Below are 60,948 nucleotides of genomic sequence, written 5' to 3' on the forward strand. Positions count from 1 at the left end.
AACGGCTAATCCAATTCTCCACGAGTGTTTCCGCTATGTAGTGATGGGCAAAAGTTAACTAAAAAGTTGCTAACTTTTAGTTTAACTAAAAAAAATTAGTTAAGGCCAAAGTTTAATTTAAAAAAAAAAGTTTAGTTAAAATCCTAGTTTAATTATTTTTTTTTAGTTACAAACTAAAAAGTTTAATTACAAATTTTACAAACTTTTTTAACATACATGCCAATAAATATTTAGATCTATGTAATTTGGAGAATATATATAATGGATAATAGAGAGGAGAATAAACTAGAGGGTGCACAGGTCACTAGAAAGCCTTTTGACCTTTACCCGGTCGCTATTCCCGCCAATTCAAGGTAGGCTATTTGCAAGGCGAGAAAAATAAACGTGTTCATTATATTTCTAGCAAGTTTCGCTGCTTGATAAATCCTGATTAATTCCTTGCTTCCATAGATCTACATTTTGCTGCTTTTTATTAAACACCAGTGTGTTCCTGTATTAAAGAAATGTCGACTCTTTTTATTTTAAAACTTTTTACTAGATTATTACTAGAGTGTCTAGAGTTACAGTCTAGTGGAGTCTAATCTATTAGTATTAGTCCATTACTACTATTAGATCTATAGTCATAATAGTCTATATTTCATTATTTTAGTCTCTTAGTCTTAAGTAGAGTCTTAGTCGACTTAGTCTTAGATCTAGATGTAAATTTAAAATTATAAGTCAATAATATAAATCTATTAATTGAAATCTATATTACTTTACTTTATTAGACTAGATCTATTAGTTTAGAGATTCTACTATTCTAGAATTAGAGTCTAGATTAGATCTAGATATATTTAGATTACTTATTATACTAAGACCTAAGATGCATAGATGATAGATCTATCTATAATGACTATAATAGTCTATAATACTAATAATAGTTGTCACTATACTAGATCTAATACTAAATCTAGACTAGATCTACATCTACTTCTATTATAATTATACTTACTTAAAATAAAAAAAAAATATCTACTATCTAGTTCTATTAGATCTTCTATTATCTACTAGAGTATATAGATCTAAATACCCATATCTAGTTATAATCATAATTATAATAATCTAAAATTTCTAGATCTAGAGTTACTAACATTTCTACTAGCTAGACTCTATCTAGATTTTAGATCTAGTAGTAGGCCTAATAGTAGTAATTAGTATTTCTTTGATTATTTTTAGATTAAAATATTAATTATTTGATCTAGGTCTAGTAGCTAGATCTAATTCTAGATCCAGATTATATTTCTGATCATTTCGTTTGTGGAAGATATTAGATCCAGAATATTCTAGAATCTAGAGTTAGTTAGAGTCAACATGCAGTTTTATCATTACTTCTAAAGGTAACTTATATTAGAACTTGGACAATGACTTCTAATTTCTTTCTATAATAGTATAATTCTTGTGATTCTACTAAGATCTATATCTATCCCATAAAGACATTTAAATCTTTTTTCATGTGCACAAATACATGTTTATTACATTTTGCTAAAGAGATTGGTTGTGCTTTATATTTTTCATGTTTGGCTGTTTCGTCCTTAAAAAAGGTCAAAATAGTTAGTAAAAGTTTAACTAAAGTTTCTTAGTTTAGTTTAACTAATTTTTTCAATTTGTGATTAACTAAAAGTTTAATTACTTTTTTTTAGTTCAAACTTAGTTTTAGTTTATCTAAAAAAATTTAGTTTAGTTCCCATCACTACCGCTATGGTGGCGGCTTCTTGGTTTTGTATTGCATATGCTTCGGGCCACTTAGTAAAATAATCTATCACTACTAGAATGTACTTGTTTCCTTTCTGGGACTCAGGAAATGGTCCCGCTACATCGATCGCTATTCTTTCAAAGGGGTTACCGACGTTGTATTGCTGCATACGTCCCCTCGTTCTCCTGTGTGGGCCTTTTGCTGCTGCACATGTGTCGCACCTTTGGCACCATTCTTCTACATCATCTCTGTAGCCGAACCAGTAAAACCGCTGGCGTACTTTTTCAAAGGTCTTGTTGACGCCTAAATGTGACCCACTGGAATTATTATGGATTTCTTTCAGCAACTCTCACTTTGGGCAGCAACATCTGTAAGCGATTGCATGTTCCGTCTGCTATTTCCCAGACTCTCTTGAGAACTCCATTGTCGATTGTCAGTGAGTCCCATTGCGCCCAATATGCCTTGGTTGCAGTTCCCTTATCAGAAAGGTGATGCCATTCCGGTCTTTGCCCGTCTTCCTTCATAAGCAGAATGGGAGCCAGATCTTCATCTTTTAACTGGTCTTCTCGAATTCTTTCGTCGGACCATGACTCGGAAGCTTGTATCCCAAGACGTTGGCAATCAATGATAAATCCCTTCTCTTCAACCTTGCTGCAGTGTTTACATTCCATTCTGCAAGGTCGTCGAGACAGCGCGTCAGCATTCTGGTGAGTTTGTCCTTTTCGGTGCTGTGTCTCGAAGTCATAGGTTTGCAAACGTTCAATCCACCGGGCGACTTGACCTTCAGGATTTTTAAATGACAACAGCCATTGAAGAGCAGCATGATCTGTCCTAAGGATAAATTTTTGCCCATATAAGTATTTGTGGAAATGTTGTATGGCATCCACAACTGCCAGTAGCTCACGCCTTGTGACACAGTAGTTTCTTTCGGCTTTGGACGAGCTCCGACTAAAGTAAGCTATGACCCTCTCAGTTCCATCTACCTTTTGGGATAAGACAGCACCTATTCCAGTATTGCTCGCATCGGTGTCAAGTATGAACGTCTCGCCTGGTATCGGGTAGGCCAGAATTGGTGATGAAACAAGAGCCTTTTTAAGTCGCTCAAAGGCCTCCTGACATTCCGTTGTCCAAATAAACGGCCGCTTCGGTTCTGTCAATTGATGAAGGGCGCTACAGAGGCTGGAGAAGTTTGGTACGAAACGTCTGTAGTACGTGCAGAGTCCAAGAAAGCTTCTTAACTCCTGGATATTAGCGGGGATCGGCCATCCGTTTACAGCTTCAACTTTATCCGGGTCTGTGCTGACTCCTTCCTTCGACACGATGTGCCCAAGGTACTTGACGCTCCTTCTGAACAAGAAGCACTTCTTTGGATTCAATTTCATTCCAGCGTTTCTGATTCGTTCGAATACTTCCTTCAGGTTTGCGATATGTTCCTCGAAGGTTCTGCCTATGACGATAATGTCATCTAAGTACACAAGACACGTGGTCCAGTTAAGTCCTCTTAGCACATGCTCCATTAGTCTTTCAAAGGTTGCTGGGGCGTTGCAGAGTCCAAAAGGCATAACGGTAAATTGCCAGAGACCATTACCAGCAGAGAAGGCTGTTTTATCTCTGTCCTCGGGGTGTAGTCCCACCTGCCAGTAACCGCTCTTCAGGTCAAGGGTGGAAAAGATCTGTGACCCAGCAAGTGTGTCCAATGTGTCGTCGATCCTAGGAAGCGGGTAGCTGTCCTTGTGTGTGGCGTCGTTTAGTAATCTATAGTCGAAACAAAATCTCGTGGATCCATCTTTCTTCTTTACCAAGACGATGGGTGAACACCATGGACTGTTGGATGGTTCAACAACCCCTTGCTGCCTCATTCGTTCTATGATGTCCATAGCTTCTTGGTGTTTTGCTAGCGGCAGGCGACGTGGTTGCTGTCGTATAGGCCTAGTGTCTCCTGTGTCTATTCGATGCTGGATTAGATTTGTTCGCCCAAAGTCCATTTCATCAGATGGCAATATGTCAGAAAACTCTCCGAGGAATTGTTCTGCTTTGGTGTACTGTTCTTTCGACAAGATCGTTTTGACTTCTGTCAGAAGCTTAGTAACGTGCGGTTCACTGGACTCGAGTCTTTCGTCGGGGTTTTCACTGCTACAGTTTCTTATCATCTCAAGAGCATGGCAACCAGCGATGGTGCTACCTTCCCGCAAATGTTTCTCTACTGTACCGAGGTTCATAATTCTTACGGGCACCATTAGGTCTTTCCCAATCATGACTAGTGTCTTTCCTACTGCTATCCCGTTGGGGTTGGTGTCCAAGCTTTCTACCAGCGCTGTTCCTGTCGTGGGATAGCCGTCCTCAATTTTCCCCCAAATGATCATTTCTGACTTAGCAGGCAAGGTTGTATTTTCTACCAACCTAATCCTTCTGACACGTCCATCTTCTTCATTCTCGTCGCCAAGCAAGGGTACTTCAAGGTCCCCACATTGTAAAGTGCCTCCGCCGATATTTAAGGAAATGCCATATTTCAGCATGAAGTCGAGCCCTATTATGCAGTCATCTGTGACGTCAGCAATCAGGAATTCGTGTTTGAATGACTGATTCCCGATCTGGACTGTTATGTCGATCAGGCCTTTTATGGGCATCAGTTCTCCACTAGCTGTTTTCAACGAGTAGGCCCTAACTGGCGTTTTCTTGCTACTGTCCACTTTATCCGTCCGTATGACTGATCGAAGCAACAGTATCTAGGAGGAAGTGATAATTTTGACATCCAATTTTTCCATTGATTTTCAGACTCTTACTCTGCCCTAGCACGGCGACCGGGATGATGGTTGCAGGGGCTCTCATTGTCTGTGTCGCCGGGTTCTGCCCCTTGAAGCCGGCGCGTGCTAGTTTCCCTGGTAGCCCCGGGAACTTGGTCGTGCATACCTTTCTGATCTGTAATGGGTTCCAGTTTGTGGGAATCTTCTAGTGCAGCTTCTTTGTATATGACCGAGTTCACCACAATTCCAGCATCGTACAGGAGCCCTATGTTGATTTTCTGGTATCTGGTTTGTTCGTCGTTCATCTAGTGCCTCTGTCACCCTTCTCACGAGTTGTGCAAATTCTTCCTCTTTGACTTCCAACTTTCGGCCTTGATGAGTGCTCCCTGATGCGTCTTTGGCGGCTTCATATGAGAGAGCGTATACGAGGGCTTCACTGGCCTTACGTCTACCACTAACTCTGGTGGCTTTCTTCAACTCGGGGTCTCGAAGCGCATCAATGAAGGCGTCTGTAATAATGACTTCCAGAAAATCTTGTGCGGCTGTTGGGTAGGCCAAATGTGCGAGACGTTCGATGTCTGTCTCTAGCTCCTGTAGTGTTTCATCGGGGCGCTGTTGTCTGGTCTTTAGTTGCACACGATATACTTCTTGCAGATGTTCATCCCCGTATCGGAGTTCCATAGCCTGGACAAGGGCGGCGAAGTCTTGCTGGTTCGGTAGAGACTGTAGCAATTCGGAGGCTTTTCCTCTTAGGGATAACACGAGGGCTGTTGTATTCTCCTCCTCACTGTTCCATTTGTTAACCTTGGCTGCTGCGTCAAATTGCTTCTTGTATACTGACCAGGACACGGAACCATCAAATACGGGGGGCTTCATTTTCCCGGAGACTTCAGTTACAAATGATGTCATATCTGCTTCTGGTACATTGGTGTGCTTGCGTTGGACTTGTATCTTCATTTCGTCAATGGCCTTCTCCACTGCGTCGACCCTCTGATTCATCTGCACGTCAATGTTGGTGATTCTCTCCTCCACAGCATGTATGCGTTGGTTCATTGTCAATAACTCCGTTTTGATTCCCGAGTCCATTTTGTCTATCTTGTAATTGGTGTTTTCTTGCCCCGAGTTCATCTGTTCTCGCATAGCTGCCATCTGCTCCTGTATGTTACTGGCGATCTGTCCCTGCATAGCTGCCATCTGTCCCTGCAAGTCCGGTTCGACTTCAAAAAGATATGTGTCCGGATCTTCTTTTTCCTTCACCAGTTCTTCCCGAAGGCGTGCTTGTAAGGTTTCTTTGTTTCCGCTCGTCTTCAGATCTCGATTACGGAGCTCTCGCCTCAGTTCCTTCAAAAGGAGTTGGTCTAGCGTTTTCGTAGTAGCCATTGCAGATCCCACTTCTGACACCAGTTGTTACGAATCTACCTATCCAGGCTCGCTGCAAATGGCACCAAACGACAACTTAAAGAACTTGACAACTCTGGGCTTCAAAGTAACGTAATAGTTTAATGTCAATAAATAACAGCCAACACTGTACAATTGGCAGCACGTAACACAAGACTGTACAAATATCTCTCCGCCGTATCAACTCTTGCACTGGTCTCTCTCTGTCTCGTCTCGGACTTGTACTGAGCGGTTGTAACGAGCTGTGGATCGGGAAGTTGTGACTGACTCGTCTCTGATACCTTCGCTCTTTATATAGGGTCCCTGCTGGCCTTCTAGAACCGGACAGAACGTCGTTCGACCACAATTCTCGTGACGCTCCTGAGCTGTGTTCACGACGCCGATCCTTCCCAAACCGTCATGTTGAAACTCGTCTCGGCTGACCGTCGTAACTCGTCACGCTCGAGCGCTCATCTAGCGCTGGCCTGGGGCGATTGGCGTTGGCTGACTACACACACACACACCACCCCCATCTGTGCCACCACCAGGTTTATAACAATATTATTAAATGTTTTGGACACTTTTTGGTTTTACGTATAGATTACAAACGTTACTTCAAAAAAGAAGATAATTGCGTCCTTCGCATTCATGTGTCAATCTAGTCATGCATGTTGATCAGTGACTTAAACTCTGATAGGTCATTGGTTTTCCTGGCTCACTCAAACAACCCATTCTATTTAAAGATTAGAGAAAGCAGAACGGTTAGAGAGGCAATTACTTAATGTGAAAAGCTCTTGCTTCGTCTTAGTACATTCATAAAAAAGCTATTTCTATATGAATATTGTGATGTTGCTAGTTCAGGCTGTCTTGAAGTCAACCAATTACTCTGCAATCGTTTGGGTGTAATTGTTCGGGTGTATTACGTGCAGTTGAACGACAACACAAACAAGAACTGGCACATCGATTGTAACAAGTGAAGAGATGTAGTCAAACGATGATGAACAAGTTCACATAGATTTATTCTGATAAAAGGCCACAGTAGAAGTCTCTGTCACTAAACACGTCGTTACCCTGGAGTGTTCTATCGCTAACTGATTTTCCGGTCTCTAACCCAACATATCCCAAACGTCACTAGTCCCGTTCAATATGCGTCATCTATGGTGCGTCGTTAAATAACTAACCTATATAAATAAGGTGTCTAACAGATTCCTCCCCCCCTTGAAAAAAAAATATGTCAATATTTTTCCACTACTGTCAAGTCTTACAAGGGCATTTTCAATTTAAGGGGAAGACAACAAACATAAAATCTTGACATCTTCATCTTGACTTGACAGTTCCTCATATTCAATGTCAATGTTCATAACATTCCAGAATCATCTTCATTAGTACACAGTTCATCATGGAGGAAAATGTGGCATCTTATGGGCACGTCATACATCACAAATGTTCTTTACTGGCAGTAATCTGATAAAATACAATATTTCAAAAAAACAATTATAAACTTTATTTACACATTCAATAAATTTTTTCTTACCACCCTTTTATACGCTTTTGTCCATTTTTCTTTTATACTCACCCTTTTCCATAGAACTAACTTTCGTCAATGATATATGAAATGATTCACACACAAAAAAAAAAAAATATCCATACTTACTTTCAAATGCTTAACATCAAATTTACTTATCTCCCTTTTCCATAACATATAAATTGTGCCAATATATTAATATATATATATATAATCATAATCATCATCAATATAATCATAGTTTGTTTACAAACTTATTTCATTTCAATGTCATTCTAGACAATAGATCAGCTACAATATTCACAGATCCACTAATAGCTTTCACTTCAAATTTATATTCCTGTAGTGCTAAGAACCATCTATAAACACGACTGTTTTTCATGCTCTTTTGCTGTATATACTGAATAGGTTTATGATCAGTTAATAATATGAATTTCCTTCCTATTAAATAGCTCTCTAGCTTAGTAATTACCCATATTACAGCTAAGGCTTCTCTTTCAATGACACTATATTTTTTCTCTGCCTCTGATAATTTTCTACTTACATATAATATAGGATGTAAGTTATCATAGTTCTGCATTAGACAACCACCAATAGCATTACCAGATGCATCAGTTGTGACATAAAATATTTTGTCCTTATCGGGTAGTCTTAATATTAATTCATGACTAAAAACATCTTTAATTCTGTCAATAGCTTTCACACATTCCTCATTACAAACTACTTTTTGAGGTTTTCCTTTTTTAAGTAAGTCATTTAATGGATTCACTATTTCTGCTAAGTTCTTTATAGACTTTCTGTAATAATTTACTATTCCTAATATGCTTTTAATTTGTCTTTTTGTTGTAGGTATTTCAATATTTAGTACTTTCTTTATGTTATCTTCAATAGGGCTAATCATGTTGTTATTTACTTTATGTCCCAAGAAAATTATTTCCTCCAATCCTATTTCTACTTTTTCTGCTTGAATTGTAAGTCCACTTTCTTTTATTATTTTGAACACTTCTTTTACATCTACCAAATGTTCCTCCCAACTATTATTAAAAATACATATGTCATCCAAATAGCAAATAACATTTTCTTTGTTTCCAATTATCATGTTCATCATTCTATTAAATGTGGCAGGTGCATTCACTAATCCAAAACTCATATAATTCCATTGAAAAATACCATATGGTGTTACAAATGCTGTGTAAGGTTTTGCATTTTCTGTTAAAGGTATTTGCCAATAACCTTTAGTTAAATCCAATTTAGTAAAAAATTTTGCTCCATTTAATTTATGTAAAATATCCTCTATATTTGGCATTGGATATGGGTCAAATTCTGTGATGTTGTTAAGTTTCCTATAATCAATACATAACCGTATATCTCCATTCTTCTTTTTGGCTATCACAATTGGTGAAGCATAAGGAGATGTTGATGGTTCAATTATACCTGATTCTAGTAAATTGTCTATTTCTTTCTTTACTTTGTCTTGTAAATGTAGCGGTATTCTATATGGCTTAAGCTTGATAGGTTTTGAGTCTGTTACTTTAATGTCATGTTTAATAATATTAGTTTTTCCTGGTATGCTGGAAAAAATTTCTTTGTATTCATGTATTATTTTAGTTATATCTTTTGACTTTTCCTTAGTTAAATTATTAAGATTAATCTTTTGCCAAGTTTGATTCTCTTTTGTTTCAATTACAGGTATTTCCTTAATATCATTTTCATTGTGATTTTCATTTGTTATTATCATCAAGCATTCTTCTCTTTCTGAAAATTTATTTTCTATTTCCTCCTGAATGTTTTGTATCAACTCATCTTCTCTATCATGATACAGTTTCAAATTATTTATGTGATATGTTTTAATTTTCCCATTTATTTCAATTTGATAATTCACATCACTAATTTGTTTTATCACCTTAAATGGACCTTTCCATTGTTTACCAATTTTATTTTTCAGGTTATTTATCAATATTAATACATTGTTTCCTACTTCTAGTGTTTTCAATTGTCTTTTCTTATTTAGATTCTCATGAGCACTTTGTTTGTACTTCTTATTGTTGTTATATGCTTGAGTCCATATTTCTTTCAATTCTGTTGTGATTGTTGTTTCACTGTCATTATTTAATTTATTCTCATTGCCTATTAGATTTTCTTTAAAAACATCTAATTCATCTCTGGGTTTTCTTCCATGTATTATTTCATATGGTGAAAATTGTGTTGCTTCATGGATATTGTTTCTATGAGCAAATAGTACATAGTTAATGTAATGATCCCACTTGTTCTGATTATTCTGAATTATTTTTGTTAGTGATCTTTTTAATGAACCACCATATCGTTCACATAAACCGTTACTCTCTGGGTGGTAAACCGAAGAGTATATGTGTTGTATATTGTATTGTTTAGTCCATTTCTTAAATTGTTCTGACTTAAACTGAGATCCCTGATCACTCAATATAATTTTAGGTATACCATGTCTTGTAATTACTTTTTGAGTTATGGCATTAATGATATTCTCTGCACTTGTATTTGATAATGGGATTGCCTCTGGGTATCTACTAAACATGTCTATTACTGTTAGAATGTATTTGTTATTATTTTCAGTTTGAATTAAAGGACCTATTAAATCAATAGATACTTTCTGAAATGGTGCTGTAGGTTCATCCATTTCTTGAATAGGTGCTTTATTCACTAGGCTTTTGTTAGATCTCTTTTGACATATGTCACATGAGTTTATGTATTTATTGATTGTTGCTTTCATTTTGGGCCAAAATACTTGTTTTGACAAATTCCTATAACATTTCTTTACTCCCCTATGTGCTGCTAAATTATTATCATGTGTCATGATTAAAACATCTTTCCAATATTTCTGTGGTAAGACAAGTTGTTTTATTTTCTTGTTATCATTACTTGTTTGTCTAAATAATATTTTATTCTCTATACAAAATTTCTCCATTGGATTATTATTGTTTTTATCTGATATTCTTGAATAAATTTTCCCAATAATATTGTCATTCATTTGTTCTAATGCAAATGTGGGTGTTGTTTCTTTTTCACTTTGAAATATTTGTGTTTCAAGACTATTTTGTGTTTCATTTTTTATCTCTCTTTCCTTAACATCTGTATTTTCTATTTGTATTACATTACTGGTTTCTTTTTCTTCATCCTTACTTATTACATTTATTGTATTTTCCTGTTTCTCATCTTGTTTATTCATTGATCTTGTTATTACCATACTTGTTATATTTTGTGTTTCTATGTTTTCATGATTTTGTCTTATGTTTTTGTATTTGTTTTGCCAGTCTTCTAATTCTTTTCTTGAACATTCTTTAACTCCTTTTATGTTTCCTACTAACATATCATATCTCATTTCTGGTATTGCAATGCCATCACAATAACCAGTGAAAAATGGGGTTTCAATGTATACCCTTATAGCTTTAAATTCCCTTACGGTGCCATCTGCTAATTCTACTTTCCTAGTAAACCCTTTATACCAATGAGGTTTGACAAATTTAGTTTTTACTGCCAAAGTGTTACAACCTGAATCCCTGATTAATTCCACCGGAATTCTATCTACAAACCCTGGGTACACTGCAAAATTGTTCCTATTTCCTTCCATGAAATATACCCTATCTGTACCTTTATTTTTGTATTCCCTACTGTAACTCCTATTTCTATAATTTCCCCTGTCATTCCTATCTCTACTCCTATATCTACTGTTATTTTGTTCATTGTATCTATTTCTACTTCCAGACCTACTATTCCCTCTTCTACAGTTAGCTGCTATATGACCTTTTCCTTGACATTTAAAACAGGTTATTTCATTATATTTTCTATTTCCACTATTTGATCTGTTTCTATTTCTACTTCTATCAACATTTTCTTTGGTGTATCCTATTAAATCTACTTTGCTCTTATCCCTATCAGAAAATGGTTTATTTGGATAGGCATTTTTGTATACTCTCATTATTTCTGTTATTTCATCTATAGTTTTTGGGTTTCTTTCTCTAATAAAAGATTGTAACTGAGGATCACATTTATTTACAAAGTTGTCCACTAGAATAAAATTTTTTAATCCCTCATAAGAGTTATTCACTTTTTCTAATTTTACCCACTTATTGAAAAAATCCTTTTCCATATTAATAGTAGTTTGGGGTTCTATTTCTAATGATGGTATATTGTCAAAATATTTCTTTCTGAATGTTGTAGCATTATGACCATAGGCATTCAATAACTCTCTTTTTAAAACCTGATAGCTATCATCAATATGATGGTCATGATTTTGGCATGTTGTTAGAGCTTGACCATGAACAAAGTCTATCAGTATTTCAGACCACTCTTCTTCAGGCATATTAAATGTAGACATTTTTGCCTCATATCTTTTCAGAAAATCACCAATGTCATCCTTCTGTTCATCAAAACTTTGTATCTTTCTCTTTAGCCATGTCTGCGAATTAGGGTTGTCTCTTTGTGTGGTAATATTATTTGAGTTATTTGTGTTATTTCCTTGTTCCGTTTGAGTTCTGGCTTGTGCTGCATCCAATCTCATCTTTTCCATTTTAGCTTCATGCTCTCTAATTTTTTCTCTCTCTTTGTCTTGCCTTTCTTGGTCCTCTTTTTGCTTCTCATATTCTTCCTTTCTGATCCTTTCTTGTCTTTCTATCTCTTGTCTTTTTTCTTCTTTCTGTCTCTCCATTTCTTCCTTCACAACTTGCTGTACATAAGCTGCTAAATCCTTTCCTTTTAACTCCATGGCCTTTCCATCCTGCATAGCGGTTTCCTTAACCTCCTTAAGGTCCACATATGATGATGTAGCCATTGTATTTTATTTTCACCCAAATTTATATATTTTTACTTAGCCTATATTGGTTATGGCTATACTTTAGACTTATTTTATATTTAAGTTTTTCAAACTTTTATATAAGTTTTAAATGTTATGTCTCTATCTATAGATTTAGTAAATGTGTAAATCTAGTCTGAGTTATTATGGTTATATTCAAATCTGTATATTAGGTCTAGTATCACACAAATTTAAATTTAGTATATTATAGTATATATAATAGTACCATTTAGATCTATAGTTATCAAGAGCACTATGACTATTAGATTTAGTATGAATAACTATGATCACTTTTAAAATCTGATGTGACTGAAGTGTCTAGAGAGTACTCAGTAGACTCTTAGAGTCTAGATCTAGAGTAGATAAGATAGATTTTATCCACAAATTATGGTTCTATTTAACCATACGAAATAAATATGTGTATACAATGTCAAATATATCTTCAACAAGATATATATATCTAGAATGTACTACCTTCATTCATCTTTCAATTAATAATATTTCAAATTAGAGTCTAGATGATTTAATTGTACCAAAGAGATGTACAACATTTTGCAGATCTAAATTTAGCCAGACGATAGTGTTTGACTACATAGCCAGTTTCGGCATTATTCTCATGGCAAAATCATATTTGATTTTAACCGCTCAAACTAAAATTATTTTAGTCTGATTCACAGTAAAAGAATCCTACCCGTACTTTCTATCATTAAGTGAAAAAAAAATACAGATCTAATTAAATTAATAAAAATAAATAATTTAAAATAATATAAACAAATGAAATAATTAAATGAGACTATCGCTATGGGTTGGGATATGACAATATGGCACACAATGATAACGTCACGAAGTAACTAGGCAACAACGGATATGACGTTTACACAAACAAAACAAATTACAACCCTAAACGTATAATATAGCTTTTCATCTAAATTATGTCTTCTTCCCCGAACGGGTTTAAGGCTTCAGCACCACCTGAATTTTACTCAGGCTAACATACCAAATTTAGACAAAATCTATTTCTAAGGGCAATCTAAACATATACTAATAAGAAAAATGGCACTTAGCTTTTGATAAGAAAGATCCCTTTGTTCGGACTCCCGAATATGCTAGATCACAACAAATTCCACTGCCTCTCTTCCAGTTCTGACTCTGTTCTCCGGTGCTACCAGTGTCCCACGTAATGCCACAGATGTCCTGATATGCCACAACAAAATGTTTCAGTTTCTTTGACGACTGTTGATGACCGTATGTGTAGTTCCGACGACTTTGTGTACACAGTTACTGACGAATAGGTTAACGGTTCTTCTGGCGATGACTTGACTTGTGTAGACGACTACTGACAAATAACAGTCTCTTGACGGCAACTTGATCTTGACGACTGACGAATAACGAATTTCTTGACGATGACTTGATCTGGGCTGACGAATAACGGCTTTCTTGACGATGACTTGATCTGGGCTGACGAATAACGACTTTCTTGACGATGACTTGATCTGGGCTGACGAATAACGGTTCTCTAAAATAGTTCACTGCTTCTGTTGCTACTCTGGTGGTACGACGAAGTTTGCTGTTGTACGTTGCTTCACTAGACCAAACTGTCCAATGTAGACTAGGTGAAACCAAGGTCACCTCCGACGACGTTCCGTTAGACGATTAACGGTTTTCAACGAAATTAAGTGGATGTAGCTGTTTCCACGATTTCAATATCAGCACGTCTAGATATCGTCTAGACCAACGAATACTAAATATATCAATGTTCAGTAATGATACATACAACTTTACTAACCTTCCAAAGGTTAAACACAGTGACCGTTATAAAAGTGGCAAGCAACCGGTTCAATGAGCAAACTGCTCCACAAGAATCTCTCCAAGGGTAAGACGACAGAGCGATTTCGATTTAGTTAGCTACCAAACTTGTAGTACTCACAATACTTCTGACAGCGGGCAAACTGTCCTTCTCGAAACTGACGAGGTAAAACTTGATACTCGATGTGGCTCCTATGACGAAGAAAAAAATATGTCCAACAGGTTCACTAACGATCTCTCACCCGTTATGAATGAACGGTTTCTCTGGTTGTAGGTCGATTCAGCATATGAAGATCAGGCGTTGCGATGATTACGGTCCTGACGAAGGTCACCCTGAGTTAACGGCTCGTTGAACGTACGGTCAAGAACATGTAGATCTAGAACAAAGTCACTGCGATGATGCTGTGTTCAGCCGTACTCCGATGAAATCTTATATCTTCGAGTGCACGACCCTCACCTGAGTAAACGTTCTGCTTCGAGGTCCGGTTCGATGTTCGGCTTCATCAGGGGTCCGGCTTCGAGGTTCGGGGTCGCCACTGTGATGTTGCTAGTTCAGGCTGTCTTGAAGTCAACCAATTACTCTGCAATCGTTTGGGTGTAATTGTTCGGGTGTATTACGTGCAGTTGAACGACAACACAAACAAGAACTGGCACATCGATTGTAACAAGTGAAGAGATGTAGTCAAACGATGATGAACAAGTTCACATAGATTTATTCTGATAAAAGGCCACAGTAGAAGTCTCTGTCACTAAACACGTCGTTACCCTGGAGTGTTCTATCGCTAACTGATTTTCCGGTCTCTAACCCAACATATCCCAAACGTCACTAGTCCCGTTCAATATGCGTCATCTATGGTGCGTCGTTAAATAACTAACCTATATAAATAAGGTGTCTAACAATATATCATGACCCATTATTTACAGGGCCGATTGGAGTACGTGGAGACCCCGGGGCAGGTTTTTGTGAAGGCCCCTACAGTTTTTCAAAAGCTTTAATGAAATTCCACTTATGAATAAGGATAAGATATTGTATGAGACTAATAACAATAATAATTAAAATAATCTTTATTATCGAGAAGGAAATTTTCTTCAAATGTGTGCATTACACTACATGTGCACCCCCCTCCCTAAATAGACAAATTTTAGACAATATTTTGCACCTTAAAATCAATGAACTTCTTGAAAGTAGCAACTTAACCAGCAATGCGTTCACTTAAGTACAGTTGCAAGGATAAGCTATTATTATAATATACTAAATAGGCTAAACAGGAGTTGATGGCCGACCATGTCTGTGGCCTTTAGTTCTCGAGAGAAGATCTTTTCCCTTTGCATCTTGAGAAGGAGTGATCTCTCCACTGCTGGGGGAAAATATGGGTGATAAATTTGGAAAATGCTGGGTTTTCCATACTTCAACAATCGTCACTCTTCCATACTGACCAGATCCAAAGGGACGGAGAGCGATCGCAATTGGGTGTCAGGTGGGAAATACCCATGACAGACGTCGATCAAATCGTGACACTTCACAGAAAGAGATTTTGATTGGTTGAAGAAAATAACTTCATTGGTTAAGCCAAGTGTCAAAAACACAGTCAAACAGGTCGCCATATAGAACCTTTAGTCGAAATGTAAATCGTGTAGAGATAAGACGTATTTTAGTGTTGAATTAGAATTTTAGGAACTTGAGCGCACAAACCATTATGTTGCACAAAGTGACATCACACAAGAAGCAACTCTAGATGCGCACGACAATTTTGAGGTATCTACAGTGCATTATCCTGCTATTAAAAAATTTTATTTTAAAAACCTAATGTGCTATATTTACTGACTTAGATCCTCCCGCGCCGTTCGGCGCTTTGGGCTGCAAGCTGCTTCCACAAAATCTGTCTCTGGCAATGTCTGAAGCCTCTTCCCACCTGCTCTGAGGACCTCCATGAAAGTGTGGCGAAAATTGTACTAGGATTTCGCTGTTTGCGCTTTCCTCGTAATGGCCTCCATATCATCGCAACTCTTATTATGCGTAATTCATTTTGTTGGAGAACATGTCCCTCAAAACTCATGCGACGCTCTGTTACAACGTTACTAAGGGTTCGGCATAGGTTTCCTTGATTGAGACCCGTTATCTATAACTGACTCCTAACCCTAACCCTAATCCTAAAATCCGTCTTAGCCATCTTTCTTAAGCCTTTAGTCTTTTTCAATTTCGGCAGATGACTATTCACTGCACTTTATTAATGGAGCCAAGCCACTGGTAGAAATTTGTAGTCTCTCTTGGCTACGCCCTTGGAATTAGGTGGCTGTAGTTTGTTTTAGATTTTATATCGAAAAGGGATTTTTATCGTCAAAATAATGTGTTGGGGGGTTTTAAACTAAAAAATCTCTTGAGCTGTTTTTTTTTTAATTCAAAACCCCTTTTTCACTAACTCATAGAATTTGGTGACAGTAGTTTGCTTTAGAATAATATTGAAAAGAGGAGTTTTCAGCCTCAAAACTCTCTGTAGCTTTTTTTTTTAACTCAAAACCATCTGGAGGAGGGGGTTTAAACTCAAAATCTCAATTGGCTTGGCTATGCTCATAGATTTTTGAGTCTGTTATTTGCTTTTTTTTTATATCGAAGAGGTATTTTTTAGCTTGAAAACCCACTGGAGGGGGATTTAAACTCAAAACCCCTTTGGCTACGCTCATAGCATTTTGGTGTAATTTGTTTTTTTTATATTGAAGACGTATTTTTTTAGCTTCAAACCCCGCTGAAAGGGGGTTTAAATTCAAAACCCCTTTGGCTACGCGCATAGCTTTTTGAGTGTGTGATTTGCTTATTTGTCTATTGAAGAAGTATTTTTCAGCTTCAAACTCCACTGAAGGGGAAGGGGGTTAAACTCAAAACCCCTCTGGCTACGCTCATAGAATTTTGAGGAGTGTGTAATTTGCTTTTTTTATATTGAGGGTTTTATCTTAAATTTCGGAAAGGGGGGGGGGGTAAAATTAAAATCTTTCCTAGCTATACTCTTGGAATTTCGTGATTGTCGTTTGCTATATTTTCTGTTTGTTTGTTTTATAGAAGATGGGAATTTAAATGCAAAACCCCCTGGTAGGGGTTTAAACTCAAAACCCTCTTGGCTGTGCTGGGACAAGTGATGGTTTATTATTAAAACCTCACCTAAAATAAACAAAATCAAAGCAAAAATAAGTCACTAAATTCCGTCAATTCGGGGGGGGGGGATCAAAATAAACTGTAAAATAAGTCTAAAAAGTGATTTTCAATTATCGTTTCTAGTAAATTACTTTCTTATTTTAAAATCCTGAACATCCAATTGTCGATATTTTTTAAAAAATAAAGTCATTGGACATAAATTTGTTTTATGTTCAAAATACGGAACAATTTGATATCGATAAATATAGTGACGTATTGTCAAAGAATATACGTGTAATATTAGTCAATTATGAGTTTTCGAACAATCCTTTGACATAATTTATTTTTTTATAAAACAATATTCGGAACAACTTTATAGTTAATGAAATATAAGTCAGTATAGAGAATTTCATTTAGCATTTATATGCTATTTACATTAAATAATATTTTCAATAGCTTTTAGAGTTGTTTTTGTTATCTAAACGTGACAGTCAGACCGACCGGCAAACAAAAATAAGCGTCTTTTATCCTGATGTGGGCACTAAACAAAAAAATTTAATAAAATCTGATTATTTTAAAAATTGGAAAGTGATTAGTACCATATTTTGCCGCTACTTGTTACGCTACTGCACGAAAGTCGCTGCATAAAAAGTCCATTTTAAAAAATGTCAGTGATATTTACATACAAAGTGCATTCTTAGCCTTTGTAAACAAACATTAATGTTTTCTTTTAATTTTAGCAGCTAGTTGACCAGAAAAAAACACCTTTAACTAATATTTATATTTGTTGTGAACATTTCTTGTACATTTTATAAATATATTTGCCTTAGTGATACTGAAAATACACTTAAAAATGTCCTTCTTTGTTAACATCTTGTAACATTGCCTCCCTTACAATTATGTAATTGTTTTAGAGTTGGTGTATTTTTATGAAAAATTGCATAATTAATTTTATAAATTAAACGGTTTGCTTTTAGAAAACCAAAAGTTGCCGTTGCACCTAAACTTTTCAAGCCGCATCGCATTGTGAATTAATATTTTTGATATCTCTTCTAGTTTTTGAGATCTGAGTGTGACAGACGGACAAACGGACATTTTGCACAAACCTAATAGCGGCTTTTCCCTTTACGGGGGCGCTAAAAGGTATTGGTTTGTCCGATGGGCGGAAGGCGATTGCATGTACCGCCCCTCCCACCTGGAACAACCCTTTTTCATTTTATATTTACTAATAATAAAATTTGAGATCAGTGTGTGTGCGACATAATATACAAATGGGTTAAAACATCAATATGTAGCTTATATTTTATAGATATTCAACTAATTTTGTTCATAAACTATGATTACTCCATAAAAATAGGACCGTGAAGTGTAGTGACATAATATAAAATTATATAGTAATTATATAGTAATTCAACTAATTTTATTCTTAAACAATGATTTCTAAATAAAAGTAGGACCGCCCCACCCACACACACAAAGGGATTAGGAGGGAAGGGCAGTAGATGTATTCACCCCCAAACCCCACCCAATTGGCTAACAGGGGAACGACATAATATAAAGATTGGTTAAAATATCAATAACAAGTTTTAATTATATAGATATTTAATTGATTTTGTTAACAAGCTGTGATTTCTACAAATAAATTGAAACGCCCCCTTCCACTCGAAGGTTTATGGAGGGGGGCAGGATTGATGCCATCGCCCCCACCAAATCGGTCAACATACTAGATGGGGGCGAAATAATTAAAATATATTATTAACATAACTAATAAATTCGTATAGAATTTATCGCCCATACCGCCCCCCCTCCTGGATCCGCCAGTGATCAGACTTCTCTGTCATCAGAGGATGTATATCTAGTTTTATATTTAGACAAAACTTTCAGCTGACTTTCACCATAAGGCCAAACAAACATCAACCACTGGTATAGTTTTAAAATGTAGTTTAGAGAAATTGTAATGCCACATTCTGTAACTGGAATAAAATAGAGGATCTTCACTATTCAATAGTATTGACCAAGGAGACTTATAATTAATTCGGTTTGGGAATTTATTTTCTGACGCTCACATTAGCTTAAAAAAATAATAGCACAAAAAAAAGTTAATGTTTAACATATTTATTTTGTATCTATTATTCCATTTAACAAGACACTAACATAATACTGTGTAGTCAGTGGTCTTTAATGACAGCCGTTTTATTCACAAGCTCCTGGTTTAAAAAGAACAAAAATCGCATTAAATAAGTTTATTTTTAGCATGTAACATTTAAAAGTTTAATGCTTTTTTTTTATTCCCCCCCCCCCCACACACACACACCAGGAGAAAATCTTGGTTGAGAAATTGTCTAGAAAATTAGAAACATGCTGATCTAGCTAGAGATTTTGGTATTGATATTAATAAACTGTTTAAATATTAGTCCGAAGATTAATGAGGAGTGCAGTATTTCCCGTAGATACGCAGCCCCAGCTGTGACCTACATCAAGGGCAAGCATAACCATTGTCCGCCGGTGGTCGGTCGATTAAGATTTTCTCTTCGCCGTCTGCGTCTGTCCTCGGTGGTGGATTTCCTTTTGGTCTCAAATGTGTATTCCGCGACCTTTGTGAGTGACCTCCAGCTGTCTCGTTCTGAGGCCGCATGCTATGTCAGCTAAGGCAAGTTGGCGCCTAAGCTGTCTTGCGTTTCCGTGGGGCACTTCTGTTACCTTTTAGCTCACCAAAAAAGACTGCCTTTGGCAAACGTTCGTCTCCCATATGGGATACGTGCCCTGCCCAGCGTAACTGTCGGACCATAAGAAGTCCCTCTATACTGTCCATACCGGCGTCCGCAAGAACATCGCTATTTTTAGTGCGGTATTGCCACCGTATGTCCATGATGGAGCGCTAGTATATTTGGTGAAAGCCCTGCTCAGCGTAACTGTCGGACCATAAGAAGTCCCTCTATACTGTCCATACCGGCGTTCGCAAGAACATCGCTATTTTTAGTGCGGTATTGCCACCGTATGACCATGATGGAGCGCAAGCATCTTTGGTGAAAGCGCTCAATAAGTCTTAGTTGCTTTCTGTATAATACCCATGTCTCAGATCCATATAGAAGGGTTGAAAGAACCACCGCTTGGTAGACACTAATGTTTGTAGGCAGGCGGAGCGATTTATTCCGCCAAACTCTCGCCTAAAGATAGCGAATAGAGTAGGAGTAAGTACACAGCCCTGATTCGCACCATTTTCTATTTCGAAGTGAACAGACAGGTCACCATTGTGTCTAATCTGGCCTTTTGTCCCACATGAAACTGCTTGAGAATAGATAGGAACGTAGGTAGGCCTGGCCAAAATCCTCCATAAATCATGTGTCTAAAGTCTTGGTGAGGTCCGCAAAGGCAGCGTACGGTATATGTTTAGGTTTTGCTCTTTGCATTTTTCTTGTAATTGTCGCAGAACAATGGCCTGTCCTGCTCTGTGCTCTAATAGCTTGCTCAGGCCTGGACAGCCTCCACCACGGGGAAGTGCGGTCAGGGCGCCTCATGCGCTCCCACGGGCTTTTTGGGGACTTGTCCCAGCACTCAAACCACTTTTCCATTTCTGTTTTTTTTTAATTATAGCCAGAGCATGATGAAAACTTACAGCCTGTTCAGTGGGTGGAATTTGCCCTCCCTGGTGGGCCAAGGAGTCTGCAATAGTGTTGCCAGTCACACCTATGTGACTCGGTACCCACTGCATTATTACAGGGGTGCCATAGCGTTGTTTTATGTTGTGTGAAGCCATGATGACAGTGTCGATATTGGGAGGCCATGATCCGGGGCTTTGCAAAGCCTGTAGTACAGATTTTGAGTCAGTGACCACAATAATCTGTGTTGCCCTCAAATGTCACTCGCCGAGTTGAGAGTCAATGACTTTTAAGGCTTCACAGATGACTGCCATGGTCTCCGCATCGGAACTGCAAACACTACCGCATGGTCCAAAGATTTTGACTGAGTGAGAGCCAAGAAAGTCGATGCAGGCTCCATTGCCTGCTCTTCCAGAACTTATCGATGCCGACCCATCAGTGTATGCAAAAAATAGTTGGAGCAGTTAGACTTGTCACCCTTTTTGTATAGGGATATGATTACGGTATCTCGAAGTTCAGGTGAAGCCATGCACTTCTCCCAGCATAGAGTGAGCAAGTCTGTTAGCCTCTCGGTTAGGGAGACACCACCCATTTTAAATGTTTCAGTCGGAAGTCCATCAGAGCCAGGTTCTTTGTGTTTTTTGAGTTAATGAATTGTCCGACTACCCATGAATTTGCAAGCTAATTAGAGGAATTATTAAAAGTTTAAAAATAAAATCTTCTGTGACATTAAAGTTAATTGGAATAATTAAAGATTGAAACTTCCAGAAACCTATTAACATATAAAGAAACTACATAGCACTCTGACATGTTTCTCCAAAAGATACATACATAACACTTCGATCATCTATACATCCCAGTGGCCATGGAGGGCCCTGACCTGCTTTAGCACATCTCTCCATTCTTTCTGTCCTGTGCTTTACGTCTCCATGCCCGCACTCTAGCTGTTGTAGGTCTGCCTCTACATCATCACGTCACCGTACTCGTGGTCTGCCTCTGGCACGCCTGCCTTTTGTTTTTTTAAGGTGACCAATCTTTGCTCCTCTGTTCTCTGAAATTCTTTCGAGTTGACCTGCCCAACGTAATCTATTCCCTTTTATTTCCGTCACTATGTAGGGGTCTTCATTATAACTGGTATATTTCTTTGTTGGTGTGAGTCCTTCATCCGGTTTCCTCATGTATGGCACCATAAATTTTTCAGAGGATTTTCCTTTCCCAAGTATTTAGCAGATTTCCTGATACACTAACCTGTTTCTCCCAAAGATACATAGGACATTGAGACACTAACCTGTTTCTCCCAAAGATACATAGGACATTGAGACACTAACCTGTTTCTCCCAAAGATACATAGGACATTGAGACACTAACCTGTTTCTCCTAAAGGAACCACGAACATTCCTGTACCTTTACATGTCAGTCCTGTTGTACAAGGACAAGAAAGGTTCATATCTGTTACTGCGGTCACTCTAACCATGCAAGCTAAAATAGAAACAAAAAAATTAGGTTAATGCAATGGTCGCAAACTGCGGCTTGCAAACCGCCAGCGGCTACTTGACTTCTTGGCTACGGCTCCTCTACAAAATGTTTAGTGCAGGTAAGGAATATCATTTATAAACTTGTCTTGAAAGAAACTAGTAAAGATTTTTAAACACAAGCTTACAGAAAATAATACATTATAAAACACATTTTTAGAAAGCAGCAATAGCATGAATGTGTAGTATATGTGTATCATCAGGGCCGGTCCTACAGATTGCGGGGCCCAATGCGAAATGGATTGCGCGGGGCCTACTCTGGGTAGGGATAAGGATACTAAGTGAAAATTAAGATTTTCTTTTGTTTGAAAATAAATACGTCATTGCATTTTATTCCTACTTTTCTAGGTACAAAATCACGGTCAAATTAAATGACGAGCCATCTACAATAAGCTGATAAACATTCAGATCTGCCTTTTAGATTTACTATCAACCAGCAAAATATCGCTTTTGATTTTTTTAAAGATATCGAGATAGATTTAGATCTATATTTACATGCCACTGACTATTACAGTAAATAAAGTATTGGAACTTCTTGTTTTGGTTAAAATTAGCCTTATTATTTTTATTAAATGAAAGCTGACCTTGCCGTTTTTTTAATCGTGAGTAGGATTGGCGTTTTCCATCTTGAATGGCACCCCAAACTGACAGTTTTGTCTATTTTTAGGACATCTTTATGAGTTTTCAGGATATTTTAATAATTTCAGATCTCCAGGTGACAGGTTTATGGGGACTCTTTTACAACACCGCCCGTGCAATGGGTCGACTCTCGCCTACCCGTGGGCATCCCCACGGGAGTTTTGTGTTGCTACCCGTTTAGCCTAACCACTTCCTCTAATGGTCGTTTCCACACGAGCGCCACGATGAGGCAGAGTAGCTTTGCTCGCGAGATTTAAATCTAAAACAAGGTCTAAATCTAGCTAGATCAATGTCTAGTTTGTATGACAAATGACAATAGAGATACCGTTGGTATGAAACTGAAAGTATAAGGAAGGATTTCAAATATATTGTTTAATTCGATATGTGTTTCCGTAGTGTAGTGTTTATCACATCTGCATAAGACGCCGAAGGTCCTGGGTTCGAAACTCAGTTGAAATATTTGAATAATGTTTTTTTTAGTTAATAAATATTTCTACATTATTTTGTGAGTCACATTCTGTAAAATAGATATGCATTTTTTGATGATTATTTTTTTGACAGCCTAATATGTTCTATCCTCTACCAATGTCTAGATCTGTCCATCTGTCGCTAGGTGGACCACTTCGGGGGCCGATTTTGAGTTTGTGTGTCCACACAAACTGTCTTTGTAACCTTGTTTTTTTCTGAATTATTGTTTTATCTACCATTAATCGGCAACCGGGGAGACGACGACGGGGTGAAGGCGTATGCGATTGTTATGTGCGTTTTTATCTCCACTAAATAGGAACTTTTAGGATTATTGATAATTAAAGGATATACGCGTGGAGAAGCAAATATTGTTATTCAGTGTTTCAATAAACATCAAATTCCATTTGGAAATATTGTCTTCGATTTTTTAATTACTTTAATTGTTGATAGTTAATGTACTCGGTTGGTAGTTAAAGTATTTCAGGCATGTCAAACACGGCGTTCGGGGGCCGCATGCGGCCCGCGACCACTTTGAATGCGGCCCGTTTGGCTACCTAAAAAATAATCAAAATAATATTGAACTATTACGCTGGAAAATAAGAGATGACAAGCTACTTGAATTGAAAACTAGTATTTGTTAAACTAAACAACGAGAGTGAGTCTGCAGTGAAAGCAAGCTACATTTCGTCAAACTTCATTGTAAGCCATTGCAAATCATTTAGTGAATGTGATTTTATTAATGAGTGTGTCGTTAAAGCTGCCAAAATAATTTGGCCAGAAAAGTTAAAGAAATCATTAAAAGAAATAGCGTTAACTAGGAACACTGTGGAAGATAGAATATATGACATGTCAGCTTGCGTGAACAATTAAAGAACAAAAAAGTTGATTTTGAATTTTTTCATTGGCTCTCGATGAGTCAACTGATGTAAGGGGTGTAGCACAGTTGGTTATATTCATAATGGATTGTGACAAGAATTTTGAGATACACGAGGAGCTACTTGAGCTCTGTTCTATACATAACACCACAAGAAGCGAGGATGTTTTTGAGAAATTACAGGAGGGGATATTGCAGTACAATTTATCTTTGGTAAAGCTAACTAGTCTATCAACGAATGGCGCACCAACCCTGAATTGAAATGGTTTTGATGCAAAGCTACTTGCAAAAATAAGAGAGACTGATGATAATTTTAAATTTGTTCATTTTAAGTGCATCATTCACCAAGAAACATTCTGCACACAGCAATTACAGTTCCAACATGTGTTAAGACCAGTTTCAGTCGCTATACATTTTATTCGTGCCCGTGGCTTAAATCATCGTCAATTTTCAATGTTTCTGGATGACATTGGATACGAATTTGATTATGTTCCCTACTTCACAGACGTCCGCTGGCTCTCCTGTCATAAAGTATTGAAGAGATTTTTTGCACTGCGTTAGGATATTGTATTGTTTCTGAAGATGAAAGGTGAACATGATGAACATTTCCATACTGACGAATGGGCTCAGGATTTGGCATAAGCAGTAGATATCTCTGGTCATCTGCAAGACTTGAATTTTAAACGTCCAGGTAAAGATAAAATTGACAATATTTCGTGTGATGATGTGAATTGCTTTAAAAAAAAAGTTCTGATTGTGGATAAACCAAATATCAAGAGAAAACCTTGTTCACGTCTGAAAGTGTGATGAACTAAAAAGATTAAATACGACTGCAACATTTGGTAAATATATCCTACGCCTGGAATTGTTAGTAGATGCTTTCAAAGACCGTTTTCTTGACTTCTTTTCATACGAGCGAAAATTTTCGTTGGTTGTATCTCCATTTTCATTTGGTACTGAAAACGTTTGATGAAAGTGTCAGTGGCAAACAAACTTCAACCTGACATTAATCAACTTGTATCCCAGAAAGATATGAAGCATCAGGACAAAGAAAATAATGCGTATTCTATTGTATTCTAATTTTAAAAAACTAGTAGGCTACGGCTAAGTTTTCCAACTGAGTTTTAGCTGCGGCCCTTCAGCTCATAGTAAGTTTTTATGTCGCCCATACGCCTTAATGAGTTTGACATGCCTGCTTTAGATGCTTGATCCTGAATTATTCCTGTTACAGTTGATCTCACAGATCACCTGCAAGACTTGAATTTGAAACTTCAAAGTACAGACAAAATTGTCACAACTGCGTGTGATCATGTGAAGTGCTTTCAAGCAAAATTACGACTGTGGATAAATCAAATATGAACAGAAAATCTTGTTCACTTCTCAACGTGTCAGGAACTAAAAAGATTAAATACGGCTGCAACATTAGCCAAGAAACAAGTCTTACACCTGGAATCGTTAGTACATGCTTCAGTGGCGTAGCTAAGGTGGGGGAAGGGGAGGGTGAGAATTTAAAAATCCCCCCCCCCCGACCCCCACTTGAGGGGGCCCCAAATGAGTGTTTTTTACATTAAATATTACGCAAAATGCAGGGCCACCCAAACGATGGAAAGTTTCTAGCTACGCCCCTGAGATGCTTTCATCTCCATTCTCATTTGATTATGAAAATGCTGCTGGTAATGTGCAACTAGAGCTGATAGAATAGCGGTCAGGCTCTTTGTTGAAATCGAAGTATATAGAATCGGCTGTGCCAAAATTTTACAGTTATTTACCCTGCGGAAATTTACAGCCAGAATTCTAGCTATGTTTACAAGCACTGATTTCTATTTCTTAGCAGAGACTTAAGAAACAGCAAAACAATGGTTGGCAATTGGTAATTTTTTGATAGATTTATGTGGTTTTTTTATACAAAATTTCCTCGTAGCTCGAGAATGGGTGTGGGAGACCTAATGTGTACATTGTACCAGACAGATAGGGTCAGTTGATATAGGGTTTGTAAATAATCATTGTACAAATGAAAGATAAACAATGTACATACATTCGCCAGATTTTCCAAGCTTCTGGCAAGTCCCTCCACCGAAACTGATGGCAGCTCTCTTCTTTTTACCAATTGGCTGAATGTTGCTGACGCAGCATTCGTCTGCTGCACAATCTTTAGTGGACTGACAGGCTCCACTTGCTTCTCTTTTATGATCAGCCTGGCACAAACCTGAAGACATTTTGACAAGAATAGAGAATTGGATGGATAACAACTGGAGTGGGTCTATCACCCACTTTCATTTAAACAAAAAAAAGCTGGTTTCTGTAACAATGAATCTATTGATTATTAATTAACTTTTGAATAAAGCGAACATACCTCTTAAATTTTTTATTGATTAAAGTTATTATTCTAGAGGGTCTACAAATTATGTGCTACCCTTTTAAAAATTAATTTCAGTTTTATAAACATGTTGTGTATTCAGTGGCGTAGCTAGGGTGGGGGGAGGAAGAGAGAATTTGAAAATCACCCGGACCCACACTTGAGGGGGCCCCTAAATGAGTGTTTTTTTACATTAAAAATTAAATATTACGCAAAATGCAGGGGCTCCCAAAGAGGTCGAATCCCCGGTCCCCCACACGATTGAAGATTCCCTGTGCGTATTTACTAGCCCAAACATTGTCTTCATTGATGTCAAAATCTTGCACTGCATTTGAACCGCAAAGAAAAACATTTTAAAAATATACTTTTTTTTAAAAAAGACAATACATCTTACATTTTACAACTAAAAATATATAATAAAACATACAAAAAATAATAAAAATAATTTTTGCTCAGTACAGATATCGACACTACCCATTGAGCAAGAGCTACATTGTATAATTATTTATTGGTACTTTCATAATTTAAACATCTAGAACTAGATATACACTTTTGCTTTAGAACTAGTCTAGATGTACTTCTAGACTCTAGATGTAGTTTATATTAGATTTGCGTAAAAATATTAACAAATCTATCAATAAACTAATATAAATAATAAACAAATTTATTCGTACACTATGACTGACTACGCCAAGTTTTTTTTAAAGCAAAATTTAAATTTGTTTCTCTTTGTTTACTTTGAAAACTTATAACGGTAAGACTGAAGTTTTCCCTTTGTGTTAACAAGCTAGTAATTCTTTGTAAGCGATATACATCAACTTTTAAATTTCTAGGAAAATCGTGAAAGACGTTTTTGAGATTTATGTACAGGTTGCACCTTCCAGGTTCCAATAAGTTCTGACTGAAATAGTTTTAAAATAACTATAAGCAGGTCAGGGATGACTCGAGCTCCAGTTTAGGTATGGGACTTTCTGCTAACTGAATTTTGTTGCCAGTATGCAGATGGTAGCGGTACTGGGTGCGTCCAATCTGTGTACCTCAGTCTTTGACCGAGGGGCTAGAGTTACCTAAGTAACCAGACAACACAAATAAATTAAACTAGCCTAAACTAAAGGAAAACAAGAAACAAACTTGACTTGAAAATAAATACGCAAAAAGATACTTTATTTACACGAGACCAAAAATAAATTATTAATAAAATATATGTAGGCCTACACTAAACTTGACTAAACCCAAACAACTAATCAAACCCCAATCCAACTATTCTACCATAACACAAACTAACCAAACCAACTATCAACTAAATTACTCCAACTTACTACAATACCCCTAGATCTATACTAACATCCCAACCATAACTAGTCTAGATCCCCAATATTCCACAACCATAACACTAAATCTAAAACACGCCTAAGAACTAAGACAACAGTAACAAATATATAGGGTCTACTACAGCAGCAGTTGCAGAAGTTAAAGCAGCAGTTAAAGCAGTAACAATAGCCTGCAACACATAAATGCAAAACTTTAAATAAAAAAATAAAATTATAGATTCACTACTAGATCTAGAACACTCATCATAGCGGTGCTGAGCTGGGCGCCGCCATCTTTAATACAACGTTGGAAATCAAACAGCCAAATATTTGGACAAATATTCAAAGTAGAAAAGTAAATACCTAAATTAAAATATAAAGCATATTCACACACAGTTGAATGAAAAAATAAAATGTTTATGTAACTTACAGGCTGTCTCAGGTACAGGATATTTAAAAATAATTACACGCCAGATCACAAAAATCAACATCTGTCACACAGACAGAGATACTGTACTGACTACACTGGTCAACTGTCCAGGAAACAGCATGAGCATAACTGTTTATACTACCCGCCCTAACCCATATAGCCATAGGCAGAAGTACAAATACTAATGCTGACACTAGCCTATAAAAAAGAATATATAAAAAAAAGCTCTGGGAGCGCAAGCTCACACAGCATTTGAATTTTTAACACAGTTTATATTGAAGTACATCCCTTTTTTTTAACAAAAATAACATCAGTTGCATTTTTTTTGGTTCAATTTTGTTTCAAAATATTGATAAAGAAAAACAGCTTCAAACAAATATATGTCTTTAAAAAATGATTTTATACCAAGTAGAGTCAGTTATGAACATGTTAAATTTTGTTTTTCAAATATGTTAAAACTAACAGTGTCACAAATAGGTTAGCATTCTAAGTTTGATCCACAGTAACGCTGGCACACACACTTGTCTTGTAGTCCATCGCAGCATGACATTGCTGCCAACTTTAAGGATATTCGATAAAAGATTTAACTGGCTAGAAACTCTTGTTCCTTTGTTGTTGTGTGTTTTCCCTCTAAAGGATGATTCTAGAGCCATTGTTAGGTGCTGATGGCTCTTCTACCTCAGTAAAAGATATTACTTGTCTAATGATATAACTGAACAAAAAAAAATCAATTAATTAAAGAATATAAGCAACATACTTATTTCATAATGACGTTGTAGAAATAGGTTTTATTATTATTTTGTATTTTTTAAGATATTTAAAGGTTTGAAATAGTTTCCATTATCTCTAAAGTTAACATCTTCTTTACTACTTGAGAATCCCATGGTATTTACGTCAGTGTGAGTCACAGATTTTTATATTACTATTCAAAGGATTAAATTTAGATAGTTTTGGATTTTGTAATTCATTATACAAAAAAAAAATGGAATTATGAGACCAGGATTTATAATGTGCAGGTAAGTAATGACACTTTTAATACATTTTAAAGTTTTAAGAAATCTAAGTGCGTAAGTATTAAAGGATTTCCGAAATATAAATAGAGATGTAATTTTATTTACTTATTGCATTAGATGTACTATGTACCAAAAAATATTTGTACGCCAAGTAGATTTGCAAACTTAACAGTCAAATTTTAAGAAGAAGAAATCCTATCCCAAACTGGGACAGTAGTTTTGCGGAGTTGTCCTCCGACAGAAGGACTCACGTCTCCCAAGAGTTGGAATAGCACGGAGGCCGAAATGAGGAAAGCGCAAACAGGAATGTCCTCGTATAGCATGGCGTCGCACCATCATGGAGGACTCTACCACTTAATAAGTTTGCAACCGAGCGTCGCATGAGGTTTGTGGGACATTTAATCCGAAACAATGAACGACGCATCCCAAGAATTGGAATGAAATGGTGCGCAAACAGGGACGTTCTTGTATAACTTGGCGCTGCATCTTCATTAAGGATCTCAGAGCAGTGGACATCGGATGGGAATAGGCTGCAGACATTTCCAGTTACACGCCAGCGGACCCAAAACATTTTTCAGTGGGTGGGGGATATTTTATTCAAAACCCTAACCCTATGTGTTAACACAAACACACTAAAACCCTGGTGGGCAGGTTGAAAATGATGGCAAAAAAAAACCCAACAACATTTATTAAATATTCTTAATGCCCTTTGCAAAACTTACTGATAAGAACAAACATGTTGTTCCTTCAAAAGTTTATTGACAGAGGAAATCTTGTTTATATTAGAATTAAATTAAGCAAATAAAAAAAATAATCATTATTTCAAATGGTTTTATCCAAACCTTATGAATTATATTTTCGGTTTTAAGTATATTAGGAGGCGCTGTGGCTGAGTGGTAAAGCGCTTGACTTCCGAACCGGTGGTCCCAGGATCGAATCCTGGTGAAGATTGGGATTTTTAAATTTCGGGATCTTTGGGCGCCTCTAAGTCCACCCAGCTCTAATGGGTACCTAACATAGGATGGGGAAAAGTAAAGGCGGTTGGTCGTTGTGCTGGTCACATGACAACCTCGTTGACAATAGGCCACAGAAACAGCTGGCCTTTACATCATCTGCCCTAGGTCTGTAAGGGGAACTTTTTTTTATATTAAAATGTTTTTGGATAATTATAAAATTGTTACTGCTACCATTTGTTGACTGAAGAATTATAAAAAAAAGTATTTTTAAAAATTAATTTCAAAATTATTTTTTTCAAGCATAGAGTTCACATAAAGTGTTCTTTATAATGTAACTCCTATTAATACAATGCTCAAAATACGCTATAATCTTTTAGCCAAACAGATTTGTAAAAATTAACTTGTTTAAAAACGTTGTACATGTATATTGTTTGGATACGAATAAAATTTTTCTGTACACTATTTTTGTTAAAGATTTGGTGATCATCCTGCTTAATCATTTATAGGTCAAAATTTTTAAAATATGTCTGATAATAAGTGACAGTAAAAGTTAGTATTTGAAAATGTGTCATTATTTCAACTGCTTTAGGCCTACATTAATGTGAGGTACTTTGGTAGGTGTCATATAACAATTAAAATTGACATTTTGAAATTAATAGTTTGTAGAATTGAGAATTGACAGTAAATACATTAAGTGTTGGGCTGTGATCTGTGTGAATGGAGAGCTGGTCATGTATTGAATTTGTGTGTCTGATCTGTAGTGTACTTTTTACTTCAAGTAATTGTTAATGAACAATTAATTTTTAATAAATTCATAATTTTAAAATAAATACAAAATTTAAAATAAATTTTGATAAGAAAATATAAACATCTACTTTTGTTTAATTTTTTTTTTCACCAGATCAGAATATTTTGAACTCTGCGTTCTTACAATAAACTATAATTTATTATAATTTTTTTTTATAGTTACCGTATGTCAGAACACAAAATCATAGTTTTAAAATAAAGTAAATGTAACTGTGATCTCTTATAAACATTTGTATATTGACTACACCAAATGTGATTATTATTTTTCATCAAATTGGAGTTTCAACCTTGAGGTCAAGAACTAGTGCATGTAACAATTTGACAAAACAAAACCAGTCAATGAAATCAAATTAAAGTGCAGTAAATCTCTGATAGGCTTTGACTTATCAGCCGGGAGGTGTCAAACTCTCTTTAAAGTTGGGCTAGTTTACCGCATTGATTCAGAGTTCTTACGTTCCATGTACCAATTAGGTTTCTTTGCCTTGAAGGGCTTGCCATGTATCAGGGTACTGGACGTCCTGTTGGGTTTGATCCAACACCGTCATCGGGGCTTTGATCTCGAATAAACATTTGTATATGAAAAAGGACTTTAAAAATTATTTTCCATCAGATAAGAAATCCGCCTTTTTTGTTCTTTAACTTAAGATCTTATATTTTAGACTAATGTGTCAAATGAGATAAAAGTAAATTAAATATCATCAAGGCAATTGAAGCCACAGATGTCTCTTTTTATCTTGTTTGGTGCACTGCAATTTAAGTGGCTATTAATTTCATGTATCATTTCATCTAAGCTGAAATGCCAGTGTTGTCTCTTTGAAACCTGAGCTTATTTTCTTGGTAACTGGAAGTCCAGAGATTTGGATTTTTAATTTAAACACCTATACTTTCCGAAATGGCCGTCCGATAGGTAAAACCTATTTGCTTAACATGTCAAATGCACGTAACAGAGGTGCCCACAGAAACGCTTTAAAGACCAGCTTAGGCGCCAACTTGCTTTAACTGACATAGAAGAGAGTACCTGGTTGCATGCGGCTTCAGAACGAGACAGCAGGAAGTTACTCACAAAGGCCGCGGGATACACCAAAAGAAAATACGCTGCCGAGGACAGACGTAGACGGCGAAAGGAAAATTTACCACCAGCGGACAATGGTTATGCCTGTACTAGTTGTGGCAAAATATGTAGGTCATAGTTGGGGTTGAGTAGCCACTGGAAACACATCATTCCTCATTAATCTTTGGACTCGAAGACAAGCCTATCATCTTTGTAACATAGTTTGTAGCTTCTGTAAATGCATGAACTGCCGCCACAAATGATATGTCCCCCATTAATTGATTGCTTATAATCATCTTACTTCTATGCTTTACATTAAATCAGCGGTTCTCAACCTTTTTAGCTCCGCGACCCCTAATACAATTTTTTACTAAGAGGCGAATCCCAACCATATTTTTTTTGTCATAGGTCTAGGTCACTCTAGGTAAACGTGGAGGCGCAATGGCTGAGCGGTAAAGCGCTCGGATTCTGAACCGTGAGTCCCGGGTTCGAATCCTGGTGAAGACTGGGTTTTTCAATTTCGGGATCTTTGGGCGCCTTTGAGCCCACCCAGCTCTAATGGGTACCTGACATTAGTTGGGGAAAAGTAAAGTAGTGCGGTTGATAGTTGTGCTGGCTACATAACACCCTCATAAAACCGTAGGCCTCATGAACAGACGATATTTACATCATCTGCCCTATAGACCACAAAGTCTGAAAGGGGAACTTTACTTTTACTAGGTCAATGTGATTTAGCTAATGTTATAAAATGGTTATAAACATATATCAATGATGTTAACTAAATTGTTAGAAACGTATCATATTTATGTAGTGTCAAATAAATTTGTGCTTTTATTATTTTAAAAATAGATTTTATGATTTTTATTTATTTACTTTTCATTGTGTGTTTATAATACGTTACATAAATATTTTACAATTTTAAAAGTATTACTAATCATGGAAAACAGTATTTTCAAACACGCCAAAGTCAGTGCGAAGGTTGAGCTTGTTTTTATTTCACTTGTTTGGAATTCACATCAAGTTTATTTCTGTATTTAGACTTGATCGCTGACAGGCAGACAAAAAACAAACATGTTTCACAAAGATACAATTTTGAAATGGAAGAGGAAATTTCGAAAAAATTTCATAGAACAGAATGACTGCAAACACTTGGTGTAGAATTGAAGAGAAATATTTAGATGCATTGCTATTGGCGTTGTAAACATATGTCTAAGAATGATACAATGACTTACAATGGATTCTAATGGTGACTCATTCTGTACCAAACATTGACATCCAGACCGACATCCAAGCATACTTAGAGCACCATCTGTGCAGACACCATAGATATTTTTCCAAGAGGTCTTTTACTTTTTACGGTTTCTTTACAATTACATCAACAACAGCCAATACAACACAATTGGCTAGAGTAACTTCAAACGCTTTGCTACACAACAGAACTGCCTAACTAATCACTATAAGTCTCTCTAGCTCGTACAGCTACATTTTCGAGGACTCACTTCGTAGCACACAGTCCTTACTGCTTGCTGTCCTGGACTCTACTGACTCCTTTCTAGCTCGCTCTGTCTCTGGTCCGTGAACGCTTTCGTCACATGACCACAGCACGGGCCATATTTGCGTGTATTAGCAGTACTGTCCCTTGTTAAACAACCGTTGACCTGTGCGATTCGCCTTAGTCTCGTGTGTCAGTAGGTCACACAAACATTAACCCTTTCAGTCCGCCACTAGGGTTATAACAATATATACAAAAACAACAACAACAAAGAAGAACCAATTAAAAAAAACAAAAAGGAAGATACATTTACTAAAGGTGCCCTCTGTATCCTCGGGCAGTATGATAGTGTTTATATTCGTCACCAACACTTTTTTTTACATTGAAGATTAAAATTGACGATCGTTTCATAATTTGTTTGGTAATAATGTAATTTGAGTAATGTCCCTAATCATTACCACCACTTAAATAAATCTATATCCACTATGGGACAAATAGGCTTGTTACAACACGATACAATTATATGTGAATGTATAATGATCCTTTACACTTGTAACCTAATAAAATACTACAGAAAGACATGTCTTGATTCTAGGCTTTATTGAACAAGAATGACAAAACAGTTCACAATAACACAGTACACACACACAAGCTGACCTGGACACCAAGACATTTTGACACACAAGAACAGATCAGTTCACAACACACAGCAAGAAACATAAATACACAACATTTGACTTGTTGAACTAAAGTCCGAAGGTTACACCTTGGATTTTAATGTGATCTTGATCTAGAAGTATGCCTCATATCTCATTGTGTAAAGTGTTTAACGTTTATTTTTGTTTGCAAGACACACAAACCAAGAAGTAAGTGATAAAAGCATGAAAAAGTCGAGTCAGTCTAGAGCTAGGATTCTACACTAGAGATATCTATGATATTTTGATCAGAAGATTATGCGGCTCTATGTCTATAGGTCTAGACTATGACAAAGAACCTAGCTAGATTTAGATCTACTGGTCTAAAGATCTAAATATAAATAAACTAGAAAACTAGATTAGAGAAGTAGCTTTCTGGATCTAGAATACTAGAATCTATATATAGATCTAGAACAGCAGCGGTAAACACTTAATTTTTGGTTGTTGTTTTTAATAAATGCACTTACCGCGTTTGGTCCTTAAAAATGCAAAAAATGTAGACTGGTTTCAGGCGAATCTCCTACAGATTTTTCTTTGTTTCCCATGAGACTTGTATAGTCGTGTTGATAATAAAAAACGAGTAGAAATGTGTAGCTTTGCGTGGCAAAACCGTATGTAGGCCTCCTTTTTAAAAATTTCTTGCGATTTTGCATATCGTAACAAATATTCATTTAGCGGAACGTTAGACAGGTCTTCATCCAGATTTAGTGTAAATAACCCAAATACAGAAGCACTGAAAGATTCTGTTTTTGGAAAAAAAAGTTTCATTTTATAGGGTGATTGAAAAATAAAAATTTTTTGTGACGATTTCTTATTCAGGAAACTTGTGTCTATCATAACAGAGAGAAAATGGATGAAGTTTTTACACATATAATCTAATAGAGTGTATGAAAGTTTTACACTTAATGCAGGTCAGTCCAAGTGGCTGGTGAAGTAAATTTCTTCTTTGACATCATCATGGATTTCTCCACATAGCACCATGCGCGAAAAAGATGCGCGACGGCACTTCGACTCTCTTTGGCTTTGTAAAAAAAAACTGGAAGCTGATGTTCCATTAGTATTGTTCCATGGGTGAAACAACTCTAAAGTGTAGCTCTTTGGTGTTACTCGTGTATATAATAAAGGAAGTGTTTATAAGATATGCTTTTTATAAGATGTGATTTTTTCTTTTCAATTTTTTTAGCACAGAAAAATAAAATGTTCTAAGTTCTTCGGTTTATAAATCAATTGAGCGTTCTTTACATGGTTTAGTTTATTATTTACCTCTCCTATAAATGCAATTTCTTTGTCCTAACTGTACTATAACTTGCAATAAAATAAGAATCTATGTGTGAAGATACATTAGGAACTGTATTATCTAACTCAAGATATATAAGCGGCGTTGCACTGTCGCATTTAGTGCAAATGTAGGCTACATTATTTATACTATGTTAAAATTTTATTTGAATTTTGAATGTTTTATTTACCATGGTCACTAAATTCACATAGTCATTAAAGTCATACGGTCACTAAAGGTTTCAAACATTGTATATTGTTTTTGTTTTTGATTCTGCTTGAACGTGGTCGATACATTTGAAATAGTGCATTAATTACCAAACTTCTAGTGCACTTGCTAGGGTACCCACCTGTCTCTCCTTGTGGTACTTCCATCATGCCCGTGCCTTCACAGTGTTGCTCTGATACGCAAGGGCAGGCATTGTAGTAAAGGGTGTTGAAGTGATGATTTACAAACTGGTCATTTCTGACATAACAGTCTAAGAAGAAATAAACACAGAATGAAAACGGTTATTTTACACGAAAGATAGACCTTGACATTCAACTCATCAGTCCCTTGACTTTCGTCGTAGGGGTGATACGACTGTTCGCGTAACCAAACCCTCCAGGATATCAAGAGAGAGGCCGGTCCATTCTTCTACGTTATCCAACCAACTTTTCTTTGGACGACCATTTCTTCGTGCTCCCTTTACAAAAGTGTGATTCTAAATCCGAATTCAATGAGTTGGACATTCTACTACAATGTCTTACTACTATTTACTAATATTTAATTTTGCCTAAAAATAAAGTAACAATACAATAATATCGGCAACACTTTCGATACTTAAATAACGAAAGTAGTGTTTTTTTCCCGAAAATACTACCATTGCACCCAACTATTCTTGAGATAAGTTGTTAAACGAAAACATTTTTTTTCTTTTGCCACCCCACTCCGATATGAATTTTTAGGGCAGCTCTGATCTAGTCGATGGCCCGGGCATGTTACCCTGCCTCATAGTGGCGCCCGGGTGGAAACGATCGTGAGAGGAAACGATTAGGCCAAAGGGTAGCAAAACAAGGCTCCCGTGGGGGTGCCTAAGAAAGTGCAAAAGCATCCTCATTGCACTGTGCGTAGTCGTAAAAAAGCTGCCACAACCTTGTCACAATCCAGGCACCGTTCCTCAAGGGGCCGTTACATACATTTCACGTCCTGCACGATTAGCCTGGAATAGCAAAAGGAAAATGGCGAGTGTACGCAGCCACTGGCCGCGAGTCTGATTACCCCCTGATTACCCTCATTCAGACCGTTGAGAGAGAGCTCTTGTTCACTTTTTCTGGCCTAGAGTTTCAAGACCTGAAGGGTCTTGACAATGTCAAAAGAAAAATCTAGTCAATGGCATAGCTTAACTATATGTATAACAAAACTATTAGCTACTAAATGACATCATGATAAAAATATTAATATTTTTACAAAGCTTATATCAGCTCACTCTGTCTGTCTGTCTGGTATAATGTTTGTACACTCTATTTCTCCCAATCTCGGATCAAGCTGAAATTTTGCACAATCATCTCTTTTACCTGACAACACAAGAATCAATAAAAAAAACAACAATTAGTTAAAAAACTAAAGACCTTGTGATCTATAGGGCAGATGGTGTAAATGTCATCTGTTTTCTGTGGTCTGTGGTCTACGTTTGGGATCAGTTGGAATGATGTCCCTGAGTCTTCTACTCATCAGCAGTTGTGATGGCGAATAAAGCAGTCCGCTTATCGGAGTATTTCTATACGCGAGCATAGCGAGATATGGATCTTTCCCACTTTTGTATGCTTTGTTGAATATCTGTTTTACGATACCAACATACACCTCACTTTGTCCATTTGATTGAGGGTACCTGGGACTTGATGTGGTTATCTTGAAACCCCATTCAGAAGCAAACTCTCTATATTGATAGCTATTGAATGGCATATTGTCGCTCACTATTTCTTCTGGTATGCCATGTCTAGCAAAAATACCTTTCATTGCCCTGATAACAAATTCTGCTGTTTTGTTCTCTAGTCGTTTTATTTCAGGATATTTGGAGAAATAGTCCACAACTAGCAAACGCCTTTACTTTTCCCAACTAATGTCAGGCACCCATTAGAGATGGGTGGACTCAGAGGCGCCCAAAGATCCCAAAATAAAAAATCCCAATCTTCACCAGGATTCGAACCCGGGACCCCTGGTTCGGAAACCAAGCGCTTTTCCGCTCAGCCACCGACCCTCCTAGTTAATTAACTATTGGTAATTAATTATCTTGTTTCATATCTCGAACAAGAGAAATAATTTGATAAGACTTCTCAATAAAAAAAACAACAATTAACTATTGGTAAATTATTATCTTGTTTCGTATCTCAAACAAGGGAAAGAATTAGTACTTGAGTTAAGTGGCGTTATAAGCTAAATTATTCCCTTTTATAAATTATCGTCTGAGGCTTGACGAAAACAAACATAAATTTTTAACAAGGTTATAAAGACAGTTTGAGTAGATACACAAACTTAATATCTGCCCTGAAGTGGTCCACCCAGGCAGATAAAAAGGCCAGTTTAAATATTTTCATAAATGTTATCAAATTGATATTCTTTCAAAGACAAATTACAGAGAAGAATGGAGAAAGAAGGTTTTAAAGATCTTGTGTTATGCCCCAGCGGTCCAGCAGACCAAAGAATACGTGAAAGTGAATCTGACGTTAAATGTGAACCTGGCCTAACTGATGCCTAATAATGAATATCTAATTGATTTAATTGAGTTAGTATGAGAGAACTTACATAACTTAGCAATACAAATGTAAAAAAAAAAAAATTTGACAAAAAAATTAAAACCATTTGCATAAATGTGTCAAAAATATGGTATATAGTCATATCCCCTACTGTGTTTGTTACTACTAATAGTGACTAGTTGTAAAAGTGGTGTATTTTTGTGACTGGTTTTCGCGTGTGACGTGTGTTTGGCTTGTTTAATGTCTAGGGAATGATTATTTTTGAAGCTATCACACACCGACCCATCAGCATATAAATCGGGAGCAGGCACGCAACGAGACGAGCAATGAAAGAGAGATACAAAGTTAAAAATTGAAGAATATTTATTTACATAAATATACAAAGTAGAATAAAATAACGGAGGGGATTAGCATCTATCTCTACTAAATACTGTATTTAATCATCACTCTTGCACTTAATAAGAGAGTATGTCACTTTGTCTTCTGAACTTAGCTGGTTGTCCGGTTGATGTCGCAGCTGGCTGTGATCCTGGCTTGAGTTCTGCAGCTGGAGGTGGCGCTCTAGCGGGTAGAGGGACGCCGGTGATATAGTTCTTGTGGAGTCTCAATCCCAAGTTCTTATATCTGTAGTGGGCACAGTAGGGCGGGTGGCCGGCTACCGTGGGCACGAGTGGTACTGCGGGCAGAGCTGATCTGCCGTGGGCAGCGTAGTGAACAGGATATGTCCAGTGAGTTGCGGAGGGTTTGGCGTAGCTATGACGTCTCGCACAGATCTGGGTCTATAGGGACGTCGCACCTAATAAATTGACAGGTGGGCTGTCGAATAGGCGGGCAAGGCCGATAGCGCCAAGTAGTAGAGTTGAGTAGATCCACGTAGGCGGGAGATGATACTCAATAGCAGATAGGCAGTTGACTAGGCAGACAATGCCAAATAAATAGGCAGGTGAGTGATCCGATAAATAGGCAAGTGCAGTGCTGAATAGCACTAAGCACAAAGGTAAATAGTTGAGTAGTGCCGAGTAGACACTGAACAGCAAATAGGCAGACACCTGAGGGAGGCTGCGGATAAATAAAGACAAGTTAGGACATGTCTCTCATGCATCTTATCGATGCCCTCGACTGAGGTGCATTCGTCAGATTGGTAAACTTGCTTTAGAGCATAATGGGGAGATGATGACAAAGGGGATTTGGAGAACGGATGGCTGATAGTAGCAATATAAAAATGTACATAAAAGGGGAAATAAAAATCTCAAATAATCAACACACGTTGTAAGAGAAAAGAAGAGGGGGGGGGGGGGATGGGCGATGGTCAGCGACCATGACGGTTTGTTTACATACGACCGTCGGCCGAGAACAATGGAGCGCTATTGAATGGAGAGGGTGTCCGTTCAAGGGGCGCAACTCTCGTTAGAATAAAATGAGTAAGGGGGAGATCATTCACTACTGGGGAGATAACTCGTATCTCTTTTCTAGACGCAGTATTAGTGCGCTAGTAAACTTAGATGTACAAATATATACATGGTTGCATCAACGATCAATTGAGCAACGTAGCATTAATAGATTAATGCAGTCCATAAATACATACATAGGACATGTTTATGTTTTCTACTTACGCCAGTGAGAAATACACAATGCACTAATTAAATATAAATGAAATAATAAAATACACATAATAATCTCCAGTGAGAAATATGCACAAAGTAATTAAGATGGAACTTGTGATTAAGTTTGGCTTACCACCAGGTATTCCTCTAGGAGTGATAATAAGTGAAATAGTCCAGACTCGACTGTTCAACGACAATGAGAAATAAGAGTGTCTGATTTGATTTGGATCTACTTTATATAGGCCTGGAGAATATGGGCGGAAACAGGAAATGTCCTAGGCTAAGAATTATCTTACACGTGGGTGAATTTGACTCCAGGTGGGAGTCGCACCTTGGAAAGGTCAATGGGCGTGTTGGTCCGCGTGATCTCCTAGATCTAAGAGAGACGTGGGAGAATGGGAGGGGGGAATGTGACTTCAACTGCGCCCGTCCGACATCCTGCGAGTGAGATCAAAGAGACTGTTTATCTTTACCCCGGTTAAGGGAAGATAAATGAAAAGACGCGGCCTAGCTATCTCCAATGTGGTCAACTAAGTCTAGCCTGGAGAGGAAAAGGTGGTGCGGGTGAAGAAATTGGGGGTAGGATGGGGAAATAACTAAAATAAAATAAATAAATAATGAATAATAATAATTAATGCTGTGATAAATTTGAGTGACTCTGACAGCGAGCTTTTGACTTGTCACAACGATGACAACAAGACTATGGCCTGAATATTCCTGGTCCATTCGATGGGGGCCGCCTCTGAGTTTGTGTGATAATTTGTACTTTAATTTAATTCATATACACTGTTTTTCAAGCAATAATTAAAAGACTTATATATGCTGTTTTTTTTTTCAATTAACAACACATAATGTACATTTCTGAAAATAAAATTAAATAAGCATTGTTATTTATTTGTAGCACGACCTCAATTATCATACTAATATAAATGAAGGCCCTTGAGACACTCTTCCAAAGGACAGGAATGAGAGGTTGGCGTATTCGCAACACCTGTATATGAAGGTTCTTATCAACTTTCATTTTATAACATTCTTTTAAGTGGTCATTGCTTCTTTAGTCAATGTCTCCTGTTGAAGCGAGGCCTTCAAGAGGTTCGTTTATATTGATACAATGCATTGCAACTAAACATAAGAAGGCCGTCATAACACAGTAAATCGACAAAAACTTTATTTCTTTCTTGTGACATGCCATGTACTCAGTACTCTGGAAGCTCAATGTGGGCTAGGGTTCCTTTTCTCTATTCTTCAAAAGCTAGATCTATTCGTATCTATAATGCAACGTTACTGTTGTGTATGCTTTTTAGATGTTGTGGTGATTGTGTTTGTATATAGTATTGTAAACAGCACTTGATAGAACCTTGGTTGTATGAGTTAAGGAATTCTATGTTTATTTATTATTATTTCATTGGTTGATTAGGTAAAGTAGGGTGACGGCCCTTGAGATTTGTTATTGTTGTCAGGGACCGGAGTTTTGTGATTGAATAGTAGGAGTACACTATAAGGCAGTTTTATAATTTGATGTATATTTAGGGATTCAACTTTTGTTGGCGTTATCTACAGTTATAGTTATTCCTATCCTGTTCCTAATACATCCCTAGTGTTTCTTGAAATATTGAAAGGCATACGTTATGTGTCCATGTCAAAGTCATAGGCTAGGAGTTCACAACAGATGTCTTGGTTTATGCCCGTTGCCTGCAGGGACATGACACAAGGCTAAATACCAGACTTGAGCCTTATATTGACCTGTCCGTTGTATCACTACTGATAAGCATTAGCACCTGAGCTTTTATTTTATAAAACGTCTATCAACCAACTCCGTCTGTCTGTCTGTCCGTCTGTTTGGAACAAATTGTGTACACGTTATTTCTCCCACTTCCCATTCTGGGATCAAAATAAGCTTTTCGGCAAGGTATGAGGAACTGGAAAGAAGCTAATGTCATCTCCCCTATTTAAAAAAGGACAAAAATCTGATCCGGGGAACTACAGACCTGTATCACTCATCTGCAGCACATGAAAAACACTAGACCACATAATATAATAGCAGATTGTAGCAACATCATAAATCTCTTGGATAAGCATAATGTCCTCACTCTATACCAACATGGCTTTAAAAAATATAGGTCATCTAAATCTCAACTAATAGGATTAATTAATGAATTTTCGAAGTCACCATTATTGCTATAAAATTTAATACAGTGTCTACAAAAGTAAGTTTTCAGCCAAGGAGAAATATACCCACACACCCACCCACACACACAAACAAAAACGGAAGACATTTTAATCTTGTACTTTTTGATATGTCCGCTCTGAAAAGCAAATTAGGTCCAAATCGCGAATAAAAAAAATTTTTTCGGTAAATTTAAGCACTGCGGTTTCGATCATGAAATGTATTTAGTTGTTATAGGCACACAGAAAGTAGTAACTGGTTAAATTTTCTTATTTTTTTCGTTCATGGAAAGTGGGAGAATCGGTGATGTGTCAGACAGTTGGTCCATGAATCAATACCCTTTGGAATAGACGATAAGATATGACCATAGACATACATAAATATAGACTGGCAAAAGGAAATAACTTCATGTAATTTGAAAACATGTATATCTATAGTTGTCGGATTTCCGAATTCTGAAAAGTTGCATGAGTTTAGAGTTTAAACAAAACTAAACTGCTCATAAATGCTGTATAATAAAGTACACAAAATTGCAAGACACAAAGTTTCGTTTCATAAAACTCCTTTATCGGCCAATCTATATTTATTTATATCTATGGATATGACATAATACAACAGAGATAATACGGAGTTCAAATGTGAATAGCTTTAATAGTTGATATTGCTACACGCTTATCTTCTCTTGGAAGACAAATTTATTCGGACGAAACTGAGTTTTTTTTTCCTTAAATTTGATTTGAATTTTGAAGGTCTCTTTTTAAATTTAAAATACACCTTTACGCGTTAAATCTCATTGGTATAGATAAAGAACAATATTCTGTTAAAAAATAAGACATTTTAAATTTGGATAAGAAAAGGAATTTTTTAAAAAGACAGCAGAAACACATTAAAGGCTTATCTCCATTGGAACCGCAAAATGTAACCTGTTTTAGCATTTTAGTTTTCATCACAATGTTTTTTATTATACTTGGATTGAGAAATGGGGAAGTGATATTTGTTCTCCATAGGATTTGTCCTTAGGTTGTCATGAACTAGTGCCAACTCACGAACGTCAGAAAAACTCTATTTAATGTTATAATAAAACCTATAACCAAAATCCGACTTACGATTTCCGTTTGAGCCTCGTGGCATACAATATCCTCCAGTCTGTCTCCTGCCCCTAAACACAGCCGGACTAAGACAACATTCAGCTGCTCCACAGTCAGCGCTTGTGACGCAAGGCTTGGCTTGACTCTTCTGGGCCTCAGAGAAATGGAGCTTGACACACAAAATCAAATATTAGAATAATTAGATCTAAGACTAAAACTGAGACATTCTTTAGTGATAGATATGGAAATACGATTGCTATTTTTTTATTCAAATAAAAACCGACAACAATCTATGTACAGAATTAATTTCCTTATAGAGTGCACAATTAATATAGGCCCTATGTCACGAAATCATTTGTGAAAGTACTGATTAAGGCTGCGTTAATTTATAAATCCTTTAAAAAGTTTATTTTATAATTATTAATATGCATACAGTCTTTGATATAATCTTTCTATCAACATACAGTCATCGATATAATAATCTATACACTTACATTTAATTATTTTATTTTACTCTATCAATCAGCCTAGATCAAAGAAATCTATACTATAAAGCAAATATAAAGCAAAAAGTCTGAGAAAGTAAGGCGTAGCCTATGTAAGTACTCCCGAATAAAAAATCAATACAGTTTGACCAATCTTGATAAAGCTTTTCATACATGTTCCTTGTATACTAACTAGCCTAACATATGTAAAGTGGCCCAACAACAAACAGAAGACCCTAAAAAATAAATTTTAAACTTTATAATCGCAATAGACTTTTATGAATATAGGTGGAATAGCCATGTTTACATGTCACAAAGATAGAAAGGTCAAAGTCATATGCACGCATGCGCAGAGCAGTCAGCACATCTCGCGATATTTTGATTGGCCAAGGCTTATGTCTAATTCTAAGTTCTACTCTAAGATATTTTTTAAATCTTTACACAAGAACTTACACAATATAGTCTATTCATTTGATTATTTAATAAAATTAACCTTCAAATTTGTGTTTAAAATCATTTTGACAACAATACGTTCACTAAAACTGTCACTTTAGCTTCAATTGCCATGCTGATATACACTATTTTTAATAGCTCCATTCATAATACCGCGCGCACATACGCAGCACAGTGAAATAATAAAATTAGCGTCAGAGGTAATAATACGCGCGCAGCTAACATGCGCAGTGCAGGTGCAGTGAAAAAAAGGCTAATTATTGAACTAATAAACTAACTTAGATAAAGCTATTCCCTTTCCAGTATGTTTTTAAAAGCAAATTACAATTAGTATCAAATACACATTTGCTTTAATTTAAAGGCTTTATTTTCAACTTACTTCTTTATTTCGGATTCACGTATGTGCAATTTGACCTCTTAACATAATTACATCAATACACAGATACAGTATAAACACACTAAGAGCGTGTGCAAGAGGCCCATATTATTTGACACGGTAAAAAGTTGAGATGAGGCTCTGTATGGTGTGTTTGAAATATACTAACATATAATACTTAATGAATAAGCTTCAATTCACTCTTAAGACGATAGGTCAAAGAATGGCGCAGTCAGTCGTAGTGTACCAATAATTGAATTGTTTATTAAATTTAAACTTGTTTTCACTTTATTGATTTTGTTATAACCCCTGGGGGTTGTGCGGATAGGGGTAGTGGCCTGCGTAGAGTTAGCAGATACGAATCTCCCCAGGCCAAAGCTAGACTAGTGTGACGGAATTTAGGAAATTTAGGCACCGGATATATTTAGGCACCCGAAAATTAGGCACCCGGAAATTTAGGCACCGGACAATTAGTCACTTTTTGACAAGGCGGAAAATTAGGCTCTCTTTAATTAGCTAACTTAATTTTGAAAATAATTAAAAAATGTTAACGTATATTTTATCCTTGTGATAGGCTATCGGTGACGTTATAATAAATAGCAACTATAACGATTGTAACTGCATTTTCATGATACAAAAGAAAACTAACAAAATGGGGGAAAAATCCCTAAGGTTGACTGGTGAGTTTTTTAAATGGATGATTACTCAATTTGTGTAAATATTTAATTACTAATGTAAATACTTTAGATTAAATAATATTATAAAGTATTTTAATTATGTCGGGGAGTGTTGGCTATAAATATAATCGCAATTGCCCTCTGCTTGTGGAAAAGGGAATGGGGGAGGCACACACTCCCACTTAAAGGATTTCTCGCATGTTAATGTAAACTTGGTCGTAAAAGTTACGTGGTGAATCTTAAGGCTACTTACTGGGATCAAGGGTATGGAAATTAGATCAGCAAGGGTGTTAAAATGGAAGTCTGGGGATTATAATTTATAGGCCTTTTAAAAACTTTGGTAGACACATTTCTGTTAAAACTAGGGGTGCATCGGGTAGTACTTTTTGATATTCGGCCGGAGCCGAATATGACCGGATAGTAAAATATCATATTCGGCCGGAGCCGGAGCCGAATACCTACATGTCTTCTAAATAACTTGTATTACTGAGCATTTCGCAAAACTGTTAAATAATATATCTATATTTGTGATAATTGTTTTCCTTTTATTTACCTTATTGCTTTAAACTCTGTTAATGATTGATGAATAAAAGCTTAACAGTATTTATAAATAGATATAGGCCTATCACAAACTAATATTGTAGCTTGAGTGTGTATTATGTACGAGTCTACCAACTGTAAAGGGTGTGTGTGGCACGGTCAATGTAAAATATGTAAATATATATTTAACTAGTTACTAATGTAAATCTCTGAAAGGTAAAGTGCAATCTAGCTTGTATAGTGGGTAAATGCATGTGTTTATGAATTTCAGACCAACAACTGGTCATCAGGTTTGAAATTGCAAGTCCAAGGACTGCTTCTGGTTCGGGCTTCAAGGGCTTAATACTGATAGTGGCTGTTATTATTATTATTATAGCTTTTATATAGCGCTACTTTCATGCTTATAGCATGCTTATAGCATGCTCAGAGCGCTTTTTGGTCCAATCTCATTTGTGGACCAGTGGGGGGGAGGGGGTATCTAGGAGTTGGTTTTCCGTGCTGCCTTTAGGCGCTCAGTAAACACAACTCTGTCCGAGTCGGGTGTCGAACCTCGAGCCCCCTTCTAGGTAGCCAAGCCAAGTTCAAGCGCACTTGGCCTCTCGACCACGCTTCCCGCTGTTAGTTAATAGTAGGAATCTAAGGTCAATATTTATTGTTTTAGATTAATTCATTTGCGGTAAAGCGATATTTTTTAACATCAATTATACCTATTTATAGCTTGAACCTTAGATGATGCCGGAGCATATACTAAATTGTAGTCTGGTCTATTATTGAGATCTATGTTTAAATCTACAGCTATATAGGTCTAAGAGCATTGGGAAAATCAAATATAGAAGAAAAGAAAAACTCATCCACCCCCTCCCTGGTTCCCCTCCCCCCAAAATAGACTGTGTCTTTGACAGATTTAAACCACCTGGTCAGATGGAGGTAGTGGGCCTACACTTGTAGTCCTAGTGTAGTGTAGTGTATAGTTGATGGTGTTGACAAAGCTGCTATATGCTGATGATATTGTCCTTTGGAAATCCGGAAGGAGCGCATTGACCCCATTGACACCCCATTGATCTGAAGATCAGAGAACAATGAAGATTATAACAAACTGTTCTCGCTTGAAGAACTGAGGGTCTCGCTGGACAAATCACATGACACAGCGCCAGGAGAAGATGAAATTCATTATCAGTTCCTCAAGCATCTTCCCGAACCCTCATTAGCAACCCTGCTAAAAATCTATAACTGTGTATGGTAAACAGGTGCTTTCCCAAACAGCTGGAGAAAAGCCACAGTTATACCGATACCTAAACCAGGAAGAGATGGGTCTGACCCAGCTAACTATCGCCCAATAGTACTAACAAGCTGCATCTGCAAAACCATGGAAAGGATGATAAATAATAGGTTGGTCTGGTACCTTGAGAGAAATAAAATAATTTCCAACTACCAGTGCGGATTCAGAAATGCATTCCTTAGACGAGAACATCTAGTATCTGTATTTTTTTTTATATAGAAATGGTCTATGATACAAACTGGAAACATGGCATTCTACGTGACCTGGAGCTTATGAGCCTTAAGGGACTCATTCCCTGCTTTGTGAGGGAATTCCTAAAGGACCGGAAATTTAAGGTTCGAGTGGGCAACTCCGCTTCTGACACTTATGACCAGGAAATGGGTGTACCCCAGGGCAGCATTCTCTCAGTAACCTTGTTTAACATTAAAATAAACAGCATTATAAAGGCTCTGTCCCCTGGCATAGAGTGCTCTCTGTATGTTGTTGATTTTGTAATTTCTACACATGTCAAAAACATGAATACTTTAGAAAGAAAATTACAATTATGTTTAAATAAAATTCAAAACTAGGCAAACGATAATGGTTTTAAATTTTCGGACTCCAAAACAGTTAGCATGCATTTTTGCATTTCGATTCTGAACTATTTTTTACACAAAAAGAAGATCCCTGTTATGAAAACTACACAATATTTAGGCCTCACTCTAGATTTCAAATTTAATTTTCTCTCCCAAATTAAGGAGCTTAAGAAGAAATGCCAAAAGTCGTTAAACATACTCAGAGTACTCAGCAATACTGACTGGGGAGCTGATACCTTGCTGCTGCTATATCGGAGTCGAATCCAATCCAAGTTAGACTATGTATCCATAATATATGGAGCAGCTAGGAAATCTTATCTAAATATACTGGAGCCCATACAAAATGCTGCCCTGCGTCTCTGTCTCGGCGCGTTTCGTACATCACCTATCCCAAGTCTCCATGTGGAGGCTGAAGAACTCCTCATGGACATAAGAATGAAAAAGCTCGCAATGCAGTATATAGTCAAGCTAAAATCCAACCCAACGAATCCTGCTTTTGACTCCATATTTAACCCTACAGACGTAGAACTATACAATCGAAGGCCTAACGTCATACAGTCGTAGGGCCTTCGAATGAGAGAATCCATCCAAAATTTAACCCCACCCATTGAACAAATTTCTAAAATAGAAATCGCGTGTGCCTGCTATTATCGGAACAAAACAATCTCCCATCTTTACGGCCGAATTTGAATCTGAATCCCCTTCCATGTGGGCATAGAGGGAAACGAAACGGCAGACAGAGATGCAAAAAAGAGCCCTAAATCAAGCAGTGTCACGAACACAAATTCCCTGCTCGGACCTGAGACAAAGTATTGCCTCTGCCACCTATCGAGAGGGGCAGGATCGGTGGGAAGCTGAGACCCACAACAAATTCAGACAGATTGTGGCGGATATCAGGTGGCGGCCCACATCTAAGGGTCTGACAAGGCGTGGTAGCACGACCATATCCAGACTTAGGATTGGCCACACCTACATCACGCACTCCTTTGTGCTGAAGAGAGAGGAGCCCTCACTTTGTGAGTACTGTGACTCTCGTCTCACCTTGGAACATATCCTCTGTGATTGCCCCAGATACCAGGATATTAGGGGACATTTTTTAGAGCGCACAACTTAAAAAACACTGTTCGATAATGTCGACCCTGGGAAGGTACTGGGCTTTGTCCTGGAGGTGGGGCTGTCTATGAAGATTTGATTTGTGAACTTGTGAACATATAATATATACAAAAGATTTTTTACTAAATTATTAAATTTTCACTACCTTTACTATTTAAACTGTGAATAGATCTTGTTTTTTAATAATGGAGAGTAACCTTTTAGGGATTATTGGCACGACACGGCCTAAAGTGTGCCGATGTGCCAAAAAACTAAAAACTCAAACTTTATAATGCGTGTATGAAACTTTTTTTTTATTCGAACATTTTTTTTTTCATTGTGAAGAGCAAACAATTGGTACTGAAAACAAAAGGAATGGGGGAATCATACCTTCACGTAAATTATTATAATTATTAAATTATTATAAACTAGTCTACCGGCGGCGTAGGATACGCCGCTATTTTGCAGGGCCGGCCTTAGGTGACCGCAGTGGACTCCGCACTTATGCGACCATCAATTTAAAAAACTCACCAGTCAACCTTAGGGATTGAAGATGGAGGGAAGCAATGAGCGGAGAATCATCTCTACCTCCCCTCCCCTGAATCCTGTGATGACTATATTATGTGGTGGGTTTGGCACAGAAGACAACTAAATTCTAAATGATGAAAGGCAACTCGTAGGACGATTCCAAACTTTACTATACACTAAAGACCTGCCAAAGGCAAACATAAAACATAATTACAAATAAACATAAACTAAACATAATTAATAGGCCTAAATACTAGATCTAACGAAAAACAAAAAGAAAATCTTATATCATCTCTTTTACAAACACAAGAGAGATATGGAACACCAAAAACATTATAAAAATAAATGACAATATAGTTCTCTAAAAATAAATCAACTAGTTCTACATAACACTAACATACATTGTTTGAAGAGTTTCGCTCTTTCCTTTCCTTACAAAAACTATAATTAAATATAACAAATCTATACACTCACAAATATACTGTTTCTTAAAAGCCAGTATCTAAACACTTGTTGTAAAAATACATTTACAAGATGGACAGTTCACATTCTATATAGAATACTACAGGTACGCATTTCAATAAATGAATTCATCTACATGCTGGCTTTTAAAAATAAGAATAGTCCAACATGAACAAAAACCGCGGTAGTGATATTCTATATAAACTACTACCGGTAATTAAATTTACAATCTAATATGAATAAGTAAAATGTGATTACCTGCAGCCATACGAACACATGGTGTAGAACCAAGCACAAAAGGGAGTGGAGACGACTTAGGTCCAGTAACATACGGACATTACAGCGACAAGAAATGTCGGTTGAATGGACAGTGCCCACGTTGGTCTGCCTTGTCATGCGCGGACACAAGGTGCCATCTAGGGTGAAGGGTCACGTGGATATCGGAGTGGCCGGTGTTTTCTGAAAATATATCCACTCCACTACAGAGCCCTTAGCTTGAAATGACCCGTCCCGGGGCGTTCAGCCTAGTAGGTTTCTGAAAACTGAAACAACTGTTTCTTATCAGTGTCTTCTGGAACGACAAGCATCTTTCCAGTTTGTAACGTGCTGGTTCCATCGGTCATACAGAGTGGTCTGTCTTTCTCTAAACATAATGTCTGGGAAGCTGTAGAAAGTGTGATAGGGAGCAGTGAGCGAAATCGTCTTTGTGGCTGGTTAAAATGCTTGTAGTTTCTTTTTTGTCTATCTGGCCTCCGGACTCTGTTATGCCTGTTCTTGTTTGGCTGCCCAGAGTTAAAGTTTCTATTTCTCGATGTTTGAATTGAGTGACTTGCATCTGTATTGTACATTGCATCAGCTTGTAGCTCACTGGTTCGTTGTTCTACTTGGTGGGTTGGCTGTGAAACAATGGCTTCACCATTGCACACAGATTGAACCTCAGCTGTGAGTTGTGGTGATTGCTGACAGTGACGCCTTACATGTCCAGCTTCCCAGCACTGGGTGCAGACTGGTGATCCATCATCAGTGTATGGGAAAAATCCTCTCTTCGTCCTTAACCACACAAGACCCGGCGGTGCTGTTGGTCGAATTCTGTTTTGGTTGCTATGTTTCGTGTGTCTTTGTGTTGGTCTGCGTTGACTATGTGGTTGACTGGAAAGTGGGTTAGTTGAGCTTGGCAGACTGTTATAACCAGACCCCTGGTGTTGTTGACTAGAGAGTGAGTTAGCGTTAGTTGAACTTAGCAGAATGTTATAGCCTGACCCCTTTATCTCTTCAAGTTGCTTCTCTAACTTGGCCAATTTTGCTAAGAGAACCTCAGACCACTGCTCTTGGGCTCGAGCTGCCTCTTTGTTCTGGTTCTCCAACTTGAACGCATAGTTTCGTAGACTTTGAAAACTTATCTGGAGATGTTGCGCTATAAACCTAAACAGCTCTCTGCGAAGTTCTGGATCTCTGACTCCATAGGCATATTGGTCCCTCAATCTTGCCTCCTTGAAGCAATCTATTCCTTCTCTTTGTTCTTGCCTGATGGCCGTTGTGAACTCCTTAATTAGTCGGTGAGAGAATTCGAGCAGTGGCTCACTTCTTCTTTGCTGCGACATCAGAAATGTAATCTCTGCCTCTCGAGCCGGTATAATTACTTCAAACGCAGAGGTAAGTGCATCGAGCAGAGCTTCTGGATCACTTCTGATATGAGGTGGCTGAAGATCTACCTCTACTCTAGCTGGACCACTTATGTTCTCAAGGATGGTTGCAGTCTTCTCTTGAGGCGAGAGGTAAGGCCGGAGCTCCCATAGATCTCTTATTTCTCTGACGAAATCTTCAATTGAAACCTCAACATTTCTGCCATCCCCGCTGAACTGTCTCATTTTTCTAGCAGGTTCTATGATGTAATGAGGGCGCTGACAGGCCAGCCTCAAAGCCTCAAGTTCAGCTTGTAGTCGAGTAAACATCCCCTTAGTGACACGTTCCATTCCCTCCGGCTCTCCTCCACTGCACGTGGGACCCACGTCTCTCCCCTTCACTGAACTAGGTTCCACCATATTCCCCTCCATCTGGCTGCAGGTCTTAAGAAACTCTAACAATAATAGTAACCTAATAACGAAATCTATCTCAACAGAAACAATGTTCAAGCGAAGTAAAATCACAATTAAGAAAATATAAGCAAATTATATTAAAATAAACTAAACTAAATCTAACTACCCTGAAACAAAAAGAAGAAAACAAAAAATAGAAAATATTTGAAAGTACAGAAACAGGAATAAACTAACTGTTACTTGTTGACATCTACTTCTGGTTGTCACTTTCTTAGTTTCGGTTGTCAGGAAGCAGATTCTGAGGCGTCTTCTGATCGAACAGTGTTGTCTCACTTCCTCGTGCTACCAAGTTTCTGTGGTGGGTTTGGCACAGAAGACAACTAAATTCTAAATGATGAAAGGCAACTCGTAGGACGATTCCAAACTTTACTATACACTAAAGACCTGCCAAAGGCAAACATAAAACATAATTACAAATAAACATAAACTAAACATAATTAATAGGCCTAAATACTAGATCTAACGAAAAACAAAAAGAAAATCTTATATCATCTCTTTTACAAACACAAGAGAGATATGGAACACCAAAAACATTATAAAAATAAATGACAATATAGTTCTCTAAAAATAAATCAACTAGTTCTACATAACACTAACATACATTGTTTGAAGAGTTTCGCTCTTTCCTTTCCTTACAAAAACTATAATTAAATATAACAAATCTATACACTCACAAATATACTGTTTCTTAAAAGCCAGTATCTAAACACTTGTTGTAAAAATACATTTACAAGATGGACAGTTCACATTCTATATAGAATACTACAGGTACGCATTTCAATAAATGAATTCATCTACATGCTGGCTTTTAAAAATAAGAATAGTCCAACATGAACAAAAACCGCGGTAGTGATATTCTATATAAACTACTACCGGTAATTAAATTTACAATCTAATATGAATAAGTAAAATGTGATTACCTGCAGCCATACGAACACATGGTGTAGAACCAAGCACAAAAGGGAGTGGAGACGACTTAGGTCCAGTAACATACGGACATTACAGCGACAAGAAATGTCGGTTGAATGGACAGTGCCCACGTTGGTCTGCCTTGTCATGCGCGGACACAAGGTGCCATCTAGGGTGAAGGGTCACGTGGATATCGGGGTGGCCGGTGTTTCCTGAAACGGTATCCACTCCACTACAATTATATAATGAATCAGGAAACATTTTTTCCACACATTCTCATGATTGTCATTTTTTCCCCATTTCGTTAGCTTTTGTTTTGTATCATGAAAATGTAGTTAGAATCGTTATAGTTGCTATTTTTTATAACGTCACTGATAGCCTATAGCCTAAGGATAAAATATACGTAAACATTTTAAAATTATTTTCAAAATTAAGGTCACTAATAAAAGAGTGCCTAATTTTCCGATGCCTAATTTTCCGCCATGTCAAAAAGGGCCTCATTATCCGGTGGCTAAATTTCCGGGTGCCTAAATATCCGGTGTTAAATTTCCATACACCACCGTGACAAGTGGGGACAGTCAGCCGCGACGAGTGACAAGACGGTTCTGGAAGGCTCTGTGTAATGAATAGTATTCAGGCAAGTCACGTCAGATATAGTCAGGTCACCACCCAGAAGGGCCGAGTCCGGTTCTAGAAGGCCATTAGGGACCTTATATAAAGAGCGAAGGTATCAGAGTTGGATCAGTCACAACTTCCCGATCAACGATTCAGTGTTTACGACAGAATTCAACAAGGTACAAAGAAGCCAGTAGAGTTATTGCTACAAAATTACAGAGTTGATACGGCGGTTCAGATATCCACTGCAGAAAATGTGTACAGTGTTACGTGTTGCATATTGGCTGTGACTTATTTGGACATTAAACTTTTACGTTATTTTGGAGCCCTAAGTTTTCAAGTTTTTTAAGTTGGTGGTTTCGTGTGGTGCAGTTTGCAGAGAGCATGTATAGTGAGAACTGTTTAAACTTTACTTAATATAGATTATAATATCTTATCTAAAATAGAACTAGATCTAGATCTGTGATTGCCAAAGTGGTCTGTATAGACTCCCAGGGGTCTAACAACGACTTCCAAGGGGTCTACGAAAGAACAAAAATAAATTAGGGGTCTATGAGATTTAAATGGGGGTCTATGATAGTGGATCTCATCTGAGAAGGTCGTGACTTTAATTTTCATTATTTGTAATTTGGCTTCATTTGATCCTTGTCGAACATATTATTGTTAAATTACCTTTTATGCTACTAAGTTTTGATTAAGGATGCATTGAAAAGGACTAAGCTGGGGGCAGGTCGGCCTTAGGTATTTGGAGGCCCTAGGCGAGGCGAACAGTGAGGCTCTAGACCAGTGATGAGCAAACGTTTTTTAGGCGTTTACCAAACAAACAAACAAACAAAAAACATAATTAAGTATTACATTTTGAATGATGTCAAAATGAATGTATGATGCTGTTAGTGTATTGATTATAGTTTGTCATAATCTTGTTAAAATTGAGACTCAATTATTCATCCGTTAATCGATTTATGAGTTGAATATTTCAAGCTGGTTTCCTACTTCACAATCTACATTAAAATTAATAAAAGGAATACTGAAAATATCTAGCTCTCTTCAATATCACTAAAGTCTTAAAATCTTTTTTTCAAATTTACTATGAAGTTGTCTCATGTTATCTTCATAATTTTTAAGGTAGTAGCCAACGTCTTTCTTTCATAATCTTGTGAAATGTAATAAGTGTTTTAAAGCAAATTTATCGCCAACAGAATATGTTTTAAACATTTAAAGTACAAATGTCTTGTATATTTAAATTTCATTGGTTCATGTGTGATGTGACTGAGATCTATAAAAAGTCCCAAATCTATGGCCCGAATGTTCCAATATTTCTATCTGCCTACCATTGGGCTCATTAAAGACAACTCTTTGTGTGATTGAATCACCAAACTCATTAGAAGACGCGGCTTCCTTCAGCCATCTTACTTGGTGTAGTAAAACATATCAGAGGTTTCAGATTGCATGAAAGTACGAAACTCTTGAAATTAAATGTAAGTCCATGGGAGCGAATAGTAATTACAATCCATACTATTACATCGAGGACTTGTTTTAAATTAATTGCAGTCTTACAGAGGATGTCTCTAAGTATAATGCAGTGAAGGACAACAGAGTTGTTTCTAGGGAAATTTTGATTGAAAATCTTCTTAAATCCAGAAAAAAAAAAAAAGAAACACTTAACACCAGCTTAACAAAGTACATCGAAACTTCGTTTACTGCCATTGTACTAAATTCAAATCAGCTGATACAAACAATAGTAATTGTAATTTTTACTTTTTGTTGCGGGCCGGATTGAGCCTTAACGCGGGCCAGATTTGGTCGCGTTCCGTAGTTTGCCCATCGCTGCCCTAGGCGAAGTAAATAGGGTTGCCTCAAATGAAATAGAAAAACAAACAAAAATATACGCAATGAAACCGTCCTGAAAAGTAAAGTTCCACTTTCAGACCTTGCGGTCTATAGGGCAGATGATGTAAAGGTCTTCTGTTTCTGTGTGTCGCAGGCCAAAAGCTTGCTGACAGTGTCACTCACTTTTATCACGTCATTTATTATTATTTATTTATTGCACTATTGTGATTTCTTCCTGATAATATTGTTATGACTCTACATTGCACGTTGTCATTAGGTGTGAGACTGCGCACCATGAGACACGGGACAGAGACAGGAAATAAGTGTGGAAGTCAAAAGATGGCTGATGTAAACAAGTGTTGTTATTATTCGAATTTGTAATTGTTATCCGACTATTAGTCTATTATTAAATTGCTGTTTTTACCTATCATTTTCGTTGTGATCGTTTTGACTCTAAAGAAATGTTATTTGGATTTATCTTCTATTTATGTGTAATGTGTGTGTTGTGCATTTGTAGCTCGCGTGAATAGAAAACATAATTATTTCATGTGTACATATTTAATTGAAGTAACTTATGTCCACCATGTGTTAATATTATTATCTCTACATTATGTCGATTGATCATTGACGCAGCCTTGTATATATTTGTACATCTTATTTTGTTTCCTTTATCTCGGCTGATCGCCTTGATGATCTTTCTTAATTATCTCCCCCTTTTTATTCATTTGACTTAGGCAAGGGTTGCGCCCATTGAACGGGCACTCTCGACACGTCAGTTCGCTCCATTGTTCATGGCCGACGGCCATATGTAAACAATGGCGTCATAGTTGCTGACCATCGTCCATTGCCACACACCCCTTTCTTACTTAAGTTTGATTGAGATTATTATATCCCTTACTGTGTACATTTTATATTGTTACTATCAGCCATCTATTTTACCAATTTCATTTGTCATCGTCTCCCCATTGTACTCAAAAGCAATTTCACCACTCTGACGAATGCACCTCAGTCGAGGGCATCGATATAATGCATGAGAGGCATATCCTAACTCGTCTTTGTTTATCCGCAGCCTTCCTCAGGTGTCTGTATATTTGTCTGCCTATTGGACTGTCTACTTGTCAACCTACATGGCGCTATCTGCCTATTTGGCATTACGTGCCTTCTGTATACCACATACCCATTCAACATTACGTGCCTTCTGTATACCACATACCCATTCAACATTACGTGCCTTCTGTATACCACATACCCATTCAACATTACGTGCCTTCTGTATACCACATACCCATTCAACATTACGTGCCTTCTGTATACCACAAACCCATTCAACATTACGTGCCTTCTGTATACCACATACCCATTCAACATTACGTGCCTTCTGTATACCACATACCCATTCAACATTACGTGCCTTCTGTATACCACATACCCATTCAACATTACGTGCCTTCTGTATACCACATACCCATTCAACATTACGTGCCTTCTGTATACCACACACATACCCATTCAACATTACGTGCCTTCTGTATACCACATACCCATTCAACATTACGTTCCTGAGACCATGTGTCTATGCCAGACTTCATAACCTCGCCTACTCATCGCAACTTACTGGACCTATACTGTTGACAACGCTTTGTTGCGTGCCCGCTTCCGATATATTTCTGATGGCCCAGTGTGTTGCAAACTCAACATAATCATCCCCTAGACGCCAAACAAGCCACTCATACACGCAATACACGTGGGCCGTCACACTGTGGCTCACGGTTAATGAGGGTGTCATGTGGCCAGCACAACGACCAACCGCCTTTACTTTTCCCGAACTTATGTCAGTAAACCATTAGAGCTGGGTAAACTCAGAGGCGCCCAAAGATCCCGAAATTAAAAACCCAGTCTTCACCGATATTCGAACCCGGGACCTTCGGTTCGGAATCATGCCCATCCAAACGGTCCTGTATCTATATGTAATTCAATAAATAAGTTAAATTCATATAGCGCTGATAGCAGTAATGTGCTTCATAGACTATACATGATCACCGGACTAGAAATTACATTTCGACATTTTACCAGTAGGAAGGAAAAGTGGTCTTCTAGCAAATAGATCTAAACATTTGCGAATAAACTTTAAATTAGAGGCATAGAGTTCTAAGCTTGAGACCTGTGCGAGGCCCACACCAATTGGAGGCTCTTGGCTGCTGCCTAGTTTGTCTATGCCAAAAGCCGGCCCCAATGATGCATCATTTGAGATGATGCCACATTGATAAAATAGAGAAAGATTTCAAAATATATATTCAAAGATGAGTTCAAAACAGACTTACAAAATCCTCGGTTAGACATCGCAAAGACAATATTTCTGGAAAAGCTCCCAATTTAGTCAAAAAATGGATTTTTTCCAGCCATTTCAGAAGTTTTAAAAACCCATTTATATATTAAACATGTCTTTGATATCATTAAAATAATTACTTCAAGCAATATTATTGATAGACGAGTTAACTTTGTCTGGTTATGAATCGTATATTATGAGCCAAAAAATCAGCGAAGAACTGCTTTTTGTGAAAAATTTCACAATCGATACTAAAGGAGAAAATAATTTAATGCTTTGAAGAACTAAAAAAAAAGTAAGGTTCGCATTTCAGAGCTTTCGTTTTATGGAGCAGATGATGTAAATGCCATCTGTTTCTGTTGCCCATGGTTATCAAAGGTGTCATGTGGCCAGCCCAATGACCAACCGCCTTTACCTTTCATTAACTCTTGTCAGGTACCTTGTTAGAACTGGGTGGACTCAGAGGCGCCATAAAGATACCCGAATTTAAAAATCCCAGCCTTCAGTTTAGATAGCCAAGCGCTTTACCACTCAGTAACCTTACCTCCAGATAAACTATTTTAAAGAAAAAGGAATCCTTTTATCAAAATAAATATTAGTAGTAACAGATAGAGCAGCAGCCATGTTTGGGCGCTATCGAGAATTACTAAGCCTTTTGAAACCTAATGTACCCACAGATCTAGCAATATACTGTGCTATCCTTTGACAACATTAAGTTACTAAAAATATTAATGATATATAGCAAAAATCTCTTCAATTCGAGTCCGAAGCAACGCGTTGAATATGAGATTATTTGCTTAGTTGTGTGGCGAAAATGATGATAACTTTCACCAATCGGTCCTTCACACTGAAGTATAATGGGGTCGAAACACTTGGAGATTTGTTTAACTTTGATCTCTTATATAGAAAGCAAACACCTGTATGGACAGTATAGAGGGACTTCTTATGGTAGGAATGTATTAAGTGTTCCGTTAATAAAAAAGTTTAGGAAACACTTGTCAAGATCTATTACAAATTTAGTTAAATGACTGATCCAAACTAAATGATACAAGTGCGCTTGATATTTTAAAAAATTATTTTTTTATTTTGCTTGGAATATGAAATGCGTAGAACGTACTTTTTTAAAGTAACAACTGTAATATAAAAGATAAGTAAAAAGTAAAGAAGCTATAATGCAACAAACACTAAACCAAAATTTACAAATAGAAAAAACAAAAATATTTGAAATACCCAGAATGACTCAAAGATAGAGGCACATGTCTTATTCCTTATGCTTGAACAAATTTGCAAAAGTGATCCTTTTTCCCTAGTACCATTAGAGAATGGAATGGGTTGCCTGAATCAACCAATGACTTAGCAGAGTTTAAGTCATTGATTTACATGCAAGACTAGATAAAACATTCATAAAAGGTGAATATTAAAATGTGTGGAGTTACAATGTGTTATCTCTTCTTGAAATTATTTTAAACATATCTGAAGTATCAACTTAAACTAATCTACCCAATCAGTTGAGTTATTTGTTTCACAGAATCTGATAGAAGGGTTTTAAAATTTAATATATGACGTATTTTCTGTATATCCACCCACCATTACTTTCTCTCTATCCAAATATTCAGCCTCACCCACCATTCATTTCTCTCTATTCAAATATTCAGCCTCATCCACCATTCATTTCTCTCTATTCAAATATTCAGCCTCATCCACCATTCATTTCTCTCTATCCAAACATTCAGCCTCATCCACCATTCATTTCTCTCTATTCAAATATTCAGCCTCATCCACCATTCATTTTTCTCTATTCAAACATTCAGCCTCATCCATCATTCATTTTTCTCTATTCAAACATTCAGCCTCATCCACCATTCATTTCTCTCTATCCAAACATTCAGCCTCATCCACCATTCATTTCTCTCTATTCAAATATTCAGCCTCATCCACCATTCATTTTTCTCTATTCAAATATTCAGCCTCATCCATCATTCATTTTTCTCTATTCAAACATTCAGCCTCATCCACCATTCATTTCTCTCTATCCAAACATTCAGCCTCATCCACCATTCATTTCTCTCTATTCAAATATTCAGCCTCATCCACCATTCATTTTTCTCTATCCAAATATTCAGCCTCATCCACTATTCATTTCTCTCTATTCAAATATTCAGCCTCATCCACCATTCATTTCTCTCTATTCAAATATTCAGCCTCATCCACTATTCATTTCTCTCTATTCAAATATTCAGCCTCATCCACCATTCATTTTTCTCTATTCAAATATTCAGCCTCATCCACCATTCATTTCTCTCTATTCAAATATTCAGCCTCATCCACCATTCATTTCTCTCTATCCAATTATTCTCTTTCTCTCTATCCAAATATTCAGCCTCATCCATTTCTCTATCCAATCATTAAGCCTCGCCTACCATTCATTTCTCTCTATTCAAATATTCAGCCTCACCCACCATTCATTTCTCCCTATCCAAATATTCAGCCTCATCCACCATTCATTTCTCTCTATCCAAATATTCAGCCTCATCCACCATTCATTTCTCTCTATCCAAATATTCAGCCTCATCCACCATTCATTTCTCTCTATCCAAATATTCAGCCTCATCCACCATTCATTTCTCCCTATCCAAATATTCAGCCTCATCCATTTCTCTATCAAATCATTAAGCCTCGCCTACCATTCATTTCTCTCTATTCAAATATTCAGCCTCATCCACCATTCATTTCTCCCTATCCAAATATTCAGCCTCATCCACCATTCATTTCTCTTCCCTCTTTTTTATATTCACAATATTAAAAACAAAACTTGCCTCCCCCCTTAAGATTTGTTAGTTATAACTTTTGAAATATATCTTAATGTCTAGCAACTTACAAGAGTGGAAGCAATACAAAATACAACGTATGCGAGCCTCATTGTGGGAATAGACACGTTTCAAATATGAACTATTTTTAAACATAGTAGATCTTATTTATATAGACCTTATTTACCTTCACTCACATACACATACACATAGTAGATCTTAATTGTATAGGACTCATTCACCTTCACACACATACACGCACAGACCGACGTAAAGGTGTTTAGACATTACGATTAAAAATATTTTTTTATTTTTCCATTTTTCCTTATCAGTAATTTTTTTAATTTTACGTTTACGACCTAACACACACACACATACACACACACATACATGTAGAAAAACAACAACAAACAAGAATGAGAGAGAGAGAGAAGGAGAGAGGACAAAGTATTGTGTACAACTTTTCACTAAAACTTAATTTGACGACATATGCAAATTGTAATCCGCTTTATCTCCACCTTACATCATTGTAACACAGAGACAGTTAATATTAATGTACAATGTGTGTATCCGTTGGTAGAAGTCAAGAGACAGAATAGATCCTTGTATATATGTTATCTGGCTATGGCTTGTGCTAACTAGAATTAAGCAGCTAGCTGGTAGTGCTGGG

The 60,948-nt window shown here is 37.0% G+C and overlaps 2 protein-coding genes and 1 long non-coding RNA gene across 4 annotated transcripts; all 3 read right to left on the minus strand.

The window, feature by feature from the left end:
* Positions 1–6,853: 6,853 nt before the first annotated feature.
* Positions 6,854–15,002, minus strand: LOC129922080 (uncharacterized). The gene is made up of 2 exons (XR_008774082.1): positions 12,678–15,002; positions 6,854–7,317 (listed from the first exon to the last, which is right to left on the minus strand). It is a non-coding gene; the product is annotated as an uncharacterized LOC129922080 (long non-coding RNA).
* A 4,233-nt stretch (positions 15,003–19,235) lies between these two features.
* LOC106061497 (uncharacterized) lies at positions 19,236–60,506 on the minus strand. 2 transcript variants are annotated; one of them, XM_056006247.1, is made up of 6 exons: positions 60,350–60,505; positions 43,247–43,397; positions 35,984–36,112; positions 26,284–26,454; positions 22,104–22,214; positions 19,236–19,343 (listed from the first exon to the last, which is right to left on the minus strand). In XM_056006247.1, the coding sequence occupies exons 1-6, from the start codon at positions 60,389–60,391 to the stop codon at positions 19,330–19,332; spliced, it is 618 nt and encodes a 205-aa protein (XP_055862222.1). In that variant the 5' UTR covers positions 60,392–60,505; the 3' UTR covers positions 19,236–19,329. The 2 variants fall into 2 exon arrangements, with proteins under 2 accessions (XP_055862222.1, XP_055862223.1); XM_056006248.1 differs by lacking the exon at positions 35,984–36,112 and having other exon boundaries at positions 60,350–60,506.
* Positions 49,049–53,969, minus strand: LOC129922052 (uncharacterized). The gene is made up of 2 exons (XM_056006245.1): positions 52,712–53,969; positions 49,049–52,175 (listed from the first exon to the last, which is right to left on the minus strand). Exon 2 carries the CDS (start codon positions 51,747–51,749, stop codon positions 50,220–50,222), a length of 1,530 nt encoding a protein of 509 aa, XP_055862220.1. The 5' UTR covers positions 51,750–52,175; positions 52,712–53,969; the 3' UTR covers positions 49,049–50,219.
* Positions 60,507–60,948: the final 442 nt, after the last annotated feature.

This window comes from Biomphalaria glabrata, chromosome 12 (assembly GCF_947242115.1).
Source record: "Biomphalaria glabrata chromosome 12, xgBioGlab47.1, whole genome shotgun sequence".
Classification (NCBI taxonomy): Eukaryota; Metazoa; Mollusca; class Gastropoda; family Planorbidae; genus Biomphalaria; species Biomphalaria glabrata.

Bases quoted from the DNA above. Each gene is read 5' to 3' on its own strand.
- LOC106061497 (XM_056006247.1), bottom strand. From the start codon at position 60,391: ATGAGGCTCGCATACGTTGTATTTTGTATTGCTTCCACTCTT. The intron at 43,398-60,349 runs GTAAGTTGCTAG...TTGTGTGTCAAG, and splicing joins TTTGTATTGCTTCCACTCTT to CTCCATTTCTCTGAGGCCCA. The intron at 36,113-43,246 runs GTAAGTCGGATT...ATTTCTTCTTAG, and splicing joins ACGAGGCTCAAACGGAAATC to ACTGTTATGTCAGAAATGAC.
- LOC129922052 (XM_056006245.1), bottom strand. From the start codon at position 51,749: ATGGAGGGGAATATGGTGGAACCTAGTTCAGTGAAGGGGAGAGACGTG.